General features: G+C 37.1%; 1 protein-coding gene across 2 annotated transcripts; it reads left to right on the top strand.

Annotated features, from left to right (window-relative positions):
- The first annotated feature begins 26,680 nt into the window (after positions 1-26,680).
- olfm1b (olfactomedin 1b) lies at positions 26,681-53,833 on the top strand. Of its 2 annotated transcripts, none has more exons than XM_006643165.3 (6): positions 26,681-27,139; positions 40,999-41,148; positions 43,055-43,210; positions 45,447-45,666; positions 50,029-50,135; positions 52,247-53,833. In XM_006643165.3, the coding sequence occupies exons 1-6, from the start codon at positions 27,065-27,067 to the stop codon at positions 52,919-52,921; spliced, it is 1,383 nt and encodes a 460-aa protein (XP_006643228.2). In that variant the 5' UTR covers positions 26,681-27,064; the 3' UTR covers positions 52,922-53,833. The 2 variants fall into 2 exon arrangements, with proteins under 2 accessions (XP_006643228.2, XP_006643227.1); XM_006643164.3 differs by lacking the exon at positions 26,681-27,139 and adding an exon at positions 36,193-37,508.
- The last annotated feature ends 18,256 nt before the right edge of the window (positions 53,834-72,089 follow it).

Genomic DNA, 72,089 nt, shown 5'->3' with positions numbered 1-72,089 from the left:
AGGTTTTTCAATAATATACGTGCTGTATGACAATTCTAGAGCAAATGGTAAAATATTTGAAGTCACTTGTGGCTATACAAAATATACAAAAGAGTAGTATGCATGCTACCATAGAACTCCATCTTCTTCTAATTCTCTGCCAATTCTTTAGATGCCATTTGACCAAGATAAAATAAAACAAAACACATGCACATCCTGAGCAGGAAGCTGTCTCTTGATGCCAATATCTTATGTAATAAATCTATATTCTAATTTGTATCTCTAATTTTACCCATTATAGTGAATCTATTCTATTGTAACTGGTACAGATTCTTGCACGTCTCCCTCAATGTAGCTTAAGGACTCCGGGGCACTCAATGTGCAGATGGTGCTAAATGCTTTCCCATTAGCTGTCTGGGAAGTAGCAAAAGGGCCATTTTAATGCTTAAGATCCCTCAGAAGGCTGCTTCAGTGGTGCATTTTTCACATTGTTTGTGTAACGCTGCTCTGTAGAGGTGAAAAGGATCCGATGCAGATGCAGGAGTCGCAGGGAGGTAAGTAAACGTACCGAGCAAATCCAGGAGCTGAGTCGTAGTCCGAAGGCGAAGGTAAGTCGAGATCCGGTAAAGGCACTGGTGGCGAACAATCCAAAACGTGAGACAGAATCGTAGTCGAAAAGAGAGCTACAGGGTCAAATCCAAAACAGGCAATGATAGCAAACAATCCAAGGGGCGAGACGAGATCCGAAGTCCGAAGGTAAAAGGTGCAGGCAGAATTCCAGGAAGGCAAAAGAGGGGTAAGAACGCTAGGCTGAGCAACCAGTAGAGAACTCAATACCGAGCAACGGGAATCAGGTACGAATGGTATAAATAACCCGGCGTGCCGCACGGTAGAGCAATTGCAGGTGTGTTAACTCGTGCGGCGGCGCTTGTTAGTAGTAATCCGCTGCTGGTGCTGATTGGCTCGCTTACGTGTTGATCTCAGCTGGCTGGTGGTCGTGACAGTTTGCCTCTCAAGATTTCTACATACTGTAAGAGTTGTGTTGTGCTTTCTTTTATGTAAAACGTGGGTGGTTTTCTTGTGTCTCTTGTATTACCGGTGTCTCCCAGAAGGCATTATTTACTAAAGTATATTTGCAAACACATATTCATGCCCAACTAAAGACAATTTGTAACATTTCTACTCCAAAATCTTTGATGATTTCATTCATTTTCCTTCAACAAATGTCTAGCTTTCTTAACCATTTTTAATCAAAGGCATTCACACTTCTTGAATATCTGTTGAAATGTTAATGTCTGTATAGATAGATGTCCTGAAAAAACTGGGAACATTCAAGACAACCCCTTCATACTTAAATTATTAGGCTAATAAAATATGAGAAAGATGGGCCATACTTTTAAAACAAGGATATTTGTCAGTTTGAAGTTCTTTTCCTGCTACTTATGAGTGGTAAATTACATGGACAAGATCTTTAGAACTCAAAACCAATCTAATGGACAAAAGCTTCTTTATTTGAATCCCCTGTGTGCATACTGTTCACTTACACCAGGAAATAAATGTCAGGTTATATTACACAGGCTTCTTTACAGAGTTGTCAGCTAAAGCGATTGCAAGCTTTTATGTTGTTTTTTTTCAGTTATCATTGCTGATTTGCAACAACAAGCAAAGGATTGTTTGCCCCCTCACTTGGGGCCTTGACTGGTGATAAAACAGTGCCAATTAACTGTTGAAATGCAGTTTACAATTACAATTCAATTCTCTTTCTGTGCTTTGACAGGGGCTGACACTCATGTATCCTTGCAGCTTTAAAGAATTTCTTCCTTGTGCTGAATGCAATAATTATTTTATTCAAGCTGGGCTTCAGACATCCCTCTCCGCCCATTTTTCTTCATTTTTACCCGCAACAGCACACGATATAGTGCTGAAGTCACAACAATATTGCTGACCTTGAACGAGATCTCTTCTGATGCAACATCAAGATTGGAAGGAGAAAAAAAAACTGCTTCAATTTTTCATTCAGAATACCTCCTCAGGCTTCTCTTTAACTTTATCTTCCTGTCAAACGCTGTAGCCATCCCCATTTTTTGCACTTTATCCACCTGAAATGTCAATTGTACAAAGGGTTGTTTACATTGATTGATTTATTGCACGAAAACAATGGCAGGTTGGTACACTATTTTTCTTTGCATTGCCAAAAAGAAAAAAACATAGAAGGCATTTGGTTTTTGAAAGTGAAACTGGGCAACAAGTTTCTAAACTAGTCTGAATAGAAGGACATTCCAACAAAGTGTTGAAACAGTAAACTGGCAAGTTGTCATCCAGACTTAAAAGCTAAATGCATTGCTAATGCAAATCAGTAAAGTAAAAATGTCAAATTACTGCATGAGACTGCGATGAATCTTGCAGCTCCAACTGTATAGTCTGTCCCAATCTGTGTTGTTTCTTCTTTAAAAAATTCTACTTTCACTCAAATGAACAGAATTAAGGCAACACTTAGAGCTCTGATGTAAGTGAAGAATTTTTCATTAATCTTAGTATATGTGCAGCCTTTTAGGCCCAGATAGAAAATAGCAAAGGTTTTCTTTCGTTTTTTGTTAATGAATATTTTTAATACAGGCTCCAAACAAAAATGCCAGCAATGAATATCCTAAACACATCCGCACTTTATACCCAAATTAAATCTTATGAAATTTTAGAAATATTCTTTTTAAATATGCTCTAACAGTTCTGCTTGAATTTTAGATGATACCAGGTTTTTGTTCTGAATATTTTTTTCATATTTGCCAGAACGTTTGTCATTTGTAATAAATATAACTTTATATAAATAATTAGTATAATTGACTAAAATGTACTAGAACGGTTACGTAAATCTTTGAATGTGGACATGTCACGTGAGGTTTCTAGAAGTTTCTAGACTTATTCAGGTATATAAAAAAGAGGATTGACTGAGTTGGCGGGAAGAGTAAAAAGTAGAGAGTAGAGAAGGAGAGAAAGGGATTCAGCACTCTTTATGATCACCTCACTTATAGATAACATTTATATTTGGATTTACCGTTTGTTGAGGGACCTTGGACATTGAACCTTGCGACTTGTTTTACTTAGTTTTGGTGGTGACACAAATTGAAACAGTAATCCTAAGAACAGCTTAATCTACAGAAAAGTGACGGAAGTGCATTTATGGAAAAAGCCTTAGATACTGTAACTGAACTTTTGTTTTTTTGGTTATTCGTGTTAAGTAATATTTATTCTAATAATTGTATTCTTCTTTCATGGTTATTGTAAATACATTTGTAAATATAAGGAAAAGAAATCACTGACTACCTTTAAATTACAATATAGTAGTGAGACAATAATGGTCACGTTTACCAAATATATAGAGCTACTGTAGCCAGCATTAGAAAAAATTGTTTAATAGGAAAGCCTTTATGACACATTGAAAGGGGGATGTATTTATGTATTATCCATCTAGTAATCCCATCATGCAATTTTCACTGTTCAGTTGATTTAGATGTGGTTAAAGGGGCCAAATTGAAGTCACTTTTTCAGGTCTAGCACTAAAAATTGACAGAGAATGTAATATTTTTGTAGTCCAGCCCATAGTAAATCTGCTCAGAAGAGGTAACTACAATCTATTTCTCCTTCATTAGGGACTTATTAAAGATTCCTTTTAAGGTGTGTGGCATTACGTGGGGGGGTGTCCAGTGTGGAGGCGGAGCCCTGGTAGAAGGGCGACACCTCGCCTTTGTAGTCCCAGCGGGTCCTATAAAGGCACACTGGAAACCCTCCAAAGGGGGAGGAGTTTTACACCGACAGTCCTGGAAGGGATTGCAACTGTGTACGTTTTCTTTTCTATTCATTTTACTTTTTGCCTGTCCCATCACACACTTTCACTGGGGCAGGCATACACATGCATTTTTGTTATGCACTAAGTTCTGGTTTTGTTTTTACCTTACGCTCCCTGCTCCTCAGGGTAAATAGGGTCCAGTATGGAGTCCAGTATGGAGGTAACACAGCACAGCGGTACTCTCTTTTTGTCTTTTTGTTATTTTGTTTATACTCTTTTTGTATTATTTTTGGTCCTTGCTAACTTCACACCGGTGCTTCTGTCCTCTTACCTGGGGCGTTGACTTTTTACTGGTGCTCGCTGCGGCACCTCCCACTACACACTGTCACAGATGTTTTTCTGCTATCAAATACTAGAATAACTGTGTGGACCTAATTGTCATTAAAAATGCTATTTGCTAAGTGGAAGCTGAGCTAGGTGACAAATGGAACAAAATTTGCAGCATCCTATCTAGTTACAGTCATTTTTGAATTAGATCATTTTGCAGGAATAATTGTTCCACTCTTTTCCCTTGTTATCCTGGAATACCTTTTGATGGCTCAGATACTGTACTTGAAATATGAGCAAATAAGGTGCAGTTTAGCTGTTAGTGAATGTGAAACTAGGTTGTCAAAGCTGATACTGGAAAGCTTGCTCTTGTAAGGCATATTATTTGCAGTTTTTACTGCAGTGGTGCAGAGGGAGAGGGGTGGGGGATGGGTGTTTTCATTAAATCAGACATACAGTATACTGTACTTGGATGCCTGAGTAGGTCAAATAAATTCTGTATGCAAGTGTGAAGCTCAGCCTATAAAAATAGATATAAAAAATGAAATAAAATCTGTACAGCTAAGCAAATGGATGTATTCAGTAATCCCACAGGAAACAATTTTTTTGTGTGCCAGCTGAAATCAAAGGTGGTAGGGATTGTTACTGCATGTGCAAGCTGTTTTGGAGGCTTGAAAAGGCTTACATGCTAGGATGGCTCTGTGGAGCAGTGCCAGCTGTTATAATTTTACTTGCTCTTTTAATTAGATTTCTGTATTTACAGCTGAAAAGTACTTTACATATTTTTGCAGAATTTGGTTTCTAATGCTTGGAGAGCTCCTATCCTTGATTAATTATCTACAGTGCATCTGTAATGGGGTAAATAAGCATACAGTGCAATTAATTGTATAATTAATCCTCACTCCCCATATGTAACTATGCTCACATGGAACACAGCTAAATTATAGTTTAAATACTCTTTATTTAATGTTTTTATTTTTATTTCTAAAACATGAAACAGTAATAATGCTTACACTTATATAGCACTCTTCTGGACATTCCACACAAAGCGCTTTACAGGTCCACTACCAATGTGGAACGCTCACCACACATCACCTATCAGTGGGGAGGAGAACAGAGTTCAATTCATCAATTCATAGATGGGGATTATTGGGAGGCCATGATTGGTAAGGGCCAATGGGAAATGTGGCCAGGACACCAGGGTTACACCCCTACTCTTTTCGAGAAATGCCCTGGGATTTTTAATGACCACAGAGAGTCAGGACCTCGGTTTTACGTCTCATCCAAAGGATGGCACCTGTTTACAGTATAGTGTCCTCATCATTATACTGGGCCATTAGGACCCACATGGACCGCAGAGTGAGCACCCCCTGCTGGCCCCACTAACACCTCTTCCAGCAGCAACCTTAGTTTGTCCCAGGAGGTCTCCCATCCAGGTACTGACCAGGCTCACACCTTCTTAGCTTCAGTGAGTTGCCAGTTGTGAGTTGCAGGGTGATATGGCTGCTGGCTAGCGGTGGAGCATTTTGTTTCCCTATGACACTCATGTTAGAACAGTTCTAAGACATACAGTATCTGTTTTTCACTTTTATTTTAATTAGCAGAGTATAATTTAAAAACAAATCCCAAACCTTATTGCAGACCTTCCACCATTGAACATTAATTTTAAACAACACTGAAAATGGCATGATGTCATGAATAGGGTGGTACAGTATGAAAGAAGGCAGCTGTACAGTATGTTGTGCAAAATCATCAAATACAGTAAGTATGGCCACACATAGATGAGATAGCATTAAAAATGGGGATAGAATAAAGACGTCAACTGTAACTATTTACTTGGGTTGTTTACTTAAACAATGTTTTTGGACTTTGCTCGGCAATTAGTCAACAACAGAATTGGACTTTGCTTCACAAAGAAAATGTTAAGCACTATAACACCAGCTATTATCCATGTTGACTGACCTGTCTAACTGCACTGTACCAATCAACCATACCTTTTCAACTATAGTATAAAGAATGTATTATTTTTTAAAAAAGAATCAGAAAAATAGAAAGAATCTCAGTCATTTTGAAATTTGATTGTTCCATCTGTAGTTGCATAATGTGGTGGCTGTTTTCTAAGGACTGCCATTTGAGCAATTTTTGCAACCTGCAGAGATTGGAAAGAGGAGTTACCAGTCTGAGCAAATGCATTATCATGCAGCAGTCACCATGACACTTCCCGAATCTGTACATTTTCTATGTCTCTTTTCTTAAAAACATAATTCTCAGCTGAACATTAATAAACTTTTTAATGGTCACAGTTTCTGCATGGTGTAGTGGAGAATTAACATTCACAAACTGGCTATCCGAGCCATTAGTGGAGGATTTTAAAAACAAATTCTTAAATATTTATGATTGGGTTACTGCTGAGAATGATGCATCTACAAAAAACAAAAATAATAGCTGAAAAATATTCGAAATGAGTACCAGTTCTAAAGTGCCTGAAGCTGGATTGCATAATCTAAGTACCTCATTTGTGGTCTTGCAATGATTTCCTGGATCTTTTGCGTGATGATTGATTAAACTTTTCCAAAGTGAACAATGTGACTGGAGCCAAAACATCCAAGTACTGGGAAAAAGAATTTTGAATGCTATTGCATGCTGTCTTAAGTGCTTACCAATTTCCCCCATTTACATTTCAAGTATAAATCAGCTAACATTTTATACAATATGCCATGTACCTTCAGCTTAAACATGATGAATAGAAACATTTTTGTAATCCCATTCAAATTTGTTACATGGAAATTGTTCCAAACATCTCCAGTTCTTTCTATTGCATAGTTTATAAATCATTCTGCATAAATGTGTTCAATAACAACAGCTGATCTAGTACCTGCCAAGGTTGCTGTACAAAAAGAGGTTTGTGGTTAAAAGACTGAAGAAAAATGCCATTTACTGCACAGACCTCTTAATCATGCCCTTAGTCTCCCTTTTTGCCTTTCATCAAACAGACAGTTGCCTCCAATCCAAAATTATTCAAACAGTGGTCAACATTATGGTCCACTATAAAGGTATTGTTAATGCTCGTTTAGAGATAATGTTAATTTAGAGATTGTCACGATCGCTAACCCTTCCTCTTAAGGGAGCTCCAGCCCTTCCTCGTTCCCTCCCATTGTTTGCACCTGATCCCTATTCCCGTTCCCCCTTAAAAGCCAGACGCGGACCTCACTCCTGGTTCCTCATTGATTTCCACATCATGAGAGCCCGGGTTCTTGGTGCGTCTGGCTCCATTATGCTTTTAACTTTCTGTTCCTAGTTCCTGGTTCACCTCGCCGGTTCCGACCCGGTTCGTGTTTTAACTCCCTGGATGGATCCCCTGGCCTTGTCTACCCTTTGTCTCGGATTAATCTTTTGGATTTCCTACATGGATTGTTCGCCTGGACTCACTTCCCCAGGACATCTGCACTGCATGGACGCGCCCCTCGTCTCCAGACCCTTTTCCTGCATGACTATTTTTCCCCTTGTGTCTTCACTATTCTGGATCGTGTCGTTCGCATAGGGCCCGGAAAGAACTGGTCGTTACAGAGATATACTGTACTGTAACTACAATTAACCACTTTACAGTATTGCAGTTTTTTCCCACATAATGGTTAAACCATCTACTGTAATTTGCTGAAGGACGATATACGGTATACAGTATATGTGTACAGTATAGTGTACAAAACAGCAGCTTGTGAAAATTCTATGTCATTAAGTTTTGCTATCACAGAAACAACATTCAACTTAACATAAAATTTGCCTTAACAACCAGTACAACAGGAATATAAAAATGTTCTCTTTTTTACAACCATCTATGAAAAAAAGTGCCAACTGAAACCCTTGATTTCTTAGTACATCCTTCTTTTTTTGGGCACTTGACATGTTTGCTGCAAATCAGGTCAGCAGATGAAATAGATAGTTCTGTTTATACAGAGGGTGGATGGGTGGGGGACCTCTCTCGGGTTTGATGAAATGAAAATCAATGCTTCCCACCTCTTAATGGGTCTGTTTGATAGTGTATAATGACATGGAAATAGTGTTCTAAATAAGGCTGTGATGAGATATTCAGAAATTAAATTGACAGAAACATGGAGAAAAATAACACCTTGATTGCTTGAAAACCTAATCAATGATTTTTTTCCCCACATTTCAAATGGGTTTTAACATAAAAGATAATATCACTATTGCACAATATAGCACGGAAGCAGGGATCTTTTGAAGCTCAGCAATATGTTGAGCAGTTGCCTGTTTTATGCAAATCAACTATTCAACAGCAATTTTGAAAATCCTGTAAAACAGGAAAAAATATTTAATCTGCTATCCTTTAAACTGGCCCTAATATAAATAAATCCACTAAGATGAACAAGTGAGCTGTTTCCAAAAATATTATGAAACTATATTAAAAACACTGTCCATTCCCATTCTATCTTCCCTAAGTAAAAAAATCAAGGTCAAAAGTACAACCTTTTATTTTAAGAACAGTCCACAGCCATATCAGTATTTTGACCTTATAAATTTGAAAAAGATCCAAACTATTGAAAGTGCAGTGATCTGTATAGGCCTTTGTCAATAATGCACCCAGTGAGCATTAAAAGACGTACAGTATACTGAGCCCATTGTCATGGATGTTGGAAAGGACGAACCGTGGAATGGCAGGAGAGCGAAAATAGAACCTATGCGTAGCAGCAAGTCGGTGGTTAGCCCAGCCTCAGCTGTTCAGGAAATGCCTATAGAAACCTATGCCCTCAGGCTATGGACAGGATTGACCTGGTGCTAGGCGGGTCTCAGAACATCCAAACCTCAATGTTGAGCGAGAAGCAGAGCAGAAGCAGGAAGTAAATAGGCTACACAACAAGACACATTAGAAAGACATGAATAATCACAGGGAACTAGGAACAGGAGAGAAGTAGAGCATCCTCTAGGAGTACTGGGTGTGACATCCATAGCATTTTTGGGCAAAAACAGAATAAACAACTTTCATTGAATTTTCAATACTTAGACATACAGTACGTCCTTGTGTAATTGTTGTTTTTAAGAAACATTGTACTTCTAACTGTATAGCTTTAACAGAAATCAAAAGAATGCAGCAATATAACTGTAATCAGGATTTTAAAATTACAAATATATTTTTTCCAGAGCTGTTAAACATATGAACATTTATATTACTAAGGCTATACTGTACATACAGTAGTAAATATTGCTTAATTTAAAATAAATATGAATGAAAAAAACTTTTTAAACAAATCTACAGAGAACTGTCACATGCTTGGGAACTGAACATTACATACGTTGTTTACTTCTGATTTTATTAAATCAATATGTATGACGTCCTTTTAATAAAGTGAAGTTTACTGTGTAATGAGGACCCTGAGAAATCAAGTAATAATTGTAACTGTTTCAACATCACTGACAAAGAATATAACAGGTCAGGCAGTAGCCTGGATATATTTAGTGGGCAAGCTAAAGGCTTATATTATACTGTATTAATTGAATCCAAAATCTGTCTTGTCCCATTAAATACAAAACTTGACATTACTGCTAGAAATCACATCAGTTCTTTGATAGCAGACCATATTCTTAAATAACCTATTCTACAAGAACCACATGTAAAAAATGCTACCTCATAAACGTTGGGTTTAAAATTGATTTACTATTGTGTTTCAAATATTTAGAACAATGAAGTAATGGAATTGTAATATTTAATGCTTGTATGAAAATCTGTTTTCCCTCTCTCAGTACTTCCAAATACAAACTAGCAATGACTGCTGATGTACAGTACAATTAGGTCATTTCAACTTTCACTCACATTGCTTATGTCCTTTTGTTTTTTATTATCAGTATATTATTAATCTGTCCTATAAATGCAAAGTTTTACACAGGTAAGGAAACACACTCAGATCAATACAAACACATTATATTTTGAATTATAAATCACAATTGATTTTTTTTGTGCAGCATTTATGTAAAACCTCAATGCTTGCATGTTATGATGGCATTCCTCATACAGTAGGTACAATCTATAAGAATTGGAGGCTGGTAGGGTGACTGAGGTAATTTGCTAGCTTTTGCCACAGCACACTGAAAAGGGAATTAGATTTTACCCCTGTACCCATCTTGGCATTGATTTGAAACCCAGAAGCAACTTTAAAAAATGCGAAGTAAACAGGAGACACGAGGTTTATTTATTTGACTTTGATTCCTGTGAACAAATGCAGCAGGTGGAATTGAAAATCCTAACCATGGTATGTAGTAATTCAATATTTAAAAAAACACACTACATGTTTCTATTCCCCCCTATAGACATCATGTCATATAGCACCTTCATTGAAGGCAGTTGTGAGTAAACAGGGTGTTGCTTGTAGTGAAATACAATAATGAAACACAGTGTACTACTGGAGGATATTGTGGCTATAATCCGAATCTGGTTGTAAATTATTTTCTCACATTTGCTATTGTCATAAACCACCTAAATGACTATCAAAAGAAAGCAAGGAGAGTATTCTGTAAGATAAGAAACATATTGATAACCTGTCAATGCAGCTTGAATACCAAAATACAGTTACTACAGAATACAGGATGTCTTTGTGGAATCTGTCACATCTTTTGGATAGGAACAAGTAAAGGTTTATTCCACGCTGAAAAGAGAAGAAAAGAGACAGAACGATTCGGTTATGAAGCCTTCTTTGTGTGTGAGAAAAAGAAGAAAGTCAGCAGCTGATATAGCATGGTAGAACAAAAGCCGGGAGCGGAGAGCTGGTGGGAGCCGGGGGAGGCAGAGTGGGTACTCAGGTGGTGCAAAGTCGAGAGAGGTGAAGAGAGGTGTGAAGTTGAAACCTGCAAATGAATAGAGAGGATTAGAAGGAAACGAGTCTGTCATTGAGAGAATGGGGAAGGTGTGATCCTAGTTTTAGGATAATTTTGGTTTGGGATGTCTTTCTGCAATAGTTGAAACCCTTCTTTGAGAATGCAGATGGAGAGATCAGTGTGATTATGGCCATTAGAGGTGAAATGAGAAACTATTGGCTTGGAGAAATCTTTGATTCTCGGAGCCCTGACATGTTCTCTGAAGCAGTCTCACAGTCACCTTCCTTCCCCCAATGTACAGTAGATAGCTATCTACATTGGGGAAACAGGAAGGGGACTGGGACACCGCTTCAGAGAACGTCAGGGCTGTGAGGATGCTACTGTATATCAGCTGACGACTTCTTCTCCCTCACACCAGAAGAAGGCTCCACAGCTAAATTGTTGTGTCTCTTTTCTTCTCTTTTGAATATGGAATAAACGTTTTTATTGTTCCTGATGCTGTTACCTACTTGAACTACATCTTTTGGGTAAATAAGATCACATATATCTGTATAAAAAGTCAATCAAAATTTTTAAAGGCCTGGTGATGTCCCAATAGTTTTTCATAACTTGGTTAATAGCCCATCTCCCAAACCTGCCCTTACATGGACACGTCATAGAAAAAGCCTCAGTAGATGACCAAAAACTACTTGGCATAGAATTATCTGAAAAGAATTAAAGAAACAAGGTACACTAAAGAGCACTTAAAGTGATCTGTATGCCTAAGTGGTCTTTGGACTTAAAATGTGTCTTAGTTTTACACAGGGAACTCAGAACATAGGATAAGAAATATGGAATAATTTATACTTCCTTGCAAAAGTAGTATGTAAGGACATATTCACAGTCATAATTTTATTTTGTGTGGAATATCAATACAATGGTTAGACGAGTCTAAAAATGTGCCATAAAGCAGTGCCACAAGACAAAACATAAATGATAGTGAATTTTCAAGGAACAACCAAACATCTCCCTGCTTAATAGTTCATGAAAATAGTTACTTACATTTGGCAAAACAGTTACTTATTCTAAATGTAGTATACTCAACTATTCTATAAAATACAAAAAAAAACTTAAACAGTATCATTATACTTAATGTACTGTTCTCTTGCAGAATGACTTGTAATTTGAGCTTTCTAATTTTATTGTATAACAATACAGTATCAAATTTCAAGCAATTTGCTCACATTAGTTTTCAAAATTTCTCCAAGACTAAGAAAACAATATTCATCAAGCATAAATGTTAGTATAGGTGTTGGATTAAAAAGCCTCCCCTCCTTTGTGAAAATGAACATAAAAGCCCCTTAATATACAGTACAATAAATGATCAAATGGGAATGCATACATGATCCAGAACATGGTAGTTTTCTCTAATAATTATTTTTCTTTTAATAATACATGAACCTACAGTAAATGAATGCAATAAAAACCAGAGGTCAAATCAGGTCCTGTAGCAGGTCTACTTTAGTTATTCTCATATATTCAGAGGTACAAAAGAAACATCCAATAACAACGTTTTCACTGAATTTTAAGCTAAACTATACAAGGTGACAAGTAGTGTAGTAACAAACCAATTACCAATTGTGAAGGAAGATGAAGAGAAGGGAAGTTCTGTAGTTTTAAAAAAGCTGAACCTAATTGCAGGCTTCAGTTTCCATTTTCAGGAGCCTCCAGCTTTACGATCATTTCACATGAAGTACAGTATAAAACTTTGGTTCACATAATCCATTTCCAAACAAAGAAAAAATAAAATAAAAATAAATAAATATATAGTAAATATATATATTTACCAAGACTTGTAGGCATACAGTATGATATACTGTATGAGCAGTCAAGTGGGGTTTATTAACTTATTTAGTTGTAAAAAGACAGCATAGACATTTAGGAAACAATCAGTAGTCTAAAAATATTAAGGTATCAAAAAGTGTTTTTTTTTACCGCAACATTTGACATCCAACCCAGAAACAGCATCTTTTTAATTAACATTAAAAGCATATATAATTAAATAATTCTCTATTTGTCCATCTGTTTAATCAGGCCTACTGTTCCTTTGTAGTTATCATCAATATTACATCAAACTAAATGTACAGTATTCTTCAAAGGATTAGGAGACAAGTCCCTCTGCAAGTACACTGCAGAATATCTTCCAGCCAGCCAGTCGATGGCCTTGAGCAAAGATGCTATTTTGTTTATTAAAGACGCATGAAAAAAGACAGTAGATGGAGCTAGCCTCTGGGTGTAAGTCAGCCTTTGGGTAAATATGCCCTGGAACGTCAACAGTCAGCCTTCAGTGCAGTGTGATAAGTTGCCTCCTAGACAATTGGGAAAACAATTGTTTGATTCTTCCTTCGTGTACACAGACTACAACTGCTAATTCAGCACACACTTGCATACTGAATTGTCCAGCAGAGAACAGGTATTTTCCAGAGAGGGAGGACTGCAAAGTCTAGTTGTGAACATGAGCATCCAAGTTTTTAATACACGCCTTTGGTTGGAATATTCAGATTTAGCCAAAATCAGCTTTACAGTAAAACATAGCCCGGCTCCAGACTGTCAATTATTTAAGAGACAGTAAAATTCAATGTCCTGGAAAACAGGTAAAAACAATGATTGTGAGCACATGCAATTGTGACTTGTCGATAATTACCAGCTTAATTCTTCCATGCATTATTTAGTGAACTGGATGACAGCAGGCCTAAGCTGAGACCCCCTGGGAATCTGATTAATTTCAAATAGCATTTCTCTTTATTCTCTCCTCTCTAATGTAGCTTGGGTGCTTTTACTGTTCTCTTTCTTGCAAAACAAATTGTTAGAAACCACACTGGAGTAAATGGATTTCTGGTATTAGTTTTTGAATTCATAATATGAAAAATATCATGATGATTGTTTGAGAATATGCATTGTCTTTCACTGAAAAATTGCAGCTGTGGAGTTCTTGTCCACTGCCTCAATTTCAAAGGCTTTTTAACACATACATTTGGGAATTACTTCAATCCTCATGTGCAAAATTTAAAACAGGAAATGCTAAGGGGCTGCTTTAGACATAAATATGGTTATTAGTAAGATTGCTTAGGGTACCACTGTACTGTCAGCAGTGTCTGAATACGTCTAAAATTTAAAACGGGATTTTGTCATCAACACCTAAGTAGTTTTTACATGAATCTGTTTTGCAGTTGAGGTTCCCTCAAAATCAGTTTTTCCTCAAACTGAATTTTCTAATGCAAGCTTCACCCCAGCCCATACTTGTAAAAAGAGGACTGAAATTAAATGGTAGCCCTACACTGTGTTGGTAGGATCTTTTCTCAAGTGGTTGACCTACCTATCGAATGTTACCCAGCAAAAAAGCATTGATGCAATTCACTCAAGCCAAACAATTTCCTCTCCACACAGAATCAAAGTCATCTGCTCAGTGGAGGCTGGTAGGGGATACTGTGATTAGAATGGTCCCAAGTGTGATACACACAGTCCAAGGCAGGGGAGAGAGATTTGCAAATGAAAGAGACTCCTAAAATATGAGCAATCCAGAATAGCAGGGCCCCACTATCTAACTAATGCTGAAATAATTCTTTGCAACATGTGACTGCTCTATTAATTTGTGAGCCCACAAAGAAGCTGTTTTAAATCCTCTAAACTAAACTTAAGTACTTGTGTTTATTCATGCACCAAAAACCATTAAATATTCTGTGACAAACACAAGCTAAGCATAACTGCAAATCCTTACTGAATTGAAATCAGAACGATTAACACATTACGCTTGATTCATTAGAAATTAACTTCTGCATCTTACCCTCATTTGACTTAAATTAAGATTTTAAGGAGCTATCATTGCCAGGAGAAGATCAATCTGAACTGCAACAAATGAATCAATTACAACCTGGTACAGTATGTTGATTGAAAAAAAAAACAGTTTTGAACAAATCCCTTTCATCCACATACAAATGTTAAGACTTGCATTTTATATATGTGAAAATTAATCAGAAGTCATTACAGAGGATATATAACTTTTTAAAAGGCTTTCTAACAGTACAATAGGCTTACGGTGGACCTCTGGGTTTGATTAGATCTTTTGTTTCCTTTTTATCTCCATAAGCATAAGAAAATGTAAACTCATGAGTGCCAGTGTAATAATGTGAAGCAGTGATTTTGCTTCTGCCTATAAATAATATCTCAACCATTACAGATATTCAGCTAATTAGCAAGTGTGTGTATACAGTACATGCACAAGCAACTACCTTTATTTTACGTTAAATTAATCTCAATGTCCTTTAAGATTTAATACAGAGCAAGAACAAACTGGTTTGTATTACTGCTGCAGGTAACAAAACATTGCTGTTTAGAAAGAGCTAAATAATGAGCACATTAAAGATACTTATTGTCACGTTCACCAGCAACTGTAAACGACCTTTCGCTAAACCGACCACAGCTATGGGTAATTCCAGCAAGAGCCAGCATTATCCAATCACGAAACCACACTAATTAGATAGATAGATACTTTATTGATCCCGTGAGGGAAATTGCAGTGCAACAGCAGCTTAACACACACAACACAGCCACAGTGTAACGAATTATATAATAATAGTAAAATACATACAATACAATACAAGAGTTACTCATAGTCCGGACACACAAGAGCAAACTTAAACAGAACAGTACACAGAAAAACGTATCACTCGTATGAATATAAATATAGATGTAACCATAGATATAAATATAAGTATAAATGTATTGCACAGGTCTCTGGCATATATTGCACAAAAGTGGTTGTAAACGGGAAAAAGAAAAAGAAAAGAAAGAGAACAGATGTAGCAGTAGATGTGTATATGCGTTTAGTCCAGAAACAGGTCACTGTCGATGTTGCCTCTGCCAAGACGCAAGGTGGATGCGTTGTACAGTCTTATGGCAGAAGGCAAGAATGACCTCCTGTAGCGCTCCCTGTCGCACCGTGGATGAATCAGTCTATTGCTGAACGTGCTCTTCATTCCTGCAAGCCTGTCATAGAGGGGATGGGAGAAGTTGTCCATGATGGCCTCTAGTTTGGACATCATTCTCCTCTCAGCCACTACCTCCAAGGGGTCCAGGTCAGACCCAATGACAGAGCTTGCTCTCCTGATGAGCTTGTTCAGCCTTTTGGAATCTACTGCTCTAATCCCAGAGCCTCAGCACACCACTGCGTAGAAAATGGTACTCCCTACCACCGACTGATAAAACATGTGTAGCATCTTACTACACACATTGAAGGACCTGAGCCTCCTCAAGAAGTAAAGTCGGCTCTGTCCGTTCTTATAGATGGCCTCGATGTTCTTAGACCATTCCAGTCTATCGTCGATGTGCACTCCCAGGTACTTGTACGAGTCCACCATCTCCACGCCACTCCCATGGATGTAGACAGGAGTAGGTTTGACCTTTTTCCTCCTGAAATCTACCACCAGTTCCTTTGTCTTTGTAACATTCAGTTCCAAGTGGTTCACCCCACACCACTCCACAAAGCTGCTGACCAGTCCTCTGTACTCCTCCTCCTGCTCACCCTTGATACATCCCACAATTGCAGAGTCATCTGAGAACTTTTGCAGGTGGCATGACTTTGAGTTGTACTTATAGTCCGAAATATAGAGGGTGAAGAGGAATTCACCAAACCCTCCACTTCCTGGGATATTTAAACCCTCATTACCTGCACTCGGTATTAGCCTCTATCCCTTAGAGCTCCTACCTCACCATTGTTATTGAGAAATTCTCTCTCTTTCGGATTGATACTCAGGTCTTCGAATATTTTTCCTTCATCCCTCGACTCCAACTTCAGCCCCGTGACTTGGATATCTAGGTTTTGATCCCTTCTGATGGAAACCCTGGTCATCGATATCCTACCTTCATCCCACGACTCCGACTTCAGCCCCACGATTTGGATATCTACCCTTTGATCCTTTCTGACGGAAACCCTGGTCATTGACATCCTACCTTCGTAGGAGGAAGTATAAAAATGATGATGATAATAATAATAAACAACTTTATTTTATATAGCATCTTTAAAAGTGGCTTCAAAAAGCGCTTTACAGAATGATGACAACAACAATAAAAAATTACACAAGATATGCACAATGAGAATACACACAGAGATGAGACAGTAAATGAAGGTACTGAATACAGGTGACTCTCTAATATCTTTGGGGATAGAGTTCCAGAGTTTGGGGGCATAACAGGAGAAGGTCCTGTCACATATAGAGTGTAGATGGACTTCGGGGACAGATAGGAGACCAGAATGAAAAGAGGTTGCGAGGTGGGGATTAGGGCGATAATAGCTCAGACAGATACCGAGGTGCCAAGCCGTGCAGATCCTTATAGGTGAGAGCACGAGGATGTTTTGTATGTTTTGTGATTACCATTAAACATTAATTAAGTGATGATATACTGTACTGTACATTCACACTAAACTACTTTTAACACATTTTTTCCAATTTGATTTTGAATATGGAAAGAGTGTTTTTGCATGTGGAAAGGGGAGGTGGAGGGTATAATCCTTACTGTAGACACTACTCTGAGCAAGAAAATTTATCAGAATCAGCATAGTTCTAGAAATGGGCACCAGCATTGTTGTGGTTCCCTCTAAGCTGTACGTGTCTGCTTATGCACACAGATTGTGAAATCAGCACACATAGGAAAAAATACAGTACAGACAAAAAATTCAATTCCACCAAAAATATGATAATAATAAAACAAACACGGTCGGCAACTGAAAAATGCTAAATTGACCACGAGACTGGCTGCGAGAGGCCCAACTTGGCTGTGTGCATTATTATTGCTACTCAATAATCGATATCTATGCTCTCATAGTCTCGAATCTCATGCTCATGCTCGCTCGACACTCAGTCTCTATCACTGGGCTTGTTGAATTGCTGTCCCAGTCTTTTGAATCTCTATGCTTCTATGAGAACGATTATATTAACAAAAAATAATTTAATGTTTACAATTTTACATACACTTAATTTAACACAAGTTTTTGTCAGGGGGGAAAACATTTGCACAACATGAAAACTTTGCGCACACAGGCCCTTAAAAATTAGAGGGAACATTGGTTGCATCCATTGGTACCTACAATACTGTACATACAGTACCTTCAGTCATCTCAGTCACACTGAAGAAAACAGGACATTTTCTTCTGCAAATAATTTGAATCATAAGACTTCGTGGACTGGTTTTTGTATGGACTGGTTTTGTATACTGTTCTTTTACTTTAAAGCTGCATTAGAAGGAAATAAAAGTCAAATACAGCAGGGAGTCTTGTATAATTCCCTAACAGCTGAAGATTTTAGTGGATCATTTTGAAAGTGACTAAAATTAATCTTCCTCTGCTCTTCTCACTGCAGAAGCCATGCTGAGAACAGTATCACAGCACTATTTCTATTTCACCAGTGGAACCTTCCCCAGCTTTGCAACTCTTGCAGCAGATTTTTAAACTGGAGCCAATGTAAAAGTACCACATGATAATTCAGGTTAATGCACAACAGAGAATGCTTAGTCTCTGCTAAGCATTTGCAGTGTACTCTTCCCAAATATCTCAAAAGCTTGAAAATGACAAGTTATGCAGTACAAGGATGGAAATAAGTCTATACTTTGCACTGCACAATATTCCAGTTCAGTGGTGTGTTGTCTTCTTTGCTGTGTGAAATGGTAACTATAACATTTTTACCATGGTTTTACAATATTCTATGCTCCATATTCTATGCTCCATTACTATTACATGTTTCACATTGATGGTACAGTAAATCTGGTATTTTTATATTTAATTACTATTAATAACTTAATAATATTTTTTTTAATTGAATTGAATTATTATTTAATGATAATTGCTTACACTTAAAGAGCACTTTTCTGGACACTCCACTGTAATGAGGTAATGAGGACTCCCCTCCACCACACCAATGTGAAACATCCACCTGGATGGCAGCCATAGTGTGCCAGAACACTTACCAGCTCTCAGCTCATCAGCTATCAGTGGGGAGGAGAGAAGAGTAATGAAGGCAATTCACAAATAAAGATTATTAGCAGGCCCTGATTGGTGAGATCAAATGGGAAATTTGGCCAGGACGCTGAGGTTACACCCCTTCAACTTTGAAAAACACCCTGTGATTTTTAATGACCAAAGAGAGTCAAGTCAGGACCTCAGTTTTACATCTCATCCTGCACCTGCTTACAGTATAGTGTCCCTGTCACTATACTGGGGCATTAGGACCCACATGGACTACACAGTGACCATGACCATGGTTGCTGCTGGCCCCACTACCACCTCTTCCAGCAGCAACCAGTTTTTCCAGGAGGTCTCTTATCCAGTTACTGACCAGGCTCACATCTGCTTAGCTTCAGTGGGTTACCAGTTGTGAGTTGCAGAGTGATATGGCTGCTGGCTATATACAAGATCAAGTGTAATAAGCAATAACATTGATTTTGACTTCATTTACACATCTTTCTTCTGTTTGAGTCCTTGGGAAAAAACATTTTGTCAATGTTCTCTAAATTTCTAGAACAACATGGAAACACTTTTTTGCAGCAAATGAAAAGATACATCCATCATCTTTAATGAAAGTGTTATTTTCACACATTGTCTGTGAACCATTAAGAGGCAATCAGTTTTTCATATCTGAACATGTAAATTACAGTATAAAAAATAATGTATTTAGACTTCCTCAGTGTAAATTGTGATGTAATCCATCTCTGTGAAATTTATTCTTTGATATACCAATGAAGGGAATTTAATGTCCGTTAAATAACACACACCAGTAGATGGTACTCTTACATTTCATTGGTTACTCTCTACTTATGTAGAACTCAGACTCAATTTTTTATTCAATATTTTACGTACTTTTAATTACATAATTGTTTATTTGCCATTGCTCTGGTACTAGAATTTTGTAGATGAAAGTAATAGATTTTACAATTGCACTCTTCTATTTTGTTACCAATTCTTAGGAGAACTTATGTTAATTATAACATTAATCATGATTTACATTATTCTAAAACCATCTTAAACCATCTAAAGCTAAAAATAAGTAACCTAGAAGTGTTCTATTTTATGTTCTTACTAACAATGATACTGGGGCCCACTGTATCATTGTTAAATATTTAAATATTTTAACTGTCACCCTTTATAGATAAACATATGCTTTTCCTCATAGCTGCCTGTGAGGTCTTTATCCAAAAGAAATGGAAAAACACAGGCTCTATTTATAGGAAAGCAGAAGGAAAGCTGAAGGATAGTGTAAAGATATGGAATATTCTGTTAATTTAAACAGACTTACTGTATGTACTGTCCAATGAACTGTAATTAATAACAGACATTTGAAATGGTCTTCAATATTTCACACAACACATTTACAGTAGGTGTGAAGATGTTATGGCCACCAATTGTTACATCCCTGATTACATACAGTAATAAAGTAATATAGTGATAAAGATCTCCTAGCTTGCCCAAAGGTTAATCTGTTTTGTTATTTACAGAAGTATTGTTTCATGGAAAGAATATCTAGAAATCTGAGATTCTGATAAGTGTTTAGCAAAAACAGTTCTTACTAAAATTCCACAAGGTGAATCAAGTAACGTGGATGTCACGATCGCTAACCCCTCCTTTTAAGGGCGCTCCAGCACTTTCTTGTTTTCTCCCATTACCTGCACCTGTTCCCTATTTCCGTTCCCCCTTAAAAACCAGAAGCAGACTCCACTACTGGTTCCTCATTGAATCCCGTTTCGTGAGAACCCGGGGTCCTGCTGCGTCTGGCTCCGTTATGGTTTTAACCCTTCGTTCCTGATTTCCCCCGCAGGTCCCGACTCGACTCCTGGTTTTTAATTCCTTCGGATGAATCGTCTGGCATTGGACTACTCTTCTGTTTTGGATTCCCCATTTTGGATTTTGTCTTTGATTGTTCACCCCAGACTCACTTCCCCTGGACACCTGCTCACCTTGGACGTGTCTCCATACCGTTCTCCTGCTTGATTTTCTGCCTACTGTGTCCTCACCAACCAGATCGTGTTGTCTGCATAGGGCCCGTAAAGAACTGTTTGTGATGGTGGATCTACAGAAGCTAATATCACCATAGCTTCAAATGTTTAAATATGCACAATGGATATTCTGATTATGATTTTGAGAGACTTGTGAAATCTAAGAACCATAATGTCTTATGCTTTTTTTTTTCCCACTCGTAAAATGTGTTGGGACAGAAGAACATCTCAGAGGCACTGGCTATTGGAATTATTCTACAGCATGTGAAGAACACCTGATCAAGTAAAGGCACCAGTTCTATTATCCAAAGATCAGTGGTTCACTTCTGGGCTCTACTTTTACTTGACCAAGATTCTCGCAGCAATCAGTCAAGCACTGCAGATTGAGTGGAGTCATAGTCAGCAATACTCTTATCTTTCCAGGAAAAAGCTATCCCTATTATTCCTTAGGCACCTGTGAGCCTGCAGTGCTGTTCCTGCATTAGTCCTTCGTGTAAAGTTTAACAGTTTTAGAGTTATAAAATCTCTAATGCCTCCATTATGTTACTGGGGACTATAAGCTTGAGAATTTTAAAAAGTGCATGCTGTCTATCTACGTCTCTCACTGCCTGTTACAGTATCAGAATTTTACTGAAGTAATGGGGTGACTTAATTCTGAATAAGCATTTGCAAGCTGGAATATCAAGAAAAAAATAATTGATACAAAAAGCTAAAAAATGAACTACATAAAACAAAATGCAAAAGACACAAGTTTTTGTAGGGACTAGATTGTCCCAGTATGTGTCACAACCCAGATCTCGTTACAACACATGACACAGACAATGTGAAGCACTATATCTTTAAGTTTTCTTATTGAATCAGACTGCGGTTTACAAGGCTGGCTTCAGGCTTTTAAATTTAGAGCACACTGAAGCTAGCTTTGAAACCAATTGGCAGAGCCATTACATTTCTTTAAAATATAAAAATGCTGTTACAAATAATACAATGAGCTGAGCTGCTGCTTATTGAAAAGAACACTGATTTCTTACATATAAAGCACATGTTCCCTTTAAAAGACTAACAAAGAGGCAATAAAATAAAATTGTGATTGATTTCTATAGTTTTGTAGATTATCTGGAAAACTGATTTATCTTTAAAAACATGAATAGATCAAAGTACTGTCTTGAATAAAGCACTATAGTTAAACTTAAAACTTTATTTTCCCTTCAGTACAGCAAGGATTAATTGAAATACATTTTCACTTTTAAAATACAGCACAGATTAATCATAAATTGCATAGAAAAATTATGATGATTTAATCTAACCATGTAAATGCCAATATTTTTTTATTATATCTTGTCAATGTATTACAATGAATCTTCTGATTGTGAAGATGACTTTTTATAAAATGTAAGAAAATATAAGGTTCTCCTTGTAGGGTAAACAGTTTCAGATTAAATATATTTCTAATTTTAGCTGATTACAATGTTAATATGATCTTTAAAACAGTAAATTGATCATGATCAGCAGCTTTAAGCTTCTGCTTTTCTGTATGTTTTCTCTTAATGTATGTCATGCTCTCTGCAGCCAGAGGGTGCTCCTACTCTGTTCTGTCCTTGGTGTTCTCTGTTTTCTGTCCCTGCGCTTTGTTGTCCTTCTGGGGTCTCTATCTCTGGGGCTATATATTTCCAGGTCACTCATTTACCTTCGCTCAGCAATGACGTTTGGATGTTCTGAGACCCACTTAGCATCCAGGTTGCCCCACGTCCGCTGCCTGAGGACATTGGTTTCTATAAGACTCCTGAACTGCTGAGCCCGGGCTAATCCCCTGTTCTGCCGCTACGCATACGGGTCTTTTTCCACTCTCCTGCCTCTCCACAGTTCGTCCCTTCCGACATCCGTGACAGAATACTGAGCCTCCTACTGTCCCCGCAAGTGGAGCTTTTTGTTTTTCCTCAGTTTTTTTTCTCTGGGTTTTTTTTCTCAGGTCTCCTATTCATATCACGGGATGCTTTTTCTAACTCCTGTGCCTGTGAGCAGGCTGCGGCCTAGTTTTCCTCAGGTTGTCTTTCTGGCATCCGTGATTGAATGTTGAGCTGGCCCTCCTATCCTCATTGATGGACATCATTCCGGTCATCCATGCATGTGAGCGGAGCCATGTGCCTGGCTTTCCTCGGGTTGTCCACTCCGATATCAGCGATAGGGTGGTGAGCCTTTTTTCCTCTCCCTTTCTAATTGCTGGATATAACCTTCCTGACATCCCTGCCTGTGAGCAGGCTGCGGCCTAGCTTTCCTTGTGTTGTCTTCTGCCGATATCAGCATTAGTTTGGTGAGCCTTTTATGCAGTTCCTCCATTCTTATTGCTGGATATCACTCCGGACATCCGTGCCTGTAAACAGGCTGTGGCCTGGCTTTCTATAGGTTGTCCACTGCAATATCAGTGATAGAATGTGAACGTGCCTATTGCCTAATCTGTGGTATTTTTCCCAGGTTATTGTGTTTTTATTCTTGTTTTTTGCTTAGCATTTTTATTTTTCACTTCTTGGGCTCCCCTTCTCTCTTGTCCCCCTGACCCCTGTGTTGTGAAACTCTTGGTTCCTATCTGTTTATTGTGGTTTGTTACCCTGGTCTCCCAGGTTTATTTCTGTCATTGTTTGCTTGTGTACTTTTATTTTTTTTGTTTTAAATCTCTGGAGCTCTACCTGACCCCCCTCCTTCCTCTATCCAATAAAGCTTTATATTCTGGAGGAGAGGGCAGCTCTCAGCCATGGACTCCCGGAGGTTTCCTTTCAGTTAAATGAGGTTTTTTCTCCCCCCAGTGCTGTGCAGCGTCAGGAGCTGCCCATGAAGGCGGGGGGGTACTGTCACACCTTCTGAAGCCAGAGGGCACTCCTACTCTGTTCTGTCCCTAGTTTCCTGCGCTTTGCTGTCCTTCCAGGGTCTCTCTCTCTGGGGCTATATATTTTCGGGTCATTCATTCACTTTCGCTCAGCAATGATGTTCGGATGTCCTGAGACCCGCCTAGTATCCAGGTCGCCCCACGTCCGCTGCCTGAGGGCATTAGTTTCTATATGACTCCTGAACTAGTTCTGCCGCTATGCATATGGGTCTTTTTCCACTCTCCTGCCTCTCCACAGTTCGTCCCTTCTGACATCCGTGACAATGTATATGCCCTGGTATAACTACACTCTATGTTGCTGGCTGCAGTGTCACTGATGAGCTGTATTTTATATCTTTTTAAAGAAGCCAGCTCTTAGATCTTGTTATAACTTACTTCCTAAAACACTTACTGTTCTGAAGTCAATTACCCTCAACTGAGGCAGTTCCCTCAGTGCCTAAAGGGATATTTACTTTTACAGTTGAAGGCACATGTCATCTTTTCTCATTGAAAAGTCTAATATCACAGAAATATGTGAGGGTGTTCTGGTATTACATTAAATGAATCTTCCTGAGTGAGTGTAATGTTATTTTTTTGTTATTCATCATGTATATATATTGTAACGCAACGGGGGCTCAGGCAGGCGCCCTTGCCGCATTAGGTTGGCCTCCCACCGTCAGGGGCTCGAACCCAGGACTTCCGCGTCTCTCTGCAGTGACCTAGCACCGTGAGCTAAAGAGAGATCTCTCCACAGCCCAGTAGCTGTAGTCCTGCTATCACAGGGAAGGGCGGTGACGTCACCTGCTCTGGTACGCCGGCTCTTACACAGTACCTGTCGGCCGTAAGTGTTACACTCTCCCCCGCTTAAATCGCCGTCCCCAGCAAAGGGCTATCCCACCCCGCTTCTGACACCAATGTAACGCAACGGGGGCTCAGGTGGGCGCCCTTGCCGCATTAGGTCGGCCCCCCACCGTCAGGGGCTAGAACCCGGGACTTCCGCGTCTCTCTGCAGTGACCTAGCCCCGTGATTTATTCATTTTCAGTCCACTTACCCTAATAAGAGTTATTTCAGTTGGTGAGAGATATGTTCAGTACTCACTGAGGACTATAGAAGAAATACAATCAGAATTCCATAAATCATCTGTTGATGACAGACATGCAATCTTTAATGCAAAACTGGTGGTATAAAACTCCAGATGGAAGACATTATTTTGGAAGTTGTATATAAGGAATGGTTGATACATGATATATGTTCTGTAGGATTGTTATTTATTATCTGGTTATTGTCAGGCTAACCATGAGGATCTTAATTTATATTTTCCACAACATCTGTGTTGCATTTAAAGATTGAGCAGCAATACTGTGATTCTTCAGAGAAGAAGCTTGTCTGGAGTGTTAACAGGTAATCAAAACACATCACCCTCATCTTTTACGTAGTACAAAAACTCCTTGATTTCTTCTTCTGTATATTTCAGAACTGTTCCTTTTGAGATCTACTAGTTTATCTTTAGGAGGACACATCATTAACAATGCCGTATTATTTTTTTCTATAAACATTTTTTTAATTTTAGATAAACACCTGCTGTGAATCAGATTTTAGTCTTTCATACTTCTCAGCTCAAAATGAAAATAAACATCCACTATGTAGTAGACAATTTATTAACCATTCTTTTTAAGAAGGCAGAACTAGAGTTAAACATGACCAGAACTTTCCTCTAGAATGTTATTAAGATACCTCTTGTAACAAATGAATTACAATAGACACATAACAAATACACTAGAACACTGAGTTAGGAAACAGATAATCTTCCCATAATATTGAACTTCTCTTAGCACAATGGAAGTTTGTCACTTTACAAAAATGCTCTTCTTCCAATTAAAGTTCTAATTCTATTAAAGTTTGCTAATAGAAAATAATAACTGTTGCTCCAATATTTCCTGATCACTAATGTATGTAATTACATTATCACTCTACCAATATCAGCAAGCAATCACATTTGAGGATTAATCAAGTCTTATTTTACAAAATTTGTGGAACCTATTATACAGGTCTAAATCGAGAAAAAGTGGTGGAACACTTCTTTGATTTTAATTAAACTATCCAATGTATGGTATATTCCTTTTCAAAAGTGGGAATGAGTTTATTTAGATTTCACCATTGTATTTCTTTATAAAATACATCAAAAGATGTTTCATCAGGACATTAGTTTTACTTTTTTATTATTAGGAAGCAAATCTAAAAAATATTATTATTAATAAAATATTGCCAGAAAGTCAAGAGTAGCATGAAAAATGGTGAACATGAGTAACAAATGCATATTATGACAGAAGTACGTTCTTGTGCCACTTCATATTTAAGTGTTCGTTTCCAAATCTGCAGGAAATATATCATCATTATGTAATTTTGTGGAATTATCTTTGTATTTCAAACAAGGTTTGAAAACAATATTATAACAAAGACAATAAGTCATATATATTTATAAGGTGTGTAAAAAAGCACATAATCTAAATATTTTAAAGTTGTTTTCTAACCAAGCACATACATACAGTATATACAAGTATATACTGTACACAATGTATCATAGATAGGTTGAGTTAAGTTTTATTCAAATTATAAAGTCAATATTTTGGCTTTTTTCCTTGGCCTGGGGACCGTGATAATTCAGGGGAAAAGACTGAGTATCCATAGCAACTCTAGCAGTGCGTTTTCCAGCACTTAAATTAATCGACCTCTCCTTTGTGGTTTGCACAGCATTTTGACGCGCTATATATATAATCATAGGTTGTCAACAACATTATTAAACCTGTCATTAAGAAAAGACTAAAACATTCACCACTCCCTCGCCCCCTCTCTCTCGTTCTACTTGAATTTCCCACGCCTGTTTGATGTCATATCCTGTTTCAGAACCGTAGCTAGCTCCTGCTTTCTCAATTTTTTCCTCTTGCTTCTCTGTCAGCCCCCCTTCCCGAAGCAAACTTTTGGCAATAGAAGAATAATCATTTCGTGCTGCATTGAATTTTCTTCTTTGCAAATGTCTAGCAAAAGGAGAAGCAGCCATTAAAGAGGAAGAAAAAGATACTCACACAGAGAAACTGGGATACAATAAATATGCAAAGTGACGGCTTCGCAAGCCAGAATTCTTGCTTTCCTTTATTTTGGTGCTGAAGGCTGCACAGAAGACTGCAACAAGAAACAGGGTCTGTCGAAAGGAGAAGAAAATAGTGTGGGGAACAGAAAGATCTGCATGTGAAAGCGCTGGTCCTGGCATCGGATGCAAGAAATGCAGACCGCAAGCAAGCTTTTGAGTCTTATCCTTCTCATCTTGATGGGCACAGAACTCACCCAAGTAGGTTCACAAACGCCATTTTCCACCATTTAAAGCTATACAAACCTTGATTAGCTTAATTTACGAAAGCTAAATCCGTCTAACGCTAAACTATTGGGAAGATTAGTTTTATTTTGCAGTAAAGCAGATGAATGTACTAAGATTATATCCCGACAATGTGTACATTACAGTCTGCAGACCGGAGGACGACGGGATGGTAGTATTGTCGCTACTATAGCACTTGCCTTTACAAAGATAGGCAAATATTTTTTTAAAAAAATATACAATTTTTATTTATCTTTTGAAGGGGGTGCTCGTAGGATAGTGGGTGGAAGTTGAATCGAACCAAGCAGCAACCATGTTAGACCTTCTGAAGTTTGAAGAAGGTCAAAATAAAAAGGGTACAATTATACTTAATAGGTAAGAATGACAGCTCATATAATGGGTCGTTAAGGGCTATTTATATGGTTAATTTTAAATAATCTTTGATGGGTGTAAAAACACTCAGAGAACTATCAATGTTTTGTTTTTACAACAAATGTATGGTTACAGCTAAAAGCCAGGTCTTGCATGAAATTGGCATTTAGAAAGAAATTGTATACAAACCAATAGTATTCGTTGCTGTTTCAGTATGTGTATATGCATTTATTATACGAAATATTATTGTACGTATTAAATCTGTGTAAAAAGAGTTATTATTAATGTAATTACTTGAAGCATTGAGAATGGTAGTTAGTATCCTAACAGCTTGAATTATTTTAGTACGAGTACACGGCAGACCAATAACCGTCTGCCACAATGATTCGTCTGCCATTGTGTTCTGAATTTTATAACAGACGTTTTATCTTTCCTGTGTATACCCCTGCTTATGTCGTTCAGCTTTAAATAGAGCCAAACATCTCTGCCAGATTGGATCTCTGGTATTGCTTAATTGCTTACCTTATTTACAAGAAGAATGCGTAGCTTTTACCGTATTCATTTTCGGTACATTCTGTAAAAAAGATGAGCAAAGACCAAATTCTTACCTTAAGGGTGCCGTAGCTAATACTTCTTCTCCGCCCCTCCTTGAATTGCTTATTCGTTTTAAATATGCATACCGTGAGTTGACGGGGAAAAAAATGTTGCTTTCGTCCGGAATGGAACGATTTAGTTAACATGCAAGGTGAGGGTGCTGTTCAGCAAGGACTCAGGTTCAGCTAGTATTTGGCATGTACTGTATGGTATTGTAAGTGACACTTGTCAAAAAAACCTGCTCGGCAGCATGCTGGATTAAACAAAGGTTATCCGTTTTTGTGTTGAATTACCGTAGCAAATTGAGCGCAAGAAACTCGGCAATCTCTACTACATACTGGAACTGCTGTGCAGCTTTTAGGTCAACTGTATTTGTAAAATAAGAACAATAATGGAATAACTACATATTTGTTGTCTTGCGTAACTTTCTCTAACTGAACACATGCAAAACTACAGTATGTTACAAGTCAGTGAATTATAAAAATCGTGCTTCAGTCCTTGTCAAAAGGAGCCACAAATTTAAAAGTCTAGTTCAGGAACTGGTGTAGTTTTAGCCCGACTGATTTTGTTACAGCAGCCTACCTAATGGTTTGAATGGACTGTAGCAACCGCAGAGCGGGCAGTAACCGGGAAAGAACCGAGAAAGAAATAGATATCGTGTAAAAACACTGAAACTTGACTTTCCTGATTAAACGTTCAGAATAAAACAGTTTCTGTATTTCTGTAAGTTTTTTTACACTAGTAATTAGTCCATTTAATTGAAATTGGAAACTAATACTTTATAGTTACTATTAAATACATGGTCCTGTAAATTTGGGATTACAGAGCGAATCTTGTGACGGCGGCATCAGTATTTTTCAGTGTTTTTCATACATGGACAAAATTACCTTATTATTTGCCCGAATACAGTCACAACAATAACACTTTAATTTTATTTAATTGAATGTTTTTTGTCTCTTTCAACCCTAGTATAGTTTCACACATTTACTCCTTTCAATGTGTCAAATACTGCACTAATTGAAGATAAAAACGTTCAAGTAGCGGATTCAGAGAATAGACATTAGATAACCCTGTGTAACCAAAACAGCAACACTTCAGATAAAAGCAATCAAAGAATGTCAGTGAATTATTTAAATTAATTAATTATTACTAAGGCTCATTATTTACGTCACCATATCACAAATCTAGGTGCACTGAAATGCTCTAGAGTGCAATGCAAAATGCATCTGAATATAATTAGCAGCCACCTCACGTTCTGTTTTTATCTATTATAAAGAATATTTTAGAATTTAATCTGATTTTATCTAAGAAATACATCGTTGATATATTGTTACATTTTAAAGGAATGAAGAACTTCTAAATATTTAATTTTGTCTCAACATTATTAAACAGTTAATAAATCTTGACAGCACATTCATATTGCTTTCATTAAATTAAAAGCTCTTCATGAGGCTGTATTTGTAAATCTAAGTTATTTAAAACTTTCCATACAAACATCCTTCAGCAGTACAAATGTTAGGTTGTTTTGCTTTTTTCAAAATTACTTCAAAGCTACACAAGAATATGAAGCCATTACATGTATTTTGTTGTTAATTAGATGTATTTTAAATTATAACAAGCAGTTCTTTATGTACTGTATAATACTCAATACAAACTGCTATCTATCCTTCCACACAATACACAGATAAAACTGGTGGCATTTAAATTGCCCTTGTGGTACAGTTGTATATTGACATTGAAATGTATACATATCTGCAGGGTTCCATATAGTTGGGTTATACAGAAAAACTCATTTCCTAATGGGAATTTTTTAGAGTTATAAAGATCTGTCAAATACCCCTACAGTAACAGTTCTTATCTTTAATGTAAGTATTTCAGATGGCTGAAAAATATACCATTGTTGTGAATACAAATAGATTCTGTGTCATGTAATTTTTCCAGTATAAAAGTTTATTTTATTGGTCATAGATTAAAACAAAAAATAGTTACTTATATAAAGTTGTCATACATCTAACTTGGTAACCTCTGAATGAATAAGCCTATGTACATTGCTGAGTCAATTCCAAATGTATGTGTTCAAAGAAAAGTTACTGTATAAAATGTCACAGATGTACAGTATCTATATGTTTGGTTTATAGGTAAAACAGTCTACAACATAGTGTCTCAACACTAGATATTTACAACATATAATAAAAATAATAATAATAATTGTTTACACTTATATAGCACTTTTCTGGACACTCCACTCAAAGCACTTCACAAGTAATGGGGACCCCTCCACCACCACCAATGTGCAGCATCCACCTGGATGATGTGACGTCAGCCATAGTGCGCCAGAACGCTCACCACACACCAGCTATCAGTGGGGAGGAGAGCAGAGTGATGAAGGCAATTCATAGATGGGGATTATTAGGAGGCCATGATTGGTAAGGGCCAATGGGAAATTTGCCCAGGACACCGGGGTTACACCCCTACTCTTTTCAAGAAACTTCCTAGAATTTTTAATGACCACAGAGAGTCAGGACCTCGGTTTTACGTCTCATCCGAAGGACGGCGCCTGTTTACAGTATAGTGTCATCATCACTATACTGGGCCATTAGGACCCACATGGACCTCAGGGTGAGCGCCCCTTGGTGGCCCCACTAACACCTCTTCCAGCAGCAACCTTAGTTTTTCCCAGGGGGTCTCCCATCCAGGTACTGACCAGGCTCACACCTGTTTAGTTTCAGGGGGTTGCCAGTTGTGAGCTGCAGAGTGATATGGCTGGTGGCCATATCTTTTTGAAAGAATGTGCTGTTTCTGTTTTTTTAAACAAATTGAAAAGTATTTAATCCAAAATCTATAATGTTTTTTTATCTTCTCCCAAAGAGTGAATTAACTACAAGAATACATTGTTCTGTAACATTCAAATTTCACTGTAAAGTAGTGTTGTGCAACAACTCTGTATTAATACACTATAAACCTTAAAATGGCTCTGTTGATACTAGCATTTAGGCATTTATTAGGCAAAAGAAAAAAAACACTCTGTCCTTACCTATTGATTAACTTGCATTTAGTCACTGTAACCCCTGTAACCCCTGAGAAAGGCATGCATTATTTGACTTAATCTCAATTACAATGTGTAAACTGAAAGCAGCAATATTAAGCATATACTGTATACTGTAACTAACAGAACTGATTTACTGTATGTTTGTATGTATAGTAGACAAATTACACAATGGATTAGATGTTTGGTTGCAAATAAGTATCATCATCATCTTTAAAAAAAATCTATTTATTCTTAATTAATTCCTAGCCTGCTTCACAGTCTACTTAAGTTTAATTCTTACAACATAACTTTACTGCTTAAAGTACTTTGTTGACCAGGGTTTGTGTTTTTAGATATTAACTCAAAAGTCAAAATAAATAGTATAGCATGTTTTTAATAGACTATATTGGTATCAAAATATTCAAATAGATGAGTTTAGAGATGTTTAAAAAAACATGAGAGTGTAAGTCAAATTAGAACTGTACATTTCTTTACATGTACAGTATATTACTGGACACCTATAGCAAATTGTTGCCCTAGATTATATGGTTTATATTTTTACAAAATCATTAATTTATTGAACATTGTTTCAAAACAACTGTCAAAGTAAAAAAAAAAAAAAAATAATTAAAAGAATTCAATGCAGAAGTAAGGCTGAGACATGACTTTCTTCTCCCAGTAGACCACATTAAAGTTAAGGATTTAAAAGGAGGGATCAATCTTAGACCTCCTCATTAAAGGACAGTTGAAAATAATAGGAGTAATATGTGGAATTTGTAATTTTTTACAGCCACCCATTTTTTCTTGTTTGAAACGTTTCATTTAGCTGACCTACTTAAAACAGCAAATTGTGAAAGCTGATTTTCCAAACATTGATGGAAACAGTACTGCATCATAATTAGAGTTAATATTAATTAATATTAATTGAAGTGAAAAATAAAGTATTTTTTGCTGTACTGTTGTAAAATAAATCTTCACAGGAAAAAATGAATTTACAGTTTTCTTTGACACCATTGTTTCGCTGAAGAAATACATTTTAAAAGCCCCAGAGTATTTTGAAATCTTCTTTTCTCCTCTGCTAAAAATATTGTTATTTGGAGGCTTTGAGACTGTCAGATTCTGACAGATTTACTGCTGATTCACATTACAATTAAATCTGTCAGAATCTGAAGTGCTGGCACCCAGTATTTGGTATCTTAATAGTAACTACATTATACTCACTGCTTATAATGAAACTTAAGCTCTTTGTGTTTTTTATATCAGAATTAACGAGCCACTCTTTTTAGGGGAAGGCCAAAAAACTGTTTCATGAACATGAATATGTACAGTATATGTTCATTACGTGGTACTGAATACACAATTAGTTCATATTAGTGTTACTCTTAAAATACTCAATATATTTAAAAAGATGTAAAAACCTTTCAGTGGTGCAATGATGCCATTTCTTTCAAATTAATTACTTAGTCTGAAATCCTGATGGATTTCCATAAAGGTACTGTAACAATCTGGGGTTCACGGGGGTATGCCCCCTCGCCGCTGCCGCCTCAGGTCGGTCCCCCCACCGTCGGGGACTCGAACCTGGGCCTCCAGCATCACTCAACAGGGACCCAGCCACTTGAGCTAAAGGGAAATCTCCCGTCAGCCCGACGGCTGCAGTCCCTGCTATTCACAGGGAAGAGCAGTGACATCACCGCGCTGGTAAGCCGGCTAGAACAACCTGCAATGGTGGCCGTATGCGATACAGTACCTAATACTGTTTCTTACAGTCTTCAATAGCAATTCTCATTCATTTGTGTCATCTCTTTACGCAAGAGAATTGTCTGAAATCACTGAAAACAAATTATCTCTAATAAGTAGATTGTTGTCAGAATAAATAGATGATTTCTATCCCAGATATTAATATCATCATACTTGGTAGAAAACCACAGGTATGTAGACATACCAGAAATTTCAGTGAAGTTTAAATCCCTTGTCTCAAAGTCATTAACACTGTTATTCTGTAAGTAACAAAAAGAGGTTAAATAATGTACAGAATCTCAAGTATTTTATCATCACTTTCATATACAGTATGACATGCTCCCTACAATTAACTTATTTTTTTACAGGTCCACTTTTAAAATACCTCCCATCATCACAAACAATTATGTACCTCGAGGGTAAATTCTATGTTTTTATTTTTGTACTGCAAAGAAATAAATATATAAATATGAATTAAGTTTATTTGGTATCAGTTTCATAACAAAGACAGTTAATTGTAATTCTCCGGGCTTTGTGCTGTTTGTTTCAATGGGACCTGAGGGGAGGTGTTTAAAAATTTAACACCCCATGCTCTGTCATTAATCAAATGCAGACAGGTAGCTATTTATCAAATCATTTTACTTTGATGTGCAAATTACATTACATTTCATTTAAAGCAAAATCAGTCTGCATTTGAAAAAATAATAAATAATAGTCATGGGTCATTTGATGTTTTTGGCAGCACAAGGATTTTATTAAGGTGCATCTGAAAGCAAGAGCACTTAAAGGCTTTGGCTACTGTCATTTGAAATCAAGGCTGATGAAATCCTGGCTGCCCTCTGATTACAGGGATTTGGGAAACATAGATTTAGTTTTGTTGCAGAGCAGTTATGAAGACTCAAAATGACTCTTTAATTGGAGGTACTGTTGAATTGCTGCAGTGATTTAATATTTACAAAACTTGTGCTACTTATCAAAGGTTTGTCACATTTTTCTCCCATTCCTTATAATACAGATAAGAATAAAAAGAGGTAGGTTATAATGAAAACCACAAATATTATATACTAACAGGACAAACAATACACCTAATCCTGTTCTACAGCTCTACTTTTTCCTTCGTCATGTAGTCTTGTCTGGAGTTTGTGTACATTTTCTCCAAGTGCTCTGGTTTCTTCTCATCTCCCAGTGATGTGCAGGTTTCTTCTGAATGGCTACTTTGCATTGTTCTTTTCTCCAATACCCTTTAATAGACACATTCCATTTAAGGAGAGAGTGGATGTTTGCGCTCAATCAGTCTATGCTTCTTGGAGAGATTCATGGTAACAACAGTCTTCACAAGGTTAGGAGGCTTTCTAATGATGGGTGTAGCCTTCTCATTTTCTGGAAAAAGCCATTTTATAATAATGTACACATAAAGACTATTTATTTATTGTTTATATGTGTGTTTATAAAGGGAAACGCAAATTCCGAAGTGGGATGCAATGTCACTTTTGTTGTTGTTGTTGTTGTTGTTGTTGTTGTTGATGTTGTTGTTAAGCCCCATAATCAATATGATTGTTCTGCCTTTCAGCTTCTTATTGAAATTGTAGAATTCCTTCAAGAAATGCAAACAAATAATCTTAATCATTGAGGAGTGTGCACAATGTTTTAATGTAATTCAAGACTTTTCTTTCCTGTTTAAACTAACCAGCAAAAGTGTTCAGTCATTATTGAACTTAAGGACTGCGTTCAAGTCAGGGTGTCTCCTCCATCTTACTTACAGGACCAGGGTGTTTTCCATTTATTTAATATGTTCTAATTTTGAGAATTATTGAACATATAGAGTATCAACTGCTCCATGGCATTGGAAGGTCATATCCATTCAAGAACTAGACTATATTAGATCTATCTATACTAGACATTCAAAAACTAGACTATAACTAGATATCTGAGCAGGACAAAAAGTCATAATCCTGAATGTATAGCTCAATCTAAAAAATATGAAAACTGTCTACAGAACAGTAGAGACCCTAAAACCACATAGGGGTGTTAAACACTATGTAAGAAAACTAATACAATGTTAGTTTTACTGGAAATTTTAGTTCTGAGAATTTTATTAAACATTACTTTTCAGGGACTCCTCAGAATGTCCCAATTCTGTTACAGGGCTTGATTTTCATTTAATCTACAAGAACATAAAAAATACTTGAAGCTTAGTGATATATTATTGGCCCATGATAAATGCAGGATTACTTGTATGATTTTTACTTTCTCATAAAAAAGGAACTTTTGTGTTAAGAATAAAAATGTATTGGTAGAGAAATAACAATCAAATGATATGCTATTAGATGCCTAAGGGATAAAAGAAATAATTGTACATAAATAGATAATATAATGTGACCTACTTTTTTAGTTTCTGCTGGATACAGCCTGGTGTATGTACTGTACTAATTTTTCTTTTATTAAAGGCACCAGTACCCAGTAATATCTCAGATATTATCTTTACTTTCTATGCTACAATGTGGAGCCTAGGATTATGGAGCCCTGGTTCCATAAAGTGTATGATATAAAAAAATTAGCAGAATATGTTATACCTAACGCAAATCATTGGATTACGAAATGCCAGGATACATGAGTTTGGTTAAATATAATAAAATTGACCACAAAGAGGTATGTTGAACAATGCGAATGTCCATTTTTACATTTTTGCCAAAAGAAACGTATAATGCATTTATATCGTTGATATTGTTGAATAATGACACCTACAGTGTCAGGAGATCTAGATCTTTACTGTAACTGGGATATTACTTTTTTCGAATTCCTGGTGGCCAACGTCACCATCCTCGTTTTAGAAATATTCTTTTGGTGGTTTTGTGTAAGTAGATATACAATAACATTAAACAGTGTTCATAATGTTTAATTTATATTACATTTTTATTTACATTGTGCTCGAGCATGAGGTCGATACGATGGAAATAAGAGTGACTTCGGTTTGGCCGGCTTGCATTGAATAATTTGAATAGGCATTAAACCAAACAAATAACCCGAACTCTTTGAATATTAATTATTTCATTAGTCTATAAACAAAAACTCTATATATGTAGATATGTTCTTTTTTGTTAAAGTGTTGCACAGTAACAGCAAAGATACATATGCTGAAATACACATACACGACACGTACCTACAACAAATTTTGTAAAGAGCATTTTTCCTTACAAGAATACAAAGCAAGAACAAAACTTTAATGCAGATCAAAATCAATTTAAATACACGAAGTTTAAAGAATGCAGACCATCAACCTGAATTGTTTTGTTTCAAGTACAGTTCATGTTATGATATGGGACAGACAACAGTCAATGAGTCAGAGAATACTTCTGCAATAACCTCAGTTTGCTACAAGGGGGCGACGGAATCCTTCCATTTCAAATGTCTACAAACTATTGCATAATAAGAAGTCCTCTACCGCAGCGAAGCAGAGAAACAGATCACAAAGGTTCGGTATTAAGGTAGTAATTTATTACCTGTCGCCACAGCAATTCCATACATTAAAATAATTGGGCACTTCCAAAATACCGGAAGCAGATTTGAAGGTTGTGAATTTTGTAAGTACAAAGGAAAATAATCTGTAACGCATTTTCTCATTTTAAAGACGTGATTGATACATAAATAGAACGTAACAGAGATTCCGTCAAATCTTTATGACTCGAGTTTAGTGTTTAATTAAGTTCGTGAAGAAAATATTTTAGCGTTTAAACGTACTTTACTGCAACAGTAGAGACTGTGAAAATATAGGTGAATTTGGAATAGGTTATGCTATTGAAATGAACAGTTCAATTTTCAAGTGGATGAAATGTGGTTTTCACTTGGAGTAATTCAACGCTTAGCATCTAGAAACCAACAAAGCACTACAACGTGGGCATGCGTGCTCTTTGTAATTCACAGGAGAGGGATCCAAGGCAATAAAATCCAATTTAAAAGCACAGGCAGCAGCTCCCCAGTGGCAACAGGAGGGCGTCTCATAAGCAAACCAAACCTGACATCACATTGCGCTCCGTTACATAGATCCTCCTTACCTCCTCCCCCTTATCCATTTCGAACAGCCTGTAGTCACTTTCACACTTTCTCAACAGCGTATTAGACAGGGGCGGATCAAGGGTTTAATTGAAAAGAAAGGGCTAGCGTGAGAGCTTTTAGACCAGTGCAGGGAAAGGAGCGAAGGAAGATACTCAGCTATATTTCTGTTTAATCAGTAGCGGTGGTGCAGAACAGCATCTCAGTGTTACCTCAATAACAGAGCACTAGTGCTGCTCTTCGAAAAGACAGAAAAACCTCCTTCGCATCATTGATCAACGATGTCCAAGGCAAGAACCTCCACGCCAGGCACACGGGTGTTGCACCAAGCGTTTACAGGCAGGATGGATTGCCAACAATGTTTTTCGCTGGAATGTTTAGAATGAAGGTTTTTGTGAGACGTACAAAGCAGCGATGTCGGTGCCTTTACTCAAAATTGGGGTTGTGCTCAGCACCATGGCAATGATCACCAACTGGATGTCGCAGACCCTGCCATCCCTGGTTGGGCTCAATACCACCAAGCTAACGGCAGCGCCAGGGGGAAGCTTGGACCGAAGCACAGGAGTAAGTCAGGCATTAGCTAATTGTAATAAGTATAAATTGAATATTTGCATGCCGCCTTCCACTCACAAAAATGCACGATTGAATTAAATTATAACGGCGCATGTGTAATAATGGAAGAGAAAAACATTTTAAACTTTTTTTTGTTCTTTTGCACGACCCGTTTCACAGTAACTTTAATGCAATGTGCTGGAGGATTTAACAAAATATTTTTTTTTCCCCATCGTAGTCCTCTTTAATCAATGGAAAGGGAATCCATATACATCAATTCGAGCGAACACTGAGATTTAGTAAGATTTCCAAGAGTTTTTGTTCAGTCATCTATTATTTCAGCTTTCTCGTAGCTTGCTTGCACCGCGGTGTGCTGCAGTTTCAGTCTGCAGCGCACCATAGACCCGCGCTGTAGTTGTAAGAAGGGCACAGAAAGGGCACCTACAGTACTCGTAAAGATTGATTGCGTTATAAGAGAGGCTGAGCAAGGGCACATTAAACCACAGGGGTTCAGCTTGCAGGATTTAAAGACGCCGCCCTTCTTTTTCATCATATATTCCATTTTGAGTTAATTGTATGCTTTTTTTGTATTTCATATTGCACACTATCTCAATAATCTATCAAGAAATCTGCACACTTCCCTAGGGAAATTTAGTGAACATTTTCCGCTGCTGCAAATGTTTTTTAGAAGCTGTGGATTCCATTTATCAGTGTATTTCACAGATATTTCACTTTCGTAATGTTTTATGCTTAAGATTCACTTAATCAGATAACTCTTTTTTAACAGATTCCGATTGCACCAATTTACAAATAAAATGTGAACCGTTCAAAAATAACAAATATGTACTTCCTTAGTGAGTAATCAAAACACGCAATAGCGGAATCTCTAAAATGGATCGAGGTGGATTAAACACTATAGTTCCCATTCCATTTTTTGTGTAACTTTCTTCAAATTGCGTGTTGTGCTGTATTAAATTTGCCATTACCTTGTACGACGTCATTTTGTAAGACACCCGTCGTCGTCCACTTACTTTTTGACTCCTTACATCGACTAAACCATCAATACAGATTAAATCGGCGATCAACAATTTATTTAGAACACTTAATACTCTAATCTATAATTTTGCCTCAGGAAGAATTGAGGTTCCGTTACTGTACATCTGCTGTCAGTATTCTGGAAAGCAGTTGATCCACGGGCATATTTTCATTCACCTAGTGCTAATTTCTCTACTAGTCATTGTCTTTCGATTTAAAGGAAGCAACAAAACCAACTCAGTTATGCTTCCAATAATGCCTTATGTGTATAGCACTATTCTGAAGACATTATGGGGGGATGTGCTTTTGATTTAAAAATCACAAAGAATTTCCTTCGTAAAGAAAATAGAGGAAATATTTTAAAATTAAAATGAGTCTATCAAAAGGCATTGAAACATTTTTGCTAGAATTGTTTTGAAGAGAACTTCAATCATAGTCTACAGATGCCTATTGTTGTTAAATAAATTTGATATATAATACTATTGTATTAAAGGTTCCTTCAGTATGTCTGTCTTTCCTCTAAGGCAAATAGAAGCCTCACCATTTCATTTTGTCTAACCAATCTTTTTCAGTCAGTAAATTACATGTACTGTAATTACATGTCCTGTAATACAACAGATCAGATTTTTTTAATGGTTTGTACTAAAGTTGTGTATTTGTAGTTCTGTGGCATCATCATTTTTATATAATGATAAAAAGGGGAATGTTGATGCTATTATAGAGATACTGTAAAAGGAGCCTAAAACTCAACTACTTATGATACAAATTCTTAAAAAGCATATATGGAAATATGAAAGATCAATAAATGTTTTCATGTCCATTGTCCTTCATTTCATTGATCCACCTTAAATTCAATCCCTGCCTATGCTTCCATTACTGCAAAATCCCCTGATATATATTCTAAATCAAGCTTTGGTGTGTCAGGATGCAGTTGTAACATTACATCATCTTCTTTGTTTACAGAATCATTTCTGTGGAATATACACGTATGGGTTTCTGGTCTCATTAAAACTGTTTTATCCACTAAGCCATCCATTAGGGCTCAATGCAAAATCAAAAACAGGATCCATGAATGTCCAATGATTTAAGGCATAAATGTGTGTTTCTTATGAAACAATAGTTCTGTTCCCTCCAAGTGCACACCCTGTATTCACTCCCTCGTGTCAAAGAATACCACTGATGTTTTCAGCACAGTCTGAAACAAACTTTACACAATAATCGTAAATATGTTCTCTGATCTAAAGTTTTAATTATTTTATTTTTATTTAGTTTGGGATTTTATGAAAAAATGTGTAAAAGATCTTCATATGGCATTTCTTGCCTAAATCATATACAGTATATTGATCTTCTTTAAAGTTCATTTGCTTATGAATATGAAAAAAATGAAATGAAATGATGAAAAAATGACAAAAAAGATGAAAGAATACATCTGATTACATTTTAATTGATTCTGTCAGAGTGGCAGTGAATTGAACTCTAAAAAGATCCATTTGTATGGATCATAAAAAAATAATTTCTCTAGGCATGTATTCCCCTAGAATACAGTACTGTTTATTCTGTTGTGTAAATGTTAGCTAAGATAAATGGTACCTGTAAGTATCCCACTATATTAGAAAACTACAGTCTTAACATGAAGAGAATTTACTCTGTTGTAGTCGATTATCCGGGGTCAGGGCTGCCATACCTGGGGTGGAGCGGTTGCTCTGTGGCTAAGGATCTGCCCCTGTGGCTGAAAGGTTGCTGGTTGAAGTCCCGCAGCCAGCAGAGGAACCCTGCTCTGTAGGATTAAGCAAAGTCCTTAACCCCAGCTGCTCCAGGGGTGCTGTACAATGGCTGACCCTGCACTCTGACCCCAAGCTTCTCTCTCCCTGTCTGTGTGCCTGTGTGTCTCATGGAGAGCAAGTTGGGGTATGCAAAAAGACAAATTCTTAATGCAAGAAATTGTATTTGGCTAACAAAGTGATCTTATCTTATACAATGGAGCTCAAGCCTCCAGATGGTTTTTTACATATTATATACTGTAGATGATTTTCTCCTAAAAGTTATGTAAGTATATTTAAAGAATAAATGGTCTTGTAGTTTAGGTTTAAACAGTCCAAACAGAGGGCTGCAATTGAAGCATTGCACAAAATTAACCAAAATCAAAAGTTTATGGAGGCAGAGAAGACATAAGAAAAGCTTGCCACTCACTGTAGCTGATGAGTTACATTTACTACCATGAAACTTACTAAATAAATGTTGTTTATCCTGACCATCCTCTTAATTTCTTGTTTTTTTTCTTATGCTTATTCTACTCCCCTTTTACCCCCCGTGAACTCCTTTGATGTTTTTGTTTGCTTTCCTGCTTTGTCTTTCTATTTCCCTTACTATCTTTCGTTTCTCTGTACTGATGAACACCATTCCATGCCCTCACCTGTGGTACCACCCACCCCTGTCTCTCCCTCCCTTGTGGGACATTTATCCTTAGGTGCTGCCAGCCAATCCAGAGGAGTCCTGGCAGGTGTACAGCTCAGCGCAGGACAGCGAGGGAAGATGTATCTGTACAGTGGTAGCGCCACAGCAAACGATGTGTTCCCGTGACGCCAGGACCAAGCAGCTGAGACAGCTCCTGGAGAAAGTAACCAAGCCAACCTCCATACTGTATCCCATGGGGGATTGAGGGGGGAGGGTGGTTTTATGTAATAGGTTCCCTTGAAAGTAACCAGTTTGCTTAAGCAGGCATTGATAGCATTTATTGTGCATCTGTCCAACTTCTATCAATAATGCTATAGCCACCAATGACCTCATTTGAAGCCTGATCATGTTTACAAGGACTCTCTGTCATTTCTAGACACTTGAGGTTAATGTGTTTTTGTGTCTTGGAGCTTCAAAAAGACAAAGAAGTTATTAAGGGAAGTGTCTGTTTCCTATTTTTCTTTTGCTCTCTTCATGAAAGGGTCCTATTGAATGAAAAAATAACAGGTTTTTGTGTGGAATTTCTCTTCTCTTCATTCTTTATATTAACTCCAGTGGAAAGCTGTGAGATTGAGGCAATAATTTTACACAACTGGATTTGCAACTGAATTACATTATACGATATTTACTTGAATTTCCCCTTACATATAACATATCTCTCTGAATTAAAAATCCATTCTCTGGACTTTCAACAAGACTGTATATCCGAGAGATTCATTTTATATACAAAGTCTCACCATAGGAAATTTAGCCAGTTTCAAATTATGTTTCAAGTAGCAAATATAATTAAGTAGAATAAAGTAGTCAGCATATTTTGGTATGTAAATTTGAATAAAAAATAATGTTGGTGTGAATTTCACTTAGCTAGTATTAATAAAACATTTTAACAGCTGTCAGACAAATGGATTAAAACAACATCTACGATAGTTTAATCTTTCTTACATCCGATTCTGTTATTATACTAAGACAATATGAAAATATGATGAGCTGGAACATCAGCTTCATTTTGATTGAATCTGTGGTGATAAGTAAGGATCACTCTGTTTTTTTCAGTTATATTTTACCGTTTCATTTGCTAGTAGTTATTCAGCTCAGTGTAGCAAGTGACAAAATACCATAATATTTTTTTAGATTCTATTTTCCCCTGAAGCTAAACTATTTATTAAAGTACATATGTTTTGATAAGTTTTTACATAGAATTACATTACCCCCTTCAGTAACCAGCAAATACAATTCTAAAGAATATCTAAAATGCCCCCCAAAATAGATATGTTGCTGTTCTATTTGTTCAAGAAGTCTGTGCACAATGAACACAGAAGAACTTGATACAAACTCAGCTGCAGTAGTATATTATACAAGTACTCCGACACAAGTCCTAAAGTGTTAGAATTACTTCATAATTATGCTGTAGTTACAAAATAATACATACAGAGTATGTAGATTTCAATTATTTTTAGTAAATATTAATTCATTTTTAATTTACCATAATATTAAAGATATCAAGTATGATTCTCAACAGTTTAGACTTTAGGTTAGTTAATGAGCAGAACAAGAAAGACCTTGTAGCGAATTACAGAAAATGACATGTGGCAGCATTTTAGAAATTCACCATATTGTTCTTCCTAATGGCCAAAAAGTGCCTTCAGAATATAGCAACCCCTGATTTTTTTCCCTTCTCCAAATACTTGCAAAAAAGCTTCATCATAGCTTGGACAGGCTAGAAACATTAATAAACATGGCAAATAATGAACTGAGTGTAAAGAAAATGTAAAAAGAAATAGAAAAGAGGTGTAAAGAAAAGAGTAAAGAGGTGCAGAATGACAACATTTAAAACTAGAACTAAGTCAGACATATAATATAACTACACTGATGTAGATGACATATGACAAATCTTTTAAATAAAAACATGACTCAGGTAAAATAAGGTAGAAATGTAGTTCAGCCAGATTATGGCTTTAAAAGAAATACAGTACGCAAAAGAAGTGCATTTAGTGTTCCAAATGCATGCATTCCTCTGACATTATCAATGCACTTGCATTCTTACAGTAGCTTCTGTTTGTGCTTTCAAGGTGCAAAACATGACACAGTCCATTGAGGTCCTGGACCGGCGGACCCAGAGGGATCTACAGTATGTAGAAAAAATGGAGACACAGATACGAGGCTTAGAAACGAAGTTTAGGCAGGTGGAGGAGAGTCACAAGCAGAACCTCGCCAAGCAATACAAGGTATGTGATCCCCTGTAACCTCTCCCTGCACTTTTTTAACGTCTTTCACTAAAAAACAATGCCAGTGAGCCAGGGTGCATGAAATGGCATTTATTATGAAATGCCCATCCAGCATAGCACTCTGTCTCATAAAAAAAACTAGAATACAAAAAAAAAGAATAAAAATGCTGACACATACCTGATCAGATTGCAGCCTTTTTGCAATGAAGGGCTTATATACTCCTGTACTAAGTTTTAAAATCAATATGCAGCTTTTATGGAATGCTCCTGTCCCACTATTAAGTCCCATTTGTATTAATAAACAGTGTATGGCTTGAGAGTGTCGTTTACATATTTAAAAATAAGACAATAATAATGATAAATAAAGAGCATTTAAAAATGCATTTGCTCTTTCCAGGTTTTCATGGACTGTGCTATAACTAAAATGATCATGCCCCCTAACAAAACATTATTATATTTAAAAATTATTTGCAACAACATATCAAAATCCTTTTGGGCACAGCAATGAATATGATTTAGAGTACTGTAGTTTTGGCAGCACTACAGGACTTTTTTATATGGGAATCATACTGTAACTAGGAGATGTAATAGTTGCAAATATAACATTCTCCTAATGCCTTACAGGTCTTTTGTATGTACACGTCTTTTAATCCTAAGAGGGAACCCCTGTTTCAATCAGTTCTAAAGAAATTTGGTTAGGGTATGCTGGGATGTTCAGTAGATACTACTGTTACATAGCATTGGGGGAAAAAAAGTCTGTAACTCCAAAGTTTAAAGTTACTTTGGTGTTCCCTACAGTCTTTTTTGATTTTGAAAGAACATACCTAGATGTTGTAGACCTTTACATTTTGAGTGTAAAGGCATGTGAAGTTATCTTTATGATTTTAGACAAATGTTCACCAAATGGTGACATTTTCATCTTTGTAGAGCTTTGTAAAATTCCCTCGTACACCCAATTTCAGAAGTCACTTCTTCTGGTATGGGTTGTGATAACCACAGGCTGCAAGATGGGACAGAGAGAGCATGACTGCTCTCAACCTGGATGAAACTGAATTACTCTCGTAGAGCATTGAAAAAACACCCAACATTTAACTATAAAGATTTTCTGATTCTTGCCATACCAAATGCTCCTGTCCTATGTCATCCCAAAACATACATTTACAACAAATAACTCTGATCTGATAAAAGAAATTACAGAAATGTATTTTTCTAGGTGATGTAATGTGATGGCTTATAATTGGCTATTCAATGTTCAAATTGCATGAGAGCTTGATAATATTGAAATGTGCAAAAACAGTAGTTCTTTAACTTCGTGTAACTTTTTTGCACTCACAAAATATTGTTTTAAAAGTCATTGTAAAAACATGATGCTTAATAAAAAATGACAGCATTCTGTTAAGAAGTTAATAGAAATTTCACATGGTGCAGCCATGTTCTTTGGAGTTAATGTCCATTCTCTAATCACATAATAAGACAACAGAATCTTTATGATTTTTTTGCACATTTCAAGTCAATATTTAAACTGTATGTATGGTTTTATATGCATGTTGTAAGCCTCGCAATCCTTATGTTGATGGTATGACACAATGTCAACAGATATACATTTCTGGGAATGTACTGGCATTTACTGTACAATATGTGTTTATTAGACAGGTTAGTGAGCTAGATCCTTCAACAGTATCTCATTTTCTTGCTTGCAGGGGTAACTTTAAGAAATTTTATCAATGCTGCAGTGACTGAAGATGCAGGTCAATCCATTGTAACCATGAACTGGGCCACAGAATTTTTGCACCATGCAATTTATTTCAAATTAGCACCTTTAACACTAAGGAACCTGACCACAACTGAGCTCTTCCTGCATGCAATTGTAGATCCATTCCATTAATAATTTTTATCTTTTTTAATTTAATTTTTTATTTAAATCTTTGTCAATGCATATTTGATTACTAAAGAAAATCAAAGAAAAAAAACTTTGTTGTATGTGATTTGAAGCATGTAACCCTAAGATGTTGCATTTTAAAATATGATAAATAAAGAGCTTTCCCAATTGTTTTTGGTGTACTGAAGACTGTTTAATACTGCTTGTTATTTATAATACAATATCTGGTCTTAAAGTTTCCCCAGAGTGTTAGGCACACTGCATTCACCTTAGGGAGACAGACAGGAATAGGGCAAGGCAGGGTGTTGTAGATTTTTGCACGCATGACACTGAACCAAGCTTATTTTAACCTTTCAGGCAATAAAAGCGAAAATGGAGGAACTTAGGCCTTTGATACCAGTGTTGGAGGAGTACAAAGCCGATGCAAAATTGGTATTGCAATTTAAAGAGGAAGTCCAGAATCTGACGTCAGTTCTAAACGAACTTCAGGAGGAGATTGGAGCCTATGACTACGAGGAGCTTCAGAACAGAGTGTCAAATCTTGAAGAAAGGCTCCGTGCATGCATGCAAAAATTAGGTAGGCTCAGAGTACACAATAACACATTGGCCACTCAAAGGGTGAGTGGATTGTCTGCAGCTAACACTGCTCAGGAGGACAGATGCCTGTTAAACACTATAGAGCTACATGTTTTAACTATTCTACAAAGTAAATATGGTTGAATTATGCAAAGTTACTGAGACATAATTATCAATGTGTTGCTTCCACTCATCTGCTGCAAAATATACAATTTAACACATTTGCAATATTCTTTCTATAAAATACGATACAGTTGATATTGTCATTGTAATCTGCCATTAATGTATGTACATATATTTTATTAGCTGCACTTCTCACTTCAAGATTTTGGTTAGATCCTGAAAACAAACAACAAACTGTTAACTGTTACCAAAATATTTTAAATGATATACTCCTTAATATAGTTATTTTGACTCTTTGTTTAGTATGAAACAAATACATGAGAGGATTGCAGGTATGAATTATAAATTCTGTTCCATAAGCAATGAACCAAAAACAGAAAAATACACAGAAATTCTATTTTCTGTGTGTTACATGTGAAATTAAATATGTAATTACTATAATCTTCAAAAGGAGAAGTGCGATTTTAACTCAAGGATTTTGGATGTCATTACAATTAATGCTCACCCAGTGTCATTGTTTGCATGCAACAAATATGTTACGTATAGGAGAATGTTTGAAATAGCATGTTGTGTATTTTTTTATAATTTGTTTTAAGATGGCATCGTTTTTTAGATTTTTGCTCAGATTTACAGATTTAAAACAGAGTAGCTATTCTTTTGACAGGTGTGTCCTCAAGCTTCTTTATTTTTACTTAAGTAGGCAGACAGAAAAATTATCTCATTAATATCTCATTTTATAAGGTGCCAAGCTTTCACTCACCTGGGACTGTTCTAGTCATAATTAATGAGCATGCCTTTTCTCTCAGTGAGAAAGCAGAAACCCTCCAGAGCTACTGCAAATGAGGCAAGAACCAAGATCTGCCTTTTTTAGAGTCCCAGATCAATATCTTGTCATTTTGAGATATTGCATTTTCTTCTACTTATATAATACACACGAAATACTCTATAAAATTAAAATATATGGTCTTGAAAACCTGAATCCATACACAGAATATTCTCTGCAAAGATAAATAAAGTGATGCATATAACATATGATATTAGATCAGACAGATAGAAAGGTTATGCTTTGCAGGGGTAGTTCATATTTGAGCCGCTCGTTCATTTATTTTATCTTCAGTTTTCCCATTGGCTGTGCCTTATGTGAGCACAAATAGTATAGATGTCTAGGTCTTATATTTTGACAGGAATAAATATCCAGAAAGAAACTTTTAATAAAGAGCCATGTTGATAAAAGACCACTACTTTACTCTTTGATTACAGACAGATTGCTAAGCACAGAAGGAGTAGTTTTCTGGGGAAAAAAGTTCACTTGTGTGACCCACATTTTTATCATAGATGAAGTAAACGATCAACATCTGAAATTTAGGAACCAGTCGTTGGGTGTAAAAAAAAGTAACAGGACAAATGCCTGTTCATTTCCTGGTCTGGGAAATAGAATCATATGACATTGACTGATGTAACTTTTAAGCAACACATTCTTACAATTGTGCACATACTTTGTCTTTGTATCAGTCTCAGTTTTGATCTCTTTGACATTCAGCATCTTAAAATCTAAAATTACATAACAATTACAGCTTTATTCCATGCCGAAAAGAAAAGAAAGGAAACACAATGTTTCGGCCGTGGAGCCTTCTTCAGGTGTGAGGACACCTGAAGAAGGCTCCACGGCTGAAACATTGTGTTTCCTTTCTTTTCTGTTCAGGATGGAATAAACCCATTAACTGTTCCTTTGCAGCCTATGCATGCTGACACAGCTACTGTACCTACGTGAACAATTACAGCTTTTCAGTTTTAACACGACAGCTGCTGGTTAGGCATCCTTTTGTGATCAGTGCATTCTACATACTGATATTCCATAGAATTTGAATAACTAAAACAATTGGTCCTAAAAAATGTTTCTAAATTTTTTATTAGAATTATCTGAATAATTTGAACACCACCCCTGATAAAGGGTTATTAGGTATAAAAAGAAATATTGATGCAAATGTAAGGCTATAGTACACTTGTACTCACACTTGTGCTGCTACTTCATATAGAGTTGTAGCAAGATTACCACATGTGATATCCTTATTCTGCGTTTTGCTCACAATATGCAATTAGACTGGGTTGCTGACAGACTTTTGATCAAGACAGAAGGTGTACAGTATATGCACTGTGTAAAATCTTATCCTTCTGTAGCATGCATGGACTATCTAGAGTAAAAATAATTAAATGCACCAATATTAAAAGTCATGACAATTAGACTTAAAAAATGTTCTGAGAATGATGTGGATAGGTGTGATCTGTGGATAGGCTGACTTGCCTGACTTGGCAGCCCAGTTGAAAACTAATTAAGTCCATCACAGTTTACAATTATGCCAAAGTAAATATTATCAAATATAATCAAAATTGGTAATTAATAATCATTTATAATTATTTATGTGACCGTGGACAGTGCAAACATTTTTTAGGTTCTCTCTAATTCAAATTTTTATTTAAAAAAATACTTTGGTGTTGATAGCCTTTCTTAAAAAAAGAACAAAGAAATGGGAGACATTTAGTGGTGAGGAGAGAAAAACACATTAAACTGGGACTGAGAATCTTTAGCACATGCATAATTGCCTTTTACAAAGTTTCATCAATATCAAACATTCTTCAAGGCAGTACACAGAGAGGCAGACAGTCCTTACAACAATAATGCTGTGCAGAGTAGTGGGTTGAGTTGCTCCATAGCACAGGGGCTTTGAAGAGATTGTGAATCACTTGATGTCTATCTGAGGATTACAAACTTGAGACAAAAACAGTTAGAATGTTAGACTGATATGGCTGACAGAGACGTGATCCAGAGAGTGTAAGGACAGGGCAAGAAAATGTTTTCAAGAAAGCAAAGCTATTGAGAGAAATGAAAATGTTAAATTGAGCTATTACAGTATATGATAGAATTCCCTTGCAGTTAAAAGATGCTAACAGATACATTAAGTAAGAAAACACAAGATATAGAAGTATTTTTTTCGGTCCACACTGCAGTGTACAGTATACTGTAAATTATGTCAATTGTAATTTTGGCTCCATTTGATCACAGATTCTGTGTAAGGCAGAGCATGTTTGGCCAGCATTAGTTTTACTTAATAGCAGTAATACCAGGCTTTTGGTGCTTGAACAATTAATTATTCACTTAATTATGGACTCAAAGAAAAAAGGTTGTTTTGGGGTTAATTCAACATTTTATATGAGATTAATATAATCCTCATCATATTATCATACTTCTGTTTTTTTAGAGCAGGTTAAGATATGTTTAATTGTGTAGCAATTAACGTGTAATCTCAAATATTTTTCATATCTCAGTATTAACATCTCGATGTTATGTATTTATAACATACAGTATAAGTATTACTATGGAATCTGTATGAAAATGTAAGTTTTATTTTTATAAGAAATGCAAGAGGTAGGCCTTTGCACTAAAAAAACAAAAATTGTTTATTTTTCCATTTGAAAAAATGGTCAATAATTACTACAGCTGCCTCTGCTATTAGTAAACTACAGTACTGTTGATATAGACAGCTTACACTTGTGAAATGTGACAAAAGGAAAATAAAACACACATAGAAGGAGACTCTATCCCTATAAATCACAGCATGGAATTGGGCAGTTTAAATAAGGCCCTGACAATGATTCCAAACACTCCATCCGTTCTGCATGAACACATCTGCTTAGAACTGCTGTGTTAACTGCTCTCAAAATCTGGACAGGTTTCCTGACAAGTGTGAGAACTACGTTCATGTCTGTTCTCTACCTAACGCTGAATTACACGTATTCCCAAATGCTTTCCTAACTTGTTTTTTTAAAGTATATATACATTATAAAACACACACACAATTACACTAACACTGCCATCAGCTATTATTTGTAAGACAATTTGTAAGAGACAAAACACACAAAGAAAGCAGGTACAGTACAGTGCAGGTGTATTCCTATGGATAGTGTATTATCCACCTATCCAGCTATTATCCAGCTATTAAACCTATTACAATTTAACAATTCAGAAAATCATTTTTTGTTTCTTGATCTTAAGGAAAGTTACTAAATATTTTAGACACTGTATAATTAAACCTTTAATTAATGCTGTGTGTTACAATCGTAATGGCCAAATAAAAACAATCTGTGGAAATACTGTAGAACAGTAGACAAATGGATGTGCAATGTATATTATGTTCAAAATGCCTTTGTAAAAGCAAGATAAAATTTTGTTTCATACTTGCAGCTTGCGGCAAATTGACAGGAATAAGCGAACCTGTTACTATAAGAGCATCTGGATCAAGATTTGGGTCTTGGATGACTGACCCCTTAGCACCGGAGGGTGATAATAGGGTAAGTTTTGTTAGTGTGAGTGTTCAAGCAACATGTTTCTGTTCATAGTTTCTCTCTCATGCAATTTAAACAGCCTAAACAGACTTATTAGACTGAGACACTACATCAGCAAACTGTTATACTGTAAATAGACTTTGTGCTTTGTTCCAAGGGAGTTCGGTGAGTGAAATATTCTGTATTTTTACTGATGAGAAAACAAACAGCAAAAATATCACCAATGTAGCACTGTTTGTAGTTATATGTCCCAGTTATCATGTCCGCAAGATACAGATTAAATTAAATGGACACTGAAATTACGTTACAAAAATAAATTAAAAATTAAAATTGCTGGAGTAAATCTGCTGTTATTACAGATATAAAAAAATTTAGTCTGTCAACAGCTTTTGGTATTTCCTATTAACGGGTAGTAGAATGTATATCACATAATCATATAACCAACCTACAGTATATGGATATAAAAGTGGGAGACTAATTTGTATTTGATTATTTTAAGTATCAGTAGAATATTGCTTGAATGAATATTATCCACAAATTAAGTATTCTGCATTTTCTAAGTAGGACTGTTTTATAATATAATTTTGAAGAGTGACTAATAAGTACTAGATAATTCCATTGGGGTGTATTTAAAAAACAACTTACTAATGTATTATGACTTTATTACTTACACAGAAAAAACAGAGAGCAAAAAATACAACACAAATACAATTCAGTATACAGTATCTTTTGTTTTTTAAATGCATTTAAATACTATAAATTCCAAAAAGAACAGAAAGCTAAGGTTTTTCAAAGAAATCATTGATAGCTTTAGTGCCAAATCAGTGTCTGACTAAAGCGGAATGTTACAAATGGCCTGTCTAAATGGAGTTAAATAGACAGATGGACATACAAGCGCTAAATTTCTGAGTGGTCAGTCAATCAGGCAAGAGGGTTTCAGTTGCCAGTGACAGAAAAAAAATAGATGTAGGACTCTGCAGTTCATATTCTGGCTTCAAAGGAAGCTCTTCAGAACAAGCTATGGTTTCAAATTAAATCCTTAGCTTAGAGAGAACCTTGTGTAAAACCTGCAACATGAAGGGCTGAAGCAGGCACGTGTGCTTCTCATTAAACTGGAGGAAGCTGTTTGGATTATTCTTGGCGCACAGAGCCAATTTTGATTTTTCTGTTCATCCCACTGCATTAGCAGGGCAGCTCATAACAAATTATTCCTCCAATCTGAGCCACTCCAATCTCACAAGAAAACCAAACATAAATCTTTAATTTCCTTTCATGTGCTCTGTGCTTTTTGAAAGCAGGCTCAAGTTTTCCCAGAGCAATGCATGAGCAGAGATACAGTGTAAAAGACACTGTAGGAAATACACATAAGGGGAAAAGATTCAGAATTATTTGGATAAAAACCACTCCCAATCCAGCTGCTTGGAGAACAGAGCTTTTTCAGACCTGTAAACCACTATTACTGTACATACGGTATGTTTTATGGTGGTTATGGTAGAACTCAAGTCCCAGAAAGCAGCCCTCATGATGCTTTACTTGGTTGTATATGGGCACCACACTCCCCAAAACCATTGCCGATCCCATCTGTGGCTCCAACAGAAAGCTATTGGAAAAGTGAAAGCCAGCAAAAATGCAACAATTTGTATAAAGGGGTAATTAATTTGCTTAAATTGTACCACACATACATTATTCATTCGCTTAAGGGGTTTCTGACTTCTTCAGCAGCAGATCAATTACAGTACAACCAAAACCACAAGCAGTGAAGGCTTTCATGTTGAGAAAAACTTAGGGACACTAACAATACACATAGGATTATTAAACTACAGATAGACCCTTGGTCCCTTCTTTATTTAATTGCCTGGAAATGTGCTTCAACAATTAGCAAAAAAAATATACTTTTGTATTTCTGGTGCTGTAAAGACTGAAGATTTTAACGTTTCAGGGTATTTAATTGGAAAACTAAAAAACTGTTTACGATTTGAGAAGCAAATGTACCCATATACTGATTTTATCTGCACAACAATACACCTCATTAATATACTGTACTGTAGGACAGAAAACAACTGTAAAAATAAAATATCAAGCCTCTGGTTAGGTGTAAAATGCTTTGTCCCTTGCAGGTTTGGTACATGGATGGGTACCACAACAATCGCTTTGTGAGGGAGTACAAATCTATGGCAGATTTCATGACCTCAGACAATTTTACTTCTCACCGCCTGCCTCATCCTTGGTCTGGAACGGGCCAGGTGGTCTACAATGGCTCCATCTACTTCAACAAATTTCAGAGCCACATCATTATCAAGTTTGACTTCAAGACCTCCTCCATCAGCAAGTCACGCCAGCTGGACTATGCCGGTTACAACAACATGTATCATTATGCCTGGGGAGGCCACTCAGACATTGATCTCATGGTGGATGAGGGGGGATTGTGGGCTGTTTATGCCACCAATCAGAATGCTGGAAACATTGTGATCAGCAAACTGGACCCCAATACTCTTCAGATTCTGAAGAGCTGGACAACCAACCACCCCAAGAGGAGTGCTGGGGAAGCTTTTATGATTTGTGGTACGCTGTATGTCACCAATGGTTACTCTGGAGGAACAAAGGTCTACTATGCCTTTCACACCAACTCCTCCACCTATGAGTATATTGATATCCCTTTCCAAAACAAATACTCTCATATCTCCATGCTGGACTACAATCCCAAGGACAGAGCCCTGTATGCATGGAACAACGGACACCAAGTTCTCTACAATGTCACCTTGTTCCATGTCATCAGGTCTGATGAGCTGTAGTCATATCCAAAGACCTTCCTTACATCAAATGATGCTAAATGTGGTGGAAACAAATGCTGTAAAGGAGATAACAATAGTGGCATCTATTTAGAAAACAAAATATAGTTAAGGACAGCTGCCAAAAGGTCAAGCCTTTTTAAAAAAATACTTATGAAATAAATTATTATGACTGTGTTTATGAAGCATTACCTCTACATCTATCCTAGTGCTTTGTGCATAACCATGTAGGCCCATTATGAACTGGAATATCATGTTCATAGATTGCAGAGGGAAGGGGCACCTGGATCTGCACTAAGAGGTAAACACAGTTAAGAACATTATCAATATCATTGCATTCTTTTTTGACAGCAAATAAAAACATCAACTAAAGAAATGAAGGCAATGACTGTTGGAAGCAAACTGTTAAGGACTACGTCTTTGCGTGTAATATGTGGATCTGTTTTTCTTACTTTCTTCTGCATGGGCATTTTATATCATCACAATCAACTCTTCTGGATGTACTTTGCTACAGTATATGATGCTATAAAAGTTTAAGGGGGGCTAGTCTAGCATTGTATGGGGTTAACTTTCTTTTTCATTTCTTTATGTTCTTGTATCACATTACTGTTGGTGTTGATATATCTGTGCATATCTGTCTTTGTTAGGTTGGATTGTGCTGAAAGAACTATATTGCTCATATCTTTACTGTCTAGCAAAAATGTCACAAGAGAACGTATCAAGTAATGTATCTATGAGTCAATGAATATGTATCCATTGGCTCATTTTTCTCATTGATTTCACGAAGTCTGCTGTTCTGTTGTTTCCTAGCAAGAGATACTTGGTGGCATCTTTATCTGTTCAGCTTACATGAATCTGTATTGTACCTGCAATGAGGTAGTTTGTATTAATAAATGAAGGGTTTTTTGTTCCATACAGCCTTTACTGTGTAGCGTTGTATTACGTTCAGCAGGTTTGTTATGATCTTAAATTAGTGCTCAATTACTAGGAAATTTATAATGTAATTACACATACTAATGCACTGATTAGCTTACATGCAGGTGCCAATAAAGGGAAAATAGAAATTGTAAGCATTTTATACACACTATTATAATTCCATTGCAACCTAAAGAGAGTGAGTGGCAACAATAAGAAGGTTTTCATTTATTTACTTATTTATTTGTACAGTAGTTACAGTATAAAAGATAAGTTGTTTTTAGCATTGTTGCAGTACTTTGTTTGCACCAAGATCCAAAACGTGGTCACTACCATATGATGCGTTCAATACATAATCCAAAATTCAATTATCCTATAAGAAAACAGAAATAAATGGTTGCCAACTGATAAAAAAAATTGATTGTTTGTGTATGAGGAGCACCATCTCTTTCAGGAGACATTTTTCTGTTTCCAGACCTTAACAGATTTAAGCCAGTACTAAAATTAAAATGGAGCTACAAATGTATATAATATGAGAAAACTTGCCAAGGTGCCCTAAAAACCTGAATTATTGATCACTCTGTAATATATGAACTGCAATCCTTATAATTCTTTCATGGGAATTCTTACAGTTCTAAGCAAAGTTCTGAAGAATGCTGCCAGTGGAAAAAGTCCCATAAAACTTTGAAAGCTGTAAAATTCAGATTTCTGAAGAAAAATATTGCAGTTTCAGTTATGAATGCAAAATAAAAAGAACATGCTAAACTCCTTCATTTTGAAAAGTGGCATATTAAGATTACTTTCATACTTATCAAACCACTAATAACAACTGGAATTCTCAGTCTTTATTGTATATTATAATTCTTCCAAAAGCATAAGGGAAAATTACTTCTTGGCTGATTCAATGTTTAGTGCCAGAGATGTCACTCAAATCACAACCTTTCACAAGCATTTTTTGGAGTTGGATCTTTTTTTTTTTACTCCAACAACAAAACAGAGCTAGCTTACTACTGTGTCACACCTAAAAACATTAGATGATCTGGTCGATATGAGGAATTGGTATCATACCCTTTGCACACTGTCCCAGTGCTTTTTTGGCATGTTGCTCTGCCTCTGGGTACTCCAGGCTCCAGGCTTTGACAGGTACAAGCTGGATTTGAGCCTGAAATCCAAAGTTTATTTTAATTTTTCTTGAGGAATGATTTCGTATATACTGTATGGACAAGCTTTTTTCATGGGCCTGCATGGGTGGCACTTGGTAAATCCTAAGAGAAAGATGTTTTAAACCAAGTGACGTATTGGACAGCAGGTTTTAGATAATGTCAACTTTTTTTTAAATTACCGCATGTAATATGCATGTGCTTGGAAGTGAATTGTATTCAGTTCAAATATGCTTTTCTGACGCTAAATACTTAGCATATTTCCAGGAATGTTAGGACAATCTTTATTCTTGCATAAAAAAGTTTTATATACATGAATACAATTTTAGACCAGGAAATCTAAGGAGGTTGGTGATATAATGTTTTTTTTTTAAATGTTTACTTCCTTATTTGTATACCAATTAAAAAGAATGGAGTTACGGTGCATTGTGCAAAGCATAAAGAAACATCAAGATTTATTTGAAAGAAATATGTCTTTCTGGTGTCACGCAGAAAAACAAGGCATTACAAATATCTAAGAATTTCTTGTGGCAAAGGATTGTTACGCTGCGTTTTTCAGGTCCCTACAGTATGCAGACAGTAGAATCCGGAAGGGAGTGCAACAAACACAGGGAGGAGACGACAAGGAACTGGGCAGGTTGACAAACAGGAGTGAGTGACGATGGTGCACTGGTGCTCAGGGGGGCTTGGTCCAGGCGATCAAGTCCGAAGGAGTCCATGGGGAAAACCGGGGTGAAGTCCAATACTCCAAAAAACCATGAAATCCAGGAGAGACGACGACAAGACAAAGTTAAAAACCGGGATCAGGAATGGGATCCGGTGCAGGGAGAGGGAATAAAAACGGGAGTGATGAGGCAAGGAGCTCTGAGCCCCGGACTCAGCAGGGTCAGGATGCCAATAGGAGGCCTGTGCCCTCAAGCTGCGGGGCAGCTTGGTGGTAGGCAGGCCTCTGGGCGTCCGTCTTCCAATGCAGAGCCCGGAACAGAGTAAGCGTCTGGCTTTTAAGAGGCAGATGCACAAAATCAACTAAAATATGAAAGAGCCTGAGCGCCCTTAAGGGGGGGGGGGGGGGATTACAATCATGAGAAGGATGAGCAGCATAAGATTCCAGATAAATTCATCTGCAAGGATAAACAGGGAATAAGGAATAATCCCACTCACTGCTTGGAGGGAAAAAAAAACATGGGAATTCTCGTAAGAAAAACAATTAACAAAGAGAAACACCCTTCAAACCCCAAGTTAGTAAGCATCAGGCATGGGTAAACATCCACACAAGGGACATGTGCTCAATAGGGATATCCGTCTTTCATCTGTTGATGAAAACTTCATGAATATTCTTCTGACTTTTTGCCTGTCCCTGAGATCTTTGCTCTTATGGAAACTCATCTCTTTTTTTGTGTTTGATTTACTCTAGATATGTGTTCAATGCTACTTTATACTGCTTTGACAAGTGACAATCAGAGACACTGAAGAGAGTTACCTTCCTTCATCGATGCACTATCCTGAATACAGACCACGCCTTTTCTTTCTTTCCCATCTGCAGCAGCGTAGTAAAGATTCCTTTTAAAAAATTAAAGTTGTTAATTCCTTCCTGTCAGCAACAAGATATCCAATACATTAGCTAGACAGAAAGGAAGAGGACTCAAATGTTTACACTAATTGAAATATACAAAATTGACTAAAATAATGAAACAGTCAAAAAAATCTCAATTTATGTATAGAGGATTAATGTGGCTTTAATACTGAGGCTAGCATCAACACACCTGAAGAAGGCTCCATGGCTGAAACGTTGTGTTCTCTTTCTTCTTTTTTTCAGCATGGAATAAACCTATTACTTGTTCCTTTGCATTCATTATATGTTACTTATATAGTAAAATCAAATATAACAAATTTATAGATACATATTAACCAAATTAATGGACATTGTACATTAAGGGTTTCCTTGATGGCACAGTGTTTGTCTTGTGTAATATAAATGGATTGTTAGTCTTGTTAGGCATGCAAGATGGAGAACGGGACATTGGGCTAAGAGCAAGCCAGTGAGACAAAGACAAGCCATTTGTTTTTCATCTCTGCTGTTGTGCAAGTAAAGTGAAAGAGAATGTTCAGGATATAATCATCAAGAATGAAGTATTGGAAAGAAGCCAAAAATGGCAGGGGCAGAAGTAAAATTTATAGTTAAGACTAGTGCATGGTCTGAATTTATGCAGGAGCACAAGTCAGAAGTGAAGCATAGGAAATGAATGGTCCTCATGAAAAACCTATCCACATGCTACACCAGGGAACCACTGTCATGTAGAGCTTTCTGTCATAGAACAATAACAGTAGTTTGTTGGTAGCATGTTGTGTGAAAGCATGAATTCAGTCCAAATACCTCTACCTATAACATCTGATTATTATATGATAGAACAGAAAAGAGCATTTTAAAACTACAAAGTATGGTAACCGTTATTAATATCTATCGTTTTTTCTTTCATTGCAAACCAACTCTATTTGAAATTCTTTCTTTTACCAGTTTACTGGATGAGATCCTCAGAGTAGCCAAACGAGCTAGGTGGGTTAAATCTGCAACCTTTTATGCTCTAATATTAGTTCTTCACTTCAATTCAACTTTATTGTCATTAAACTTACACAGGTGCATAGTATAATGAAAAGTGTTTCTCATTAGTCACTCAGGTGCAGTATATAAATAGGACAGAAGATAAGACAATAGACAGTTACACAATAGCAATAACAGTAACATGTAATAACATAACATAAATAACATGTAATCAAGTAATCAAAACTGTGCAAAATTCCGCAAACAGAGAAAATATAACAGGACAAAAACAGTGCAAGGTAATTCTTGGAACAGTGCAAAAAGAGTATGGTTAAAAATAGTATAGTTAATTAATAAATAGAAAATATTATTATGCCTGTTACAGTTTTACTGGGCTATCGAGGGGACAGTACAATTTCAGCTTACGTGTGTGGTGGTGTAGGAGTACAGTCGTTGTGGGTACAGGAAGACGTTAGGAGAGATCATAATATGATGGGAGGGAGTGGGGGCGTCACCAACTTGACAGCTCTGGGGAAGAAGCTATTTTGGAGTCTAGTTGTGTGTGACTGGAGTGACCGGAACCTTCTGCCAGATGGTAGGGGAACAAACAAGTTATGACTGGGGTGAGTGGGGTCAGACATGATGTTGGTGGCTTTTTTCAGACTCCTGGTGTTGTATATTTCCTGGATGGATGGTAAGGCACTGCCGATGATGTGTTGGGCAGTTTTGACCACCTGCTATAGTGCCTTACGGTCGGATGCGGTGCAGTTGCCATACCAGACTATGATGCAGCTGGTCAGTATAATCTCCACCGTACATCTGTAGAAGTTCGTAAGGATCAGTGGATGTAGGTGTATTTTCTTCAGCCTTCTCAGGAAGTACAACCGCTGTTGTGCCTTCTTGATGAGACTGGAGGTGTTGAGTGTCCACGTAAGGTCTTTAGAGATGTGAACACCTAGGAATTTGAAGTTATTCACGATCTCCACCGCAGACCCTTCAATGTAGATGGGGAGTGGACTTTTCCTTGTCTCCTGAAGTCAACAATCAGCTCTTTGGTTTTGCTGATGTTGAGACATAGGTTGTTGGTTCGACACCAGTCTGCGAGTTGTTTTATCTCCTCCCTGTAGGCAGTCTCATCATTGTCAGTGATCAAGCCCACGACTGTGGTATCGTCAGCATACTTGATGATGGTGTTTGTGCTGAACTTAGCAGTACAGTCGTGGGTGAACAGGGAGTAAAACAGTGGGCTGAGCACACAGCCTTTAGGGGCACCGGTGTTAAGGATGAGTGTGCTGGAGGTGAGGTTGCCAATCCTGACAGTCTGGGGTCTGCTGGTGAGGAAGTATAGGATCCAGCTACAGAGGGTTGTATCTAAACCTAGAGCCCTGAGTTTGTTAGAAAGTTTTATGGGTATGATGGTGTTAAATGCTGAGCTAAAGTCAATGAACAGCATTCTTGTATAGGTGTTCCTTTTATCCAGGTGGGTTAGTGTGGTGTGTAAAGCGATAGAGATTGCATCCTCTGTGGAATGGTTTGTGTGACAGGCTTGTGTGTTTGTTTTTGGAATGCTGGCTTTAATGTGCTGAATAAGTAGTTTTTCAAAGCACTTCATTATGACGGGGGTGAGTGCAATAGGGCAGTAGTCGTTTAGGCATGTGGAAGCTGATTTTTTCGGTACTGGCACGATGGTGGTCGTCTTGAAGCAGCTATGTACTGTGGCCTGGGCCAAGGACATGTTGAAGATGTCGGTACAGACATCAGTTATCTGCCAGGCACACGTTCTGAGTACCAGGCCAGGGATACCATCAGGTCCAGCAGGTCCATCACTACTTAATGATTTCCACACATCTAGCTTGGATAGTGTGGGGGGTGAGGTGGTAGGGGAGTCAGTGGTCCAGGTGGTTGGTTCAGGGTTTTGAGCTTCGAAGCGTGCATAGAAGGTGTTAAGCTTGTTTGGAAGAGAGGGGTCAGTAGCGCTTACAGGGCTTGTTTTGCTCTTGTAGCTTGTGATTGTATTTATGTCTTGCCACATGCGTCGTGGGTTAGTGTTGGTGTTGTAGTGGTGTTCTATCTGGGATTTGTACTGTTTCTTGGCAGATTTTATGCCAGCTCTTAATTTTTCCTAGCCCCTCTCAGTTCTTCCTCATTTCAAGATTTGAAGGCTGCATCATGGGCTTTGAGCAGGGAGCAGATCTCAGTGTTCATCCAAGGTTTTTGATTCGGGAGTTTGCGTTTCTTTTTAACGCTCACCACCTCATCAGCACATTTGCTGATGTAGCTAGTGACAGCTGATGCATACATATCAATATCAGTGTGGGATCCATGGGAGGCTGCATCTTTGAACACACTCCAGTCTGTGCACTCAAAACAGTCCTGAAGCAGTGATTCTGCCTCTTTGGTCCATGTTTTTACAGTTATAACTGGAGCCTTGGTGCTGTAAGAAAACCGGCTCAGGGACGCCAAATATGTAATCATAGCCACTCAGGGACGCCATAAATGTAACGTTGCCATAGCCAAAATGTAAATGTAGTGGCTCTCTGAAGGCACCAGTTCTGTGGGGTTTGGGTATTTACTGAGACAATTATTAATTGTAGCAGTAAATCACAAAGTTGATTCTTTTGATGGCTTTAGAGTCCAACCATGCGACATAACTCAAACAACTCACACACACAGGTACTAATACACGAGGATACATTTATTAATACATAGAATATGCATATAAACCTAACAGATCTTATCGAAAGGGTTATCAGAATACAAAAGGTATATATTCAATCAGTTACAAGAGGACAGTATATCAAGAGGACATACGTTCAGTATATCATTCATTAAGACCGTTTTGTAAATAAACTTGGTTATAACTTCTACATTAGATACTCAAAACAAGTACATAACTCTTAGGAATTAAATTGATATCAACTGGTTGGGATAACAATTGAATTCTCGAGCTGTAATGCATTGAAGTTGAATACTCATCCAATCTCTGGGGATTCAGATCTCCTGCGGGCACAAAGAAACAGTTGCAGGCTGTTGCTGTCCAATCCGCGCTCTCTGGCTCGGTGCCAGGCTGTGCTGTGCGGCTTGCGACGGTGTGCTGCAGATGCTCACTGACCGGCTAGTTAGTGTTGGCTTTAACTAGCAAAGTTTGTGCACCAGAGAAAAGATGACTGTCAGGAAGAGGACCGGTTCGTTTCCTATGAAGAGCTAGTTCTGAATAGTGATTCAGCTGTCCACAGTTCCGACCTGTTCACGAGGCCTGCTGCTGGTTACTCTCTGGCAACCTCCACTCTAGACTCTTAGAACAAAGGAAAGTTCTGGCACTTGGACACACTGGCCGTTCCGTGGTTGTCCGGGGTGAGTCTCAGGGTGGTCAGGAGGCGCGCTGCGAGAATGTCCTGCCCTCGGGAGCCTTCTGCTCCTGGGCCGTCCTGCCCTGGAATTCTCCTTTGAATTCCCTTTAGAACAGTCCACAGAATCCTCTCCAGAATCTTACTGAATCTTACTGAATCTCACAGGCTCTCTGTGTTGCCTGTTTTTACCTGGAGGAACTTCAGCTCATTGATTGGCTTTAAGTTCCATGGGCATCAGAGTCCCACGTGGGTTACTCGGCCCTACCAGTCCCTGATTGGTTGATCAAGGTGAGATATGAGTCACTTACTCCTGACACTTAGGAATGCAGTCCAGATGTCCAACTGGCACTCCTTAGACAGATAGGCACCAATGGATGACCATTGATCATGATAGCCAGGCTTAGCTAAGTGCAACCCCCTTTTGGAGCTTGTTTCTTATCAAAAGAAAACATCTTAAATCAGCCTGCATGAATAGTTTCTCTGTGGCTGCACCACAGAGATAAACAGAGAGATGAGGCCTAATTTGGGAAAGCTCAGAAACACTTACTTCTTTCTTATTAATAAGCCTCGCCGCTACAGTGCCTTTGAGAAGTCGTCTGTAGACTGGGAGTAGGAACAGGAAGATGTGGTCAGATTGTCCAAGAGGGGGGTGAGGTACTGCTTTGTAAGCACCGGGTACATTAGTATAAACAAGAGTGAAGGTCAAGTGTGTTGTTTCCGCTGGTGGGGCAGTCAACGTGTTGGTTGTAGCTAGGCAGGACTGATTTCAGATTTCTCTGATTAAAATCACCTGCAATAATAAAAACACCAGCAGAGTGTGCTGATTCTTGTTTACGAATAGCTTTGGACAGCGTTTTGACTGCTTCCTTAGCAGACCCGGAACACAAAAAGTTCAGCTTTTGTCTCATCAGTCCACAGAGTATTTTCTCAAAAGTCTTGGGGATCATCAAGATGTTTTCTGGCAAAACTGAGACAAGCCTTTATGTTCTTTTTGCTCAGCAGTGGTTTTCGTCTTGGAACTCTGCCATGCAGGCCATTTTTGCCCAGTCTCTTTCTTATGGTGGAATCATGAACACTGACCTTAACTGAGGCAAGTGAAGCCTGCAGTTCTTTGGATGTTGTTGTGGGGTTTTTTCTGACCTCTTGGATGAGTTGTCGCTGTGCGCTTGGGGTAATTTTGGTCGGCCGGCCACTCCTGGGAAGGTTCACCACTGTTCCATGTTTTCGCCATTTGTGGATAATGGCTCTCACTGTGGTTTGCTGGAGTCCCAAAGCTTTAGAAATGGCGTTATAACCTTTTCTAGACTGATAAATCTCAATTACCCTGTTTTTCATTTGTTCCTGAATTTCTTTGGATCGCAGCATGATGTCTAGCTTTTGAGGATCTTTTGGTCTACTTCACTTTGTCAGGCAGGTCCTATTTAAGTGATTTCTTGATTGAGAACATGTGTGGCAGTAATCAGGCCTGGGTGTGGCTAGAGAAATTGAACTCAGCTTTCCAAAGATGTGATAAACCACAGTTGATTTATGTTTTAACAGGGAGGGGCAATCACTTTTTCACACAGGGCCATGTAGGTTTGGATTTTTTTTCCCTTAATAATAAAAAACTTCATTTTGTGTTTACTTGTGTTATCTTTGTCTAATATTTCAATTTGTTTGATGATCTGAAACATTTCAGTGTGACAATAAGAAATCAGGAAGGGGGAAAACTTTTTCACACCACTGTATATGTTTAGGCTTTAACCCTATTTTTCAGATGTTGTCTGGTGTTTAGACCCCTTCTAAACAGTTAACAAGACCCGTTAGCTGCTGGCAATGGTTATACTGTACATATTCCTGTTAATCTGTTCTGTCCTGTTTGTCTAACCCAGAGCTCAGTGAGACTGGTTGGGATTTTAACAGACAGCTGTAAAAAAAGAGACCATTAAGGAAAATGTAGTATAGCTCTGAGAAAAGCCAATGCTGAACTTTTTATACTTTAAAATACTCTGAAAGCTTGTGTTGTAACATATTTAGCAATGAGAACAATAAAAGCAGTTACAGATTGAATGCAAACAATAGCTCGGCTGGATCAGGTATTCAGAATTTTATGAATAAATCTTTAAAATTTAATGCAGTTCATACTGTACCAATTTTCATTAACTTCATGCAATGTTTATTAAAGGTTACCCACAATTTCAATTTGCAATATTAATGTACTGTAAGTTAGGTTTGCACAGGCTTCTTTTTCCACTGCCAGTATGTATTTAGAGGTACATTGAATTGGCTGTCTACAGCGTTAATGCATGATGCCTGAAGAGGCTCCAGTACACATCTTTGACACCAACTATCCTTCCACCTTTTCCTGAGTCATTCTGTTGGTGGATTTTCAGCTGGATGAGTGAGGTAGGCTTCTATCTCAAAGCATGCATACAACATGACCAATGCAGTAGAAATTTCAGTAGTTTACATGATGCATCACAGTTTTCAGAATACTGTATGCCATGTAACCTGATGAGAAATTGAAATCTGATCATTTCTGAATTGATTAGTTCATTTCATTCAAGTTCACCAAAGCAATCCTCAGGAATTTGTCTGATGTACAGTAATAAGCAACTGTATTTATGAGGTGTTAAACTCCCAGCCTGGACCTGATAGTTTAGCAGGATGGCTAATATGTTTTGATAAACTCTGCTTTTATTCTGAAGTCTGATATCTCAGATGTGGGCTGAATTGATAAAGTGCACAATGGCATTTTGCTGGCCTTGAAGCATCAGACCAGAAAATTCTTCCTTTCCATTATTTCCAGATTTTAAAATCAAAGTGTGATGGTGGGTTTCCAATGAGTAGATGCAAAACAATGGCAAACAAAAACATGCCAGAACTAAAGGCGTGGCATGGTGTAGTACTATATGAGAGTTTAAGTTTTTATTTAAATCCAGCCACAGTGCTATGCCAGGTGTAAGTTATATTCATATGATTTTTTGTTGTATTGAAATGTTAAAATAAAATGCAGCTATGATTTTGCTTATGATTTTTACTTTGATTGGCCACATTGCTTTAAGAGTGCTTGCACATGTAAATGGATTGTTTTATAGCCAAGTTATGACAACTCTCTTGGTATGTACTGTACATTAAGGTCTTTTTTAGTCTATAACAACAATTTTAATTCTGATGCTCAGAGGTACTGTATTCAGTATACTGTAATTTGGAGTGTATATCTTAACAAAAGTGACAGGTTTCTTCTCTCAGGCAACTTAAATAACTACATTACATAACACAACTACATAACTTCATAGGACAACAGTGAGAAAGACAAAAGGAACCTGCTAACAGAAGCACAAAGTAGATTTTCACAAGACTATTTGTTCTCTCAAGGCAGAAAACAGTAATAAGATTGTTATAATTAAAAATAAGATATGCTGTATAGGGATTGAGTGGCATCTCCTGTGTTACCTGTTGTTCTGATAAAGATCGAAGTTGTTATGATCAGCTAGTCTTGAAAAAATCAAATATTCTTTTTAATACAGCAATTAGGAGGTCTTATTAACTCCACAACTACAGCATCTCATCATTGTAAAGTGTGAATACTGATCCAAATTGTTGAATTTAAATTAATTCTAAATTATATTAAAATGAATCCAGTCTGTATTTTTTCATAATTTACAACCCCTCTCTCCTTCACAGCCCCTAATAAAAGAATAAATACAGATGCAGCCATTCAAAATGCACCGTACAACCACGTACCGTGTGCATTTACCAACAGTGCATCATGGTGTACTGGGGTATGTGATTTGGCTGGCCAAAATGACCGACAGGGGCACTCGTGGTGCACTGGTTGTTAGTGAAACAATTTAATCATTTAATCTCTTTACTGTGCATGTTTTAATCTGCTTAGTATAGTAATTATATGGAATATGGAACTAAAGGGAAATTTTAGTAGCTGAGCATAAAAAGAAGAGGGGCATACTGTAACACTTCTGAAAGTCATAAACGATATTAATTTAGGAACATAAACATATTATGTAAACTGTATATCGCTGGTACTGGTAGTTTTAAAAAATACACACCAGTATTCTACTTTCTTCCTAAACATTTTAAGCATCAAAGTCTTTCATTCGGTTACATACTGTGGCTATTTTGGAAACGTTTTTACAGTACATGCTCCTTCTGACTATTTTAAGTTTATAAACTTTGTAAAAAATTATAATGTTTTAACCTTTTCTGCGAATACTTACGCTCACTATAAGAAAAATGCATACTTTTTAGAATTTGATTAATAGGGAATAAAATATGGAATCACATATGTAAAGAAATTAATAACAATATAATTATACTCATATACTGTAGCTCCTGCTAACCTAAAAATTGGACACAAGAAGAGTATAAATGGACAATGTTGTGAGAGTCTGGTGGAATTTTTTCTGTAAACTGAAGAGTTATAGAGGAGACATGTATCACCTCTCTTTACACTTGTAAAAAGAACATTCTAATGTTATTGTAACATGGAAGATATTAATAATGTAGTGCTTTCGGGATCACGTGTGTAGGTGTTTTGTGCATTTACTAGGACAATTATCAATTGTAGCAGTAAGTCACAAAATGATTCTTTGATGGCTATTAGAAAACCGACCTTGCGGGATAACTCAGCAACACAGACACACAGGTACTAATACATGACAATACATTTATTAATACATAAAATGTGCATATAAACATAACAGATCATAAGAGTGAGGGTTAGCACAATACAAAAGGTATATATTCAATCATGAAGAGTTACAAACCAAGAGGTACATACATGCAGTATACCATTCATTTATACCGTTTCGTAAATGAACTTTGATTACAACTTCTATACTAGATATTCGAAGGCAAGTACGTCACTGATAGGAATTAAATTGATATCAACTGGGGTTGAGGTAACAATTGAATTCTTGAGCTGTAATGCAGAATGTTGAATACTCATCCAATCCGTGTGGATTCAGATATCCCGTGGACACAAGGGAACAGCGACAGGCTGTTGCTGCATCCAATCGGCATCCTCTGGCCCGGTTCCAGGCAGTCCTGGTTCGGCGTGAGGTGTGGGAGAGATTCGTGCTGCGACGTGCTGGCAGTGGGCTCTCTGAAGGCCGGCTAGTCAGTACTGGCTGAACTAGCAGAGATTGTGCACATGGAAAGTGACTGCGGGTCCAAGCAAGTCACGCTCTTTAGAAGGGAAGAAGGCTTTTCCCGATGTAGCGCTAGTCCTGAATCCTGAGATTCAGCTGTAGACAGTTCCGACTATAGTTCACTCGATCAGGCGAGTGTTCGCGGTGGGGTACCGGCAGGTCATGAGGCTTGCTGCTGGGCTATACTCGGGCGGATCCTTTGGTTACGTGCGGGCGACCTCCGTTCTCGACACTTAGAACAAAGTAAAGTTCTGGCACTCGGACACACTGGCCATTATGTGATTGTCCGAGCTGAGTCTGAGAATGTCCTGGAGGAGCCCCTTTTCTGGGCCTTGTGCTGCCTGTTTTATCTAGAGGAACTACGGTCGTTCATTGGTTGAATGTTTTGTGGGCATTCGAGACCCACGTGGGGTTACCCTGCCCTACCAATTCCTGATTGGCTGATCGAGGTGGAGGATGAGTAACAATGCTCTCTGACATTAGGGTTGTAAACAACCTGGGATGCGACTCTCCCAAGGAATCTCCCAGACAGTAAGGCGCCAGTTAGGCAGTCATGTGACAAACAAATATCAATGGAAAGTCTTATGCTACTGTTTGTGCAACAGTACATAAATATAGTTATACTGTTATTAATTTCTTAATATATGTAATTCCATATTATATTCCCTATTCATCAAATTCTTAAAGTATGCTTCTGTTTACTCCGATATCGAGCGTATTCGCAGAAAAGCTTAAAACTATCACTTTTCTCACAAAGTACTGTATACTGTATAAACGTACAGTAACATGGTCAGAAGGAGCAAGGAGCATGTAAAAATGTTTCCGAAATAACCACATGTAAGACTTTGATGCTTAAAATGCTTAGGGAGAAATGGAATATTGGTGTGTATTTTTTATTTAAAATACCAAGACCAGCCATATACAGTACAGTTTACATACAGTCATATGTTTATGATCCTAAATTAATATATTTTATGAGCATGTGAAAGGCATGGTGAATCGGAGATTCTCAAGATTTACTTTGTATGATTGGAAACAAATGCGTGATCGGATCAACGAAATGCTGTGGTGTTACTTTTTATCAATGAAAAGATAAAGTTACAAAGAATGCAGACCAGGGTAATACTTTGAGTTTACAGCTTGTCCAAGGTCATTCATTATTAATACTATTAGTAATATCTTTGATAAAGACTTTGATGGCGACAGCTCAAACGCTGTACATAAGAGGTTGAGCTTTATTAGCTCCACCTGGCGGTAATTCAGAATACTATTATCTATTATCCTGCAGTATTATGCGGTATTATATGCTATTATACGGTAACCCGTGTTATACCGCGAAATGCCCACCGTGTTTTACCGCGGTATAACCCGCTCGTTTTGAATGGCTGGATCTGTATGAGTAGAATAGGCGAACCTTCCAATGAAAGACAGTTCCCCTTCCCCCCACAGACAGACTGACAAATGTTTTCAGAAACGTTTTTTGACTACGCATAAATATTCTTATGTCCATATCTTCACAAAGTTAAACACAGAAACCCTTCAAACCAAATACATTTTAAAGACCACAACATTTTTCACAACTACTACATGTCACGCCCCCTGCAGCCAGATGGTGCTCCTGCTCTGTCCTGTCTCTCATTTCCGGTTATTTGCTGTCCTTCTGGTCCGTCTCTTTCCCTTGGGCTATATATTCCCGGGTCTAGCACTCCGCCCGGGCTCAGCATTGATGTTCGGATGTCTTGAGACCCACCTAGCACCAGATCGCCCCACGTCCGCTACCTGAAGGCATAGGTTTCTATACGGCACTCCTGAACTCTTTGCACTTTCGAGCCCGGGCCTTTGTCCCGTCCGCCACTACGCATAGGGACATTTTCTGCTCTCCTGCCTCTCCACGGTTGTCCCATTTTCAGACATCCATAACACTACATAAACGTATCAGTGAGTTAAAACGTTTTTTTCTGACACTTAGGGTTTTGATTGAATCATAATTATTCACCATCTGGGACACTGGGGGACCGCTGTATACATAGGTTCACAATATGAGGAATACTGCTCAATAGAGTTTCATGTCAAAAACCCGTATATGACCATAGGAAGCAGAACAGCACAGTCTCCAATTACCAAGACTGTAAGCACGGTATGGGTAATTGCAGAAAAAAAGCTTTGTTTTATTTCTGAAACCCTTACTTTATGTCCTGTTTAAATTCTGGTAAGGCTCAAATATATTCACAATACTGCTGACAGCAGGAAAACTCCTGTTCTCTACTCAACATCTTTTTAAAAACAGCACCCATGATGTTCAAACCGATTATTTACACAGAAGACTGATACAGCTTTGCGTTCTTTTTCATCGGGTTTTATTTAATGTGGCACTATGCATTGGGATAGGGGGATGCTGTTCACGAGCCAATAGCATTTAAACCACAACACCCACAATGCTGCTATTAAGAGTTTCACAAACTAGGCAGGCCCTTTGACCTTTCCAAGCCTTGTTTTGGGTTGTGAAAAAATTTAAATGATTTTTTTCAATACGGCACCATTAGACATGCAATTCACTTCCTTGTGATCATCTTAGAATCTTTGTGTAAGGTGTAAGTTTTTTTTAAGTTTTCAATTAAAACATTTTAAAGACTTTAATTTTGTAAATGCAACAAGCGTATCATACAGATACAGTACAATCATATTCTCCTGTCTTCCCGTGGTGTGAAACGAATTAACGGGTGATTGAGATAACAGTGCACCGCCCACTGAGCGAGTGTTCTTTTTACAAGTGTAAAAAGAGGTGATACACAACATGTCTCCTCTATAACTCTTTAGTTTACAAAAGAATTCTACCAGAGCCTCACAACATTGTCCAATAATACTCTTCTTGTGTCTAATTTTTAGTTTAGCAGGATTTGAGCTACAGTATATGAATACAATTATATCGTTATTAATTTCTTTAGATATGCGATTCCATATTACTGTATATTCCCTATTAATCAAATTATTAAAAGTATGCGTTTTTTATAGCGAGTGTAAATATTCGCAGAAAAGGTTAAAACATTATAACTTTTTACAAAGTAAATAAACTTATTATAGTCAGAAGGAGCACATAATTTTTTTTCCAAAATAACCACAGTATGTAACTAAATGAAAGACTTTGATGCTTAAAATGTTTAGGAAGAAAGTAGAATACTGGTGTATATTTTTTTAAACTACCAATACCAGCCATATACAGTTTACATAATATGTTTATGCTCCTAAATTAATATTTTTTATGAGCATTTGAAAGGCATGGTGGAACAGAGATTCTCAAAACTTACTTTGTATGATTGGAAACGAATATGTGATAAGATCAACAAAATGCTGTGGTACTACATTTTGTCATTAAAAAAATAAAGTATATTCGTGTTGCAACAGTTAAGCTAATGCAGACAGTTACAAAGAAAGTGGACCATGGTAATACTTTGAGCTTACAACCTGTCCAAGGTCATTCATTATTAATACTATTAGTAATATCTTCCGTACAGACTTTTGCCTACCGCTTTTTACTGCAGCGTACTCTGTGCATTTGAATGGTTGCATCTCTACAAGGAAACTAACTTCTCTAACTTAATGCAAAGGCTTCCTTACCACTTGCACTCAGTAATGCAATTCTCTGCATGTCAGAAATGCAGTATGTTTTGAAATGCATCCCTGACAGAGAAGTGTATTTGTGTTTGTTAGATTTTTAGTTTTATTGTACCTTAGCATATTTGTGCAAATTCCTCAATTGAAAAACTATTTTCATGGCACCTACTGTAGCTGAAGGCAGCCATATTTCCATTGATACCAAAAACTATGCAACAGTTTCAGTTGTTTTTAAAGTTTTTCACTTCTGATTTTAAATATCTGTCTACATTTTGAAATAAAACTGAATGAAAAATATTTTTCTTCAATCCCTTTTATCACTTCTTTAAGATTCCAAAATTCCTCAAATAATTAGTTTTCAAACTAATTTAACATGCATGTATAATATCACAGTATGTATTTAACACTGTCAAGTTTGTCCAAAAGAAAAAACAAAGCGGAAGTCTGTGTTAATTAGAAACTAAACACAGCTGTGTGGTATATTTATGGAAATACATAGTTCTCAATTGAACAACAAAACACTGAGATAATTGACCTGTTGTCTAGTAAAAAGGCGGGAAGCAAAGCATAATGGAGTTTCAATCTGTTCAAGAATATTGACTATTTATCAGTTAGACTTTAGAACTTTTACTCTTAAATTCACACATTTAATCTTGGGGTCATTTTTTTCATACTCTGATCCTAATATATACAATGAAGTTGGATTTAGGGTGTGTCCAATTACACTTCAATGTTTATGTTGAGAAGGCTACATTTCTGTCTGTGCTGTTTTTTTCCCCCATTTTCCCTTCTGTGTGCTATGTACACTTCTTACCTGAACTAATCACTTACTGGTAACATTCCTCCATGACAGCCATTGATCGGCAGGTTGTTTTTTAAATCTCAGCAGGTTCTTGCTGTAGGGCAAATCAGAAGTCAACACTTGAATAGTACATAGACTGTAAATCTTCCAACAGAGCACAATCCATCAAAAACTGTCTTTTGCAGTTTCTCTGACCCAGTGCAACTTTTCTATCAAGTTAGAGCTCCTTTGAAGTAAGAACCTCAAAGCTAAAGGCTATAGTCCAAATTGAAATCAGTTCTGCATCTCTTTAGTTTTCAACAAAAAATATATCAAGCACAGTTAATTCAAGAATTCAAGATCATCAATAGTGTTGACAAAGTCAAACTAAAATGATTGCTTTAGTGTTTATCAAACAAGGATTGGAGGGAAATTAACACATGTGTAGTTATGAACAAGAATATGATGCACTTCTCTATACTGTGCATCTTAAACAAACAATACAGTAATGTACTTGACATTAACCACATGGGATCCCTTAAAATATGGTAGACAAATTCAAGGCCACAGAAAAGACTAGCAAACACACAAGGAAGGTGCACAGAAAGTAAATTTTCCTATATTTTTATTCCATTCATTTTCCTGCTCCAGTGGATAATTCAGGACAGTGTCATGCAACTATGGAATCTTTATTAATACGTAATAAAATTCTACATGCCAGTGTCATTAATACCATCTTTATTATTATTCCACAAAAAAAATCAATAAGCATGGTTGACTTCTAGTTTTTGTGTGTATGAGATATAGTAATTGGCTTGAACTGATTCTGTAACAGAAAGAGAAATGTTAAATATTTGATTTACAAACAAAAAAGACATCTGTAAGTCTGTTTCTTTTTTGCATGAATGTTGTAATTAAAGAAAACAATAACAAACAAGAGAGAGTTTAAATGTCAGTATATTTTTTCTCTTTATTTAAGGGTAGCTGGATTTTAGCACAGTCATGATATACTCTTCATTAATCATCTAAATTTGTTTAGATGATCTTCTGAAATCTTCTACACTGAGCAGCCTTACCTGTACAGGGAGATACCAGTTTCCCACTCACTAGGGTGGCTGCATTAAATATGTGCCTGCTGTTCACAAGATGGAGATACAGGGCTGTTAAATCCTGAGAAACACAGAACCAAGGGAGAGCTAGAATCTCAGCCTCGGGCAAAAATATCGCTGCTAGGTTAAAGATAGCTGGCTCACTGATTATCAGGACATTCAAGAAAATAAGTAATAAACAGATCTACATTCTCAGTGCTGCTGGAACCATGAAAGTATTACATTTTTCTTTTTTTGCTGCAGCATCCTGGCTCTACAATTTCATAGTAGTGGATACGTGACATAATATATGAAAGTTCAGCTCAGCTCTCAATATTATATATATTGATTTTATATACATTTAAAATTTATGTGCACAGTACCATCTCAGTTGTTTATATTCTGTATAAAGCACACACAGTATGCGCTAGTGGAATACTGTAGATTCTGTATGCTTCAGCTTACTTGCAATGGGATTTTTAATATAAAATCATGGCAGATACTAAATTACAGTTTGCTTGGAACACAGTTGTACTAGGGGTCAGTTTTATAACGCCTATCTCTCATTAAATAAAC

The sequence above is a fragment of the Lepisosteus oculatus genome, chromosome 24 (assembly GCF_040954835.1).
Source record: "Lepisosteus oculatus isolate fLepOcu1 chromosome 24, fLepOcu1.hap2, whole genome shotgun sequence".
Taxonomy (NCBI): Eukaryota; Metazoa; Chordata; class Actinopteri; order Semionotiformes; family Lepisosteidae; genus Lepisosteus; species Lepisosteus oculatus.
This window is presented reverse-complemented; position numbering and strand designations above follow the sequence as displayed.

What these genes read in the sequence shown, in the direction of transcription:
- olfm1b (XM_006643164.3), top strand. Translation starts at nt 37,359, where the DNA reads ATGTCGGTGCCTTTACTCAAAATTGGGGTTGTGCTCAGCACCATGGCA. An exon ending in GCTTGGACCGAAGCACAGGA is followed by an intron (nt 37,509 to 40,998) that starts GTAAGTCAGGCA and finishes ATTTATCCTTAG; the next exon opens with GTGCTGCCAGCCAATCCAGA. An exon ending in ACCTCGCCAAGCAATACAAG is followed by an intron (nt 43,211 to 45,446) that starts GTATGTGATCCC and finishes TTAACCTTTCAG; the next exon opens with GCAATAAAAGCGAAAATGGA.